We start from the raw sequence: 71,634 nt of genomic DNA on the forward strand, positions 1-71,634 counted from the left end.
ATGCAGCTTTTAGTGTAGAACAAGAACCACAAGAAGCAGAGATGCCTTTCATTTAGAGTACCAATACATTCATTTACATGATAAAATAATTTCTTTTCTTTTACAAAAAAGTTATTTGAGCATAATTGTAATTTTGATGGCAGTCACCTTCCACATCCAGATGTGCTGAGATGTTTTTCCTTTGAGTGGTTTCATTATCCTCAGGGCAAAGGCTCCCAGTAACTCCCAGGTGTGGCTGACCTGAAGGCAGGCAGTGGCACCAGCAGTGACAGTGACTCCAAGCCCAGAAGGGAGGAACCTCTGTGAGAAACAAGGAGAAAGGAATAAATATAAAGGGGAACTAGAAAAATGCACAGCAGTGACAGAAGTCAGGACTTAGTATCTTCTTAGAAACAGAATTTTAAAGGAAGCCTCTGATGTAACTAGAAAATCTTTGGATGAGCTAAAAAAAACCTGGAATAGCAGCATGTGGAATGAAGGCATCCTGAGGGCTGTGACTGCATCCCTCAATTCAGAAGTACTTTCATTTTTGGTTGGTTTTTTTAAGCCAGACAGAACAAAAGATAAGCAAGTCCTTACTTAGGACTTACTTAGGTATGAACAATCACACTTGAACTCTGTTTTCTCCTTCTTAGGAAAATACATTCCCTTAATCCCCTTCTTCAGGTACATGATTTTAACTTTCCTTTTCATTATTCAGCTCTGATATTGCAAAGGAACATTTTTAATTAGAAAATTAAGAATTGCTCCCTGCACATGCCTTGTCCCAAACCAGAGAGCTGCTCTCTAGTGGAGCATGATGATATGATCTGATGGCAGCAGAAGGAATGGTTTAAAATCTTCATTTTCTCAGTTCCAGGAAACCTTAATTCAGTTTGACAAGCACTGACATCAAGAGGAGGAGGGCAAGTTCAGCCTTCCAGAGTGTCCTGTGAGATTTTGGTATTTATTCCTTAAGATAAATTTGCTGTGCATTTGTATCAATACTGTAATCACACCCAAAGAACCTGCCAAATATTTGTGCATTACAATATTCATACATTTTCTAATTGAATCCTTTTTATTTTTTTTTGTGCTCTTCAACAATATAAAAACATAGGTAAATTCTTCCTATTTTCTTACTCTTTTTCTACATATTTAATTACTGACAGACTTATCTATATCTAACTACATAACTTTAGGTAAGCATTTAGAAGACAAAACATTCATCAGGTACCACTTTGAAGACAGAACAAGCATCAGGTACATACACAGAAGAATTCAGGCAAATATACAGATGCTGTGATCATCTTTTATCCTGCTTGCTATGGGATTCTAAAGATAAACCCATTTGCAAGTAGGGTGACTTACTTGTTGCAGTGGATCCTACAGCTCATACTGGTAAGTGGTCCAACATCAAGTGAATCAAATATTACCCTACTTGTGGTTAATTTATAAAATACAGAACTCATTTTCTTACCTTTTTTTTTTTTTTCCTCTCCATTCATTTGCTTTTTTTTAAATTACTGTTTTTTTAATCATCATTTTTAAGCATAGATAAAGCAAAAGAAGGAAGAGCCTTCCATACTATAAATTTATTAAAGTTATGGAGCAAAGCAGCACAGATCTACATTTATGTCCAGCTTTCCATATGTATGAATTCTGCACTTATCTCTGCCCCTTTTTATTGTCATACTAAAGACAATACAAAAAGAGATGTGATTTACTCAGCATTTTTAACACATACAAGAGAGTAAAAGAACCACTTAAGCAGCAGCATTTCACCATGTTTACAAAAAACAGGAAAAAAGAGGTGTTTAGTCAGTCTAATACAAACTCAACCCATTTACATCTTCAGAAGAATCTTTATTCACAAAAATACCAAGCACTTTCAGTAGAACTTGACATGATACAATTAAATACATATCCACAGGAAAGGTTTATGAGTTTTCTCTCCCTTTGACCCTTGTCTTATAGTTAGAACTTCAAAAGAAATAAGAGCTGGACTTCTCTAAAGACAAATGAGTAATTGGCCATCTCATTGAGATCACAAAACCCCCTCTAATTTATACTGAAATTTCTATTATTAAATGAACACACCAAAATATATATGGCTTTTAGAGCAGCTATTAAATACATTACATTCTCAATCTTTACCCTGCCAAAATGTAGGCAGAATCACACTGGAAACACAAAATAATCTGAGAACAGCCATGGTGAATTTCTCATGGGGTCTTCTCTGTAGGGAGGACAATTTATGAATAAATTATGGCACCTTAAGACTGAAACCAACAGATATACATCGTCTGAATGTTGTCTTACACTCTTTTGGTTGGTACATGAAGACAAAATGTAGCACAAACACATTAATTTTCAAATACTAGACTGTTCAGCATCCTGCTTTCACTTCACGAGTGAACTTCAGCTTTCCTTTTTCACTGCTTTGTTTCTCTCCACACCAAATATCCAAACACTGCTGACAAGAAAACACTAAAATCCTTTCCCTCCATAGCACATGAGTAAATTTAAACACACTACACTGAAATAATTTAAAAGCCATATTGATTCTGAGAACTAAGATGAAAATACTTGCAAGTTATTTTATGGCAATGCTTGAAAATAGCTTCCCCTTCTATTTCTACTTAATGTAGTAAAAACCAGGCTGTTGAGATGATCCTGCTCAATTATGAAACTTCCCTAAGATTGCTGTAGATTACAGATTCCAGCAGTGTAACAGCTGCTAAAATATGAAAAGCTGTTTATCATTTGTAATGTTCTTATAACAGCCTTCTGAGAATTCACCAGCAGCTTTGCTACCTGCAGTTTTTTTGCAGGTAAGTCCCAAAGCAGAACCCTGGTGAGCAAAACCACTTACTGGATAATACCTTGGGATAAAAGAAAACCACTTAAATCCCCCTAAGAAACAGAGGAAATATTTCCAACACTTTAAATAGTACTCCTGAAGTTCAACTCATTATGAATTAACCAGAAACTCACTTCTTGCTTTCTGAAGTCTCTGTTCTTAGCAGCCATAAATTGACCTCATCAGGTCCTGGTGAAAGGCAATTTCCAAATGCACTTTGTGCAAGCTCACAGAACTTTCTTGCAATTATGTTTTTTTTTTTTTTTAAATCAAATCTGAATACACGTGTCAATACTGAGTTAGCAACAACTCCCACCCATTAACATTAGCACAAAGATCTAATTCTAGCACATAAAAATATTATCAGCTGAAATCCCCTTGAAATTTCTTTCCACCCTCCTTTCAAGCCTCTCCTTTCAAGGTCTGTACTAACAACAGGTGGCAAGCAACTGGGTAATTCTTCTGAGAGTATTTCTCTTATCATCTCAGTTACTGAACACAGAGAGCTGAGAATGCACATTTCCTAATTCAATGTCTTCTTGCTGTTGTTTTTGGTCTCTTGTTTTAGGTGCAGGAGCTATGTAACAATGGGAATATGAAATTCATTATTATCAAATATCAGAGGCCTCTTGGGAGGGGCTGATTCTTTGTCTGCTTTGTGCAAGAGTTTAAAAAGTCCTGTTCCAATATTCATCGGAATTCCCATGATGATGCACTCAGAAACACCTAGAAGAAGAAGAAAAAAAAAAAAAGGCAAACATGTTGAACATCTGAGGAATAAAGATTTACACAACTATTTTCATTTGCCTATTCTATATACATTGCCTATCAAACCTCCTTGAACCTCCCATGGGAAGACCAAGGTCTCTCCATGAGATAAATGTTTTGCTCAACAGGAGTATGTCCTTTCATCTGTGTTATTTAAATTCTGGACAGGGAAAAGTCAGCCTAACCTAAGCACATTCTCTAGCCATGAAAGAGCTTTAGGAAGTTTGATTTTCTGAGAACACACAACTCCACTCAGTGCCAATAGCAGAAGATGGAAAGCAAAGTATTTGATGCTCATTCTCAGCTGAAATCTGGCCAAGGTCCCCTAAAGCCCCTGGGGAACAGGCACTCACTGCATCAGCTGTAACAGGTTTTGCATTTCCACCATTCAACCAGTGCTTCTTCTGAATTTAAAGATTTCACCTACCAGTTTTCTCTGATAGCTAAAATATTTATCACAACATTTCTGTTCTGTGTCTACTGATGTATACAACTTTTCCAAAGAACATTAATAGCAACCCATCAGATACCAGTTTTGTTGGTTTTTTTTTTTTCTTGGCATACTGTTATGATCCAAAGGAAACTTTTTCACATTTTCAGGAGTATGAGAATAATGCCCTTCACATAAATGTTTAAGAAACTAACAATAAATAGCAGTACCTGTGATTACACAAAGACTGAAAATCGATTTGCTTGAATTTCTGGCAAGATTTGAGTGGTAATTTAAAGGTATACAAATTTAAATCTGTATTTTCCAGCATTATGCACTTGAAAATCTTGTGCATAACATAATTCTAAGGAGTTACTGTATATTTAGCATGCATATTACAACAGATTAAGGAAATACCTTTCTAACATGTAGCAGAATAAAAGCTACCTGCTTCTGCACAATCATCTCTCAAGCTGAGGCAGCCTCTGGACATGGAAACTGCATTTATATTTAGGAATCCTTCCTCCCTTGTAGCACTTCTGTGGATACAACCACAAATCCTTCCTCCCCCACCTCCCTTTTGCCTCATGGACAAAATAAGTGTTCACAGCAGTCATGGAGAGCAGGAAATGTCTGGACAGAAGATGCCACTTGTAGCAACCAAATGCGTGCTGTGCATCTGCTCAGGCTACCAGCAGTGACACTCACATCTGAGGGGTGCAGAGAAGGATGATGATGATGATGGCAGGACAGCACTCCCTGCTCTCCTGACCCATCCAAGTCCTGTAACTCTACCAGTTATAATCTCTTCCAAATCTCAACACCTGGCTGACAGCTATGAGCTGCTGCTCTGGCTGCAGCTGGGAGAAGCTAGGGGAGATGAAGCCAGTTGTACTGCTCTTCCTGCACTTCATTTTTGACACGTCTCTTTCAGACCAATTCCTCATAAATAAATGAACATGGCAGCAGTCAGCTGTGGCTGGAGGTTCCCACTCCTGAGCTGGAAATAAGAGTGGTTTTGGCTGCTTTTTGGGAAGGGGACAGAAAGGTAAAGGAGCTCTCTCTGAGCAGTGGCTTGCAGACAGCAGCAATTCTCCTGATCCTGCTTCCAGAGCCCAGGGGATGCTGCTGGAACTGGATGCACTCCTCTGCTCTACTATCAAGTCATTCTGCCCACTGAAAGGTGAAATCAGCAATTCTCAAAATAAAATGCTTATCTTTATGTAGGTAAAAAAAGAATCAGCTGTTTCCCATTTTTTCAGGGGAAAATGCAAGGGGCTTAGAGGAAAGCATCTCAACAAGACAAAAGGGATTTGAAGGCCACGTGGTCTTAACACCAAATCCAGACATCCAGAAGCACTGACTTGAGATGTCATTCAGTTCAGCACCAGGAGTTGACTTTGGGTACATACTGATTTTTCTTGGCAACTTTTATATTTTTTTCCTTCTCTGGAAGTGTAAAAACCCTGAGTGTGTAAGAGTCTCCTTTCATAGCAATTCAAAGAGATACCTGGTGATGGCCAGGTCAGGCAGCTGCATACAAGCAAGCCAGTATCATCTCTTCACTTTTGGAAGACAAACAATTTTCTGTTTTGCCCATTCCATTTCCTTATTTGAACTGAAGCATTTACATAAATGGCAAGATGAAAAGATCTTTGGTTTCCACATTATTCAAAACAAGATTTTTACCAGCCCAGAGGGGATTTGGATTTTAATTTTCCTTACTGTCCAGGACAGAATCAGTCTCCCATAGGATCTTTGCTTTAATTATGGGCAAATAATAATGGCAAAAATAAGAAAATCCCACACACATAAAAATCTGGACAGCCAGAAAAGTGATAGAGCTCCTAAAATACAAACTAGTAATACAAAGGTTTCTAGAAGATTAGAGTGCTTCAGAAAATATACACAAAACCACTGTTTGAATGCATACAAACCACTGAACCACACTGCATGCCAAGTTTTACTGCATTAGCACCCAGAAACTCCAAATGAGCAGTCACAGCTCTGGGATGGTTGGCCTTATATAAGCAGATGATGAAGATGCTGAAACCTGCTGTGTTTAATCTACTAGATAGACACTTGTTAACAAATCATTCCTAAATGCATTAGCTTAAAGCAGAGCAAAATCTAGGAGGAAAGGGGAGAAGCAAGCTAAAAAAAAATAATTAAAAAAATATATTTTCAGTTCCAAATATTAGAATATATGGCAGAAATGCAAAATGAAGAGACAAACAGAATGAGAAAATTCACCCACTTGAATTTCCTGCTTAGCTGCATGTATGTGTGCATGCATGCACTTGTATGCATGTATTTTTAATCCCTCACCAGAGTCTTTCATGCATTCACTGAGAACATGCTGATGAACTTAACCTTAAAACTGAAGAACAGATACATTTAAAAATACAATTTCTCAGGACAGGGATGTTTGTGCTGTTAATGAATGAAGGACTGAGAAACAAAGCTTCTAATTAAAAAATAAAAAAAAATTAAAAATCTGTATGTATTTAGATAGATGGAAAAAGTCAAGAACTTTGCTTTAAAGTTTATTTCCAGATACTTATGCTGAGTCAACTATGTCTTCAGACTTCCTAGTATGAAGTAATCCAAAACCTAACTACTGAATGGGCTATTGGATTCCTTCATCAGCTGTGGGTGTTGAAGATACTCAAACTTTCACCACTGAAAAAGCCAGAACTACTGATAGTGGGAGCAATTTCTTGGTACTGCACTGAGCTATCAGGTGAAAAGCAAAACCTAATTACTAAAAATCTGCTTTAAGGAACATAGAATGAATATCCAAGTGATTTCAAAATCTCTGACTATTTTAGGTCAAGAGACATCCACCTGACTTCTAGGATCAAGCAGTATGGATCAGCCTCAGACCTGACGTTCTTGACACATGAGCTGAACAGAAAGCTCAGCAAGGGTAAAAATCCAGTGCTTTGAAGAGGTTTACAGATTCTAGGAAAGGACCACAGAATTTGTAATACCTACCACAAACAGAATCCTTCTGCCCAAAGTAGGCAGCATCGAAGAGATGGTCTGCAGTCTTTTCAAAAGAAGCCAGCATCAACACACTCTCCTTCATTTTTGCCAGTCCAAACCTAGTAATGCCCAGCACTTCACCCTTGGTTGGTGGAAAAACAGAAAGACAGACTCACCACAAGTGGCTGCAGCAGCTCAGTGATGTTTGCTAAAGAAGCAAATGAAGTGAACAGCAGAAAGCCAGTTTTTATCCTAAGAAGCATATGAACCAAGTAGTAACTTACTAGCTATAATATAGCTTGTCTCAACATGCTGCTTCACAGTTAAGTATCCTGAAGGTTAACAGCTTGGTAGTAATCAATATTTAAATAAACCAGAAGTGATTATACACACACAACAAAAGCTGTTATAAACAGTTTTTAGACTGAGCTACAAACTTCAGTGGGACCTGAGAGTTTCAGCTATGCTGTAGCTACTGCCTGTTGTCTACTGATAAATCCAACTTCAGCTGCCAGGAGATGACAGAAGATGTTACATCTTCATTTTTTCCCTTTCCAGATAAAAGTAATTAGCTTTCTAAACTAACTTGGTTTATTTCTGCCTCTGTTTCTAACAAACATCCTAATTATAACAGCCTCTGAACAGAAGAACAAGTCAGTAGTACAGACAAAGGAATGCAAGCTAGGAGCCCAACAAGTGTGAAACACTGCACTCTGATGCCCTTTTCCACTATTGTGTAGCAGCTCCACAGGGCCAGCCCTGCTGCAGCTCAGTACAAAGCCCTACAGTTTTGGGAGAAGTCTCAACTCCTTCATCCATTTTACCCAAATTAAACCCTTGCACTCTGGCAGACAAAGAGACAAAGTGGAAAATCTTACTGCTTCACTGAGAGTACTCAAAACAAATCATATGTGAAGGAAAGGAAGTCAATCAATAAAGAAGAAATATGATTTTTCTACTCTGAAGCTCTGGAAGGCTGTTCACATGCTACATGAATTCTGATTCTGTTTGTGCTGTCTATCCTTTGACTCCTACATGCAGTGCAGCTGCCATGAACCACACCCCATGTGGTTTTCTGCACAGCAAGCCTTAAATTGCATGCATGGTTACCCAAAGAGTTGATTTTCATTCCACAGTTATTAGGATTTCTACTACCAATATGGAATTACAATTCCCTACTCATTTTATCAACTTGTTCTCAGTCCAGACAGGCCCCCTCCCCTCCCTATTTCCAAAAATTAGGTAAATTAAGCATTTTGGTTGATAGATAAACAATGCTATTTGGTTAGCACAACTTCTAACTCTTTAAACCTACAACTGATTACCACCTCCCTAAGCTCACCCATCCTTCTCAAGCATGGTAAAATGAATTTGTATAAGCAGGCCCATGTAACATGGAGAAAGAGCAGAGTACAAACCTTGTAGGTCATGAGATCAGACAGCAACATGACATGTCTCCTGTCAATGCTCATCCCATGGTTCACCATTGTGTACTGGATCTCATTGATTATGGTTGTGCGAGCAGCTTCAATCCCCAGTGTCTTCTCTACCTACACAAGAGACTGTTACACATCAATGAAGAACTAAATGCTTGGAGCTAGGATGTTTCTGGAACAAATTACATCTGAGGTCAGTTAATGCTCTGTTTTCATTACTATCCTTTTGCATTTCTTGGTTTAAAAAACATTTGTAGAGAAAGCTTCTTCAAAGCAGTGTTGCCAGTGGAATCATTCTGCTGCCTTAATGCATTCTGACAACCATTAGTGAAAACAGGCTTGATTAGATATCAACTGCTGCATCTGAGCACAAACAAGCACTTGGAATAAAGAAAACTAAACAATACCCACTTGAACATTACCTCGTAAGTGTTGTTGGAGGTTGTTTTTGTTCCTTTCACTCCATGAGTAGCCATAACAGCTCGTAGATTATCACCTTCAACTAAAAGTTTATATTTTTCCCTTCCACTTTGTTCATCAACATGAATGACAGCACGGGAAACCTCTGGTATACCTTGCACCACAACCTTCACAAAGCAAAAAAAGCTGTTAACTTGGATATTGTACAGTAACACAGTATTAGAAGAGTAATCCCTATCAGCATTCCAATCTATTTAGAAGCTCCAGTCTTTAAAGAAAATGCTCATTTACAAAATAAACACACAGTAAGATTTCCTGCTTTTACACCAGTGCAAACATGACATTCACACAGTATAATAAACTTGACTCATTATCTAAGTTTTTTATTTTCTGCAAGATCTCCTCACACTCAGTCTCATGTCTCTGCTGGTAGAACCACACAACTGAAAGCCATCCTGGCAATAATAAAGTTCACTTATAACTATTTTTAAAATCCAAAAGTAGACAGTCTTCCCCACAGAAAGCTGCAAAAATGCCAGATGCTGTCACACGATTCCATTCTAGATGCAGCTGGAGGAAGCTACAACTGTTTTGTACAACTGCTACACTCTGAATGCTCCAGAGAATGTTGTAAGGGAAGTACTGAGGCTTTAATTTTATTTGTAAATATTAGGAATGAAGGCTTAGTTTCACCTGTAAAGCAGTAACACTGCAATCAAAGAGTTATGGACTCACTCCACCTTCATTATCAACACTGACAAGCATCATTTTGTCTTCTCACCACAGAACCCCAAATTATTCCTACTGATTTCCACCCACAAAAGCCTGAGACAGCCTTGGTTTTCACCTTTGGTAGCTCTTCCTTCAGGGACTGCAGTACATAATACATTGAACTCTTGCTGTTTTCACGGGGGGTCACACATACAACTGCTTCTCCATGGACAGCAACATCCCCAGGCTTGACCCTGAGTTTAGAGATGCAAATGGAGTAACGTACAGTCTCTGCATTCACCTGTGGCAAAAGGCAGACAGCAAGCATCAGGGGCTCTCTCTTAACATGTATCAAATACATTACTCAAATACAGCAATTTTTTCAACAGTATATAAAAAAAAAAAAAAAAGATTGTGGAAAAGTAAACAGAAATTGTCAGTCATATAAACTGCATTAAATATTATCCTATGTAATGGCCTAGATGTTATCTAAGAGACAGAAAAGGGATCCTTGTATTTAGCAATAGACCAACAAATTAATGTACCTTGTCTTCTTTCCAAATAAAGAAAAAATTATCCACTTTACAAAGAAAAAGAAGGAAAAAAATCAAGAGGTAATATAGCCACAGGACATCCTTTGTTCACTTTCTCTTTTTCTTTAACTTCCACTGGTCTGATTTCTGTTTCTGAGACAGGATTAAGAAACCCTGTAAGTTCACCCAGGACATTTTTTGCATAAGAACTGAGCAACTCACCTCTAACCTCAGCAGTCTGATGCGCTCTAAAGACAGCTTCACTAGGATGAAACAGTCATCTGGAAGAAACACTTCCTCAATATATTCTGAAATCTTTAGGAGATAAGGAGAAAAAAGCATGTGAAAATGGTTAAAATGCCCAATAACATTTGGCTAATGTTTATATTTAAATCATTAGTGAGAATACAATTTTTTTCCTACCTCTCCTAACAAAGTTTTCTCAATTCTTCCTTTAACCAGACGGGCAAAATCAGGGTCATCATCTTTGTCCAGCTGTGCTGTTATAATTGGGGTGCTACAAAGAATAAACACACACAAAAAACAAGTTATGAAATTTTTCAGATAGATTACTTATGGTAACTTAAATTACAGCTTGACTTAACCTGTTAATACTATTTAGAGTAGTATTCAAGAAGATAAAGAGACCTGCAGCTTCCTCAAGTTCATTTATGAAAATTATAGTACATGTACCTCAGACTGGTAAAAACACAAGAGATGACAACACTGAGAACAGGGAAATGCTATCACATGTTGCAGATTTACCCATCAGGTTTCACTTAAGCAAAGGGAAAAAATAAACCAATGTTAGTACCTAATAGCCTTGGAAGCATTTATGATTTCTTTGATTCTTGGCACACCCAAAGTAATGTTCATTGAAGCAACACCAGCAAAATGGAAAGTCTTCAGAGTCATCTGTGTGCCAGGCTCACCAATACTCTGCGCACAAAGAGCTCCTACTGCAGAACCTGGCTCCATCTGTGCCCTGATAAAGAAATTCTCTCATTAAAAAAATATATAGAGACACAGAACTCTGTAATGCATAAAACCCTAAGCAAGCTAAGACAGATACTATTCTGGTAGATATATGAGAAGTTGGTTAATTTTATTTTTTTTTAAATAAACAAATAAGGAGAGATCTTTAACATCACCAATAGCCAAGACCCTGATATCAGAGCAAGGCCAGAAGATGCCCTGTGATACAGGTGCACACATGATATGGCTTTTTTTTTTTTGCTTTTGGCATTCTACCTTTGTCTTGCAATATTTATAGCACTGTTTCTTTTTCCTTATTGGCATTGTATACATAACAGAACCAGGATTCATACCTAAAACCAGCAAAACACACACGTGGATTGCAAACAAAGCACTGAGGGGCAGAGGGAAGTGGGGATAAAATGAGAGAAAACAACTGGCTCTACACTCACCTCATGTATTTGTCCCTACAAGTCTCCAGAAACTTTTCCAGTTGTGTTGGAGTAATCCTATCCAATTGATACAAAACTCGTGGCTGAAGAAGAGAATAGAACAGTTAGAAAAGGAATACCTTATGAAGATAAAAAATAACTGCATCTTTACCTTCTCCAAACTGTTTACCTCAGTTGTGCCATTGTCATTAATGCCATACTTGTCCCGGGTTTTTTTAATCTTCTCAGAAACACCTTTGATGAATTTTTTGATTTCCTGAAAGGATATTAAAACAGTAAGCAAAGGCACAGTCTTCACATTGATGTCCTCAGCAGGAGGTTATGGGCTTAGAGCTCCAAATGGAATGTTTACAATAATAAATTAATGATGCCCAATATGAAGAGAACATCAAAACTCAGACACACAGATAATCTGGAATTTAGTGAATTAGATTCACTCTTGTGTAACCACAAATTAGTAGCAGTACATGAGGTGTACAGTCCATGCTGAATAAAAGCCTCCTTCCTGAGGATCCACTGAAAACTTAAGGATTGACTGAGGTTGATCCTTCCTTCCTACCTAACATACTGATTCTGCCATAAGAAAACAAGAACAAAACAACACACAAACAACCCCCATCCCAAACCAACCAAACAAAAAACCCCAAACCAAACAAAGAAATACACTCCCAAATCCTTTCTTTTTCTGTATACTAACACAAACACATTCTGATTCATTTCTCAATATTTAAAATAACTGAAAGTGGGATTACTGTGGGAAGTGAAGAAGTACATAAAGTATAACTGCTGGATAAATAGATTTCAGAGATGCAATATACACTTTATCCTGGGGAACAATGAAGCAGAATGTGTAGAGGAATGGCCTGAGCATGTGTACACAGCCCCATGTTTGAGCCACTCAGGTGCTAATTACGAGGTGGGAGGGTGAGCTTGTGTTAAGCCCACCTGTGTTAAGCCTCCACCCCCACCCAATTAGGGTTTGCCTCAGCTTTTATTTCTTTTAATGCATTAGTTATCATCCTCCAGGTACCTTCTAAATCAGTTATATACTTTTCTCTTGAGCATGAAGGTCCCATATCAAGTCACCAACCTCTCGCCAAAGTTCCCACGTGAGCGCTACGGATGGAGTGGAGGAGACTTCTTGCTCTGGCGTCCACGTTACTAGCTTCTCTGGAAGCTTCTCATTAGCAGGGGTGCCTAATAACAGCCCTCTATTTTTTTTTTCCCCTTCAATGAGTCAACAATAGAGAGAAGGTAGTGATCCTTCTTACCCAACCCAGGCTTTGTGGCTCTGGTTAACTCTATCCCGACTCTTCAGCTTTTTTGTTGGTGCCGCATCGTGCCCAACTGGCTCCCTTCTTTCTTGTTCACCTAATCAGGGGCTAGACCATAGTCTGTGCTCTGATTCTCCACCCGATGTAGATGGGTGCAGAAGGGCAAACCTTTCTTGGGGTACAGCACTTCAACGTCAAAGAGGTGTTCTCACCAAGGGGCACAGTCAGTGCTCCAATTTTGCTGCCTTTCGCTAACCTCGTTGGGTGCTTCTGCTCCAGATTCAGCCAAGCTCCTCCTTTAGCTGCTCCAGAGTGAGCTAAGGGTGTGTTGGGAAGCTCCCCTTTTATTGGCCCCCCCAATCCTGTTCATGTGCAGCTGAGGCAAACCCTAACTGGGCAGGGGTGGGGTCTTAACACAGGTGGGCTTAATTCACACCTCCCACCTTGTAATTAGCACCTGAGCCTCAAACATGGGGCTGTGTACCATGCTCAGGCCATTCCTCTACACATTGTGCTACAGAACAAAACCCTCAAAACAGACACACACATCAGTCTCTACCTTACATAGTTCAAATAACTTCTCTATCTTTGGAGCTGTCTTGAAAATAATTGCATTTAACATGTAGTAGTAGTAGTACCTAAGCCTTTCATTCTCTTACCAGATTTACTCAAGAGTAGCTCTAGCAGGCTTTACTGCAACATAAATCTAAACAAAACTGCAAGAAAAATATCCAACGTTGCTGTGAAACATCATTTAACCATTATGCTTTGCATACACTAGAAGTCATGAAATGTGAGGATAACAATTCAACTCCTCTATAAAAGTGGACTCAGAGTAAGCCATTAACCAGAACACGGGCTTATCAAAACCAAAACATAAACAAAAAGAGGAAATCTTTTGACATTTACTTCAACAATGATTTTAAAAAGCCTCTGCGGGGGATGGAATAGTTTTGATTTTAGAGTCCTTTTAAACCCTTTCCACTCCATTAGTCCTGCCTGACAACCAGGATGATGGCTTTATACCATGACCTCTTCTTCACTCATTATTGGACTCATTCCAAACACTGCAGTAGCCAGGCATGAAAAATTATTTGCATTTTGTTTTCAAACTGAATTCATAAATCATTACCCAGACCCTTTTTTTTACATCCTAACCAAATCTTCAGATTCTCAAAATAACAACATTTTTACTGGTATTCAGGGCACTTTGAAGGAGTACATGATTATTTTCTGTGAATACTAGAACCAAGCTCCAATGGAAGAACAGACACCAGAAGTGCCTTGCTGGAATGGATCAGTAGTTTCCCCATTTGGATGACACCAAGGTGCATTTATATATTTCTGCCTTTTTCACTCTGCAGTAAGTCATAGTAATTCACAACTTAAGTATTTTATAATTTTTAAAGTTTCTGACCTTGAAATATTAGCATAAAATAAATATTAGGAAATAAATTCATGTAAGTAATAACGTGATATTAGTATATTCAAACGTTTTAATACAAATGTATAAAAAATACATAAGGAACAATGCAGGATTTGCAGAAGATCTGTAGAAAAACCCCAAACTATCAAGGAGAGACTTCAAAAGTAATTCTATCTTGAAAGACTCTTCCTTGGTGAAGGGGTAGGAAGGGAGAGGCAGAAGGAGAAGGCAGAAGCTGTAACACTAACATCTCCCTCCAGAACACTTCAGGCTAAGTTCTTTCACATTTTCATCTATCCACACAAAACCAGGAGACAGAAATAACAACCACACCAACACCCCAAAAGAAGTTGTCATACAGGCTGAAGATGTAGTCCTGGTGAAGAACAAAAAGCACAGGACTGACTGCAAACAGCACTATGGCAAATTATTGTCAACTTTTCCTTTTTTTACAGTCCCTGAATACCAACACATGGGAATAAAATCTCCAGCATACTAAATCAATCATTATACATAATTCTGACCTGCAAATATAAGGTACTCAAATGATACATTATTTCCATGCACTAGAGCCACAAAAAAGAAAAAAATAGAAGTGAGAAATAAATCTCTGAAGGGATTTATTTGTCATTGTCAAACATTTTATCCATGCACAAGACCTAAAAGAGGAAATGATCTATGGCTCTCAACTTTCAATTATCTGTTGGCAGTCCATCCAAACTGTGGATCAATTTATACTACAAATGGAAAGAAAATGGAGCTCCCTATTTGCTGAGCCTCTCTGTCTCCATGGGATTATTTCCAGTGCCACAGTCCCTCTCTGAGCACTGCTACATAACTGAAGAGGGAGCTCAAGAAACCAGAGGCTGTTTCACATAACCTAAACCTATATAAAGTCACTTATTCTGGACCTGTTTAACAAAAAGGCACCAAACTGACTCAGTAAGCTCTGGCTCAACATGGAACTTGTCAGCACCAAAAGAGCTTTGACTTTAGTCTAAGTAGCAGCCCAGGGGAGATGTTTGCATCATGATTCCCAGCACTTAAGCTACTGGGATCATTTATCTACGTGAAACATTGGTAATAAAAGAATCCTCACAATTAAGAGGTGCTCTGAAATCAACAGTGATACAGATAAGATTTAGCAATAATCCATTCAAGTCCAGACAGACCCATGAGGTCAGTTCTACATATGCCAGCTGGATGTGCACTACATATGCATTCTACATATACAACTGGATGTGCACTGAGCTCTTTCTGTGTTTGTACCATACTCTCAGTTCTACCCTTTCCAAAACAACCCATAGAAAAATATTTGTTTTGTTTTTTTTAACTGTGAGGGTGCCTAAAGATTTTCCCAACTTGGCTTCACCTGTAGCTTAATTTACATTAAAATACTAAAACAACTGAAACTGTGCCAGCCAACTATCTGTATTTTCATCTGCTGAATTGCCTCGAGTGAGGGCAGAGTGCAGGGCAGTTAAAAAAGGCTATTTAGACATAATCTTTCCTGGACAAGTCAGTGGAAAAGTCCATAGTAGGAACCTGGTAAAATAACAGTGACAAGAAACTGTTACCCTTTTACTCTGGAAAGGAAAAGTGGAGGAAGGGATAGGAAAACATTAGAAAAACATGCTAAAATCCCTAAAGGTTGAAAGAAAAGAGTTTTAGAAAGGGAAGTCATGGACTAAAAAAAGCTTCCTCTAATTTAATTGTGAAGATTAACCCCAATGTCATGGTTTTCACCATTAAAAAGGAATTGTGTAAATTATCATGATGAAAACCTACATTATAATTAAAAAACCAGTAATATATAAGAAATATCTCTGTTCTGGGAAGGAACAGTGCAGGAAGGGATAGGAAAACATCAGAAAAACATGCTAAAATCCCTAAAGGTTGAAAGAAAAGAGTTTTAGAAAGGGAAGTCATGGACTACAAAAAGCTTCCTCTAATTTAATTGTGAAGATTAACCCCAATGCCATGGTTTTCACCATTAAAAAGGAATTGTGTAAATTATTGTGATGATAACCTGTATTATATTTTAAAAAGCAGTAATGTACAAGCTAATCCATTACTTTAGCACTATACACACATCTTTAGCTAAAAAGCACTAACATTAATGCTCACACAGTGCACACACATGCTACTATTACCTCATTATATTTTTCATAACCTGTCTCAGTTAATGTCTTCAAGGATGAAGAGAACAAAAAAAAAAGAAAAGAAAGAAGAAAATTTAACAGAATCTAAAACTTTAAAATCTTAAGTTAAATTAATTACCATTAAAGTGGTGTAGCTACACCTATGCTTCTAAAATGAGTAGCAATTATTTAGATTTTCCTCATATGATTAAGAAGATCTACACCTCAAAGAACAGCTTTATTTCCAAACTTCAGTTTTAGTATACTGCTTATTTTTCCCTGCAGAGATGCAGTTAAGATCCACAGCATTTTTCAGGTATGGCTATAATAATGTTTTCAACACAAATAATTATTTTTAAACTTAAAGAGGGGAGATTTAGATTGAACATTGGGAAGAAATGCTGTCATTTGAGGCACAGGTTGCCCAAGGAAGTAGTGGCTGTCCCCTCCCTGGAAGTGTTGAAGGCCAGGCTGGATGGGGCTGTGATCCAATGGGAGGTGTCCCTGTCCATGCAGGGGTGTTGGAACTGCATCACCTTTAAGGTCCCTTCCAACTCAAACCATTCTATGATTCTATGAACTCTGCTCACTCTGCTTACTTAATTTCCTTGATTTATAAGTAAAAGCTAATCACAGTGTGATGAGGAAGTGTGATAGTTACCTGTAGGAAGCTGTCTCTGCAGCAAAGGAACTCATTCTTCTTCATAATGGACTCAGATGTTAACACCAATTCATTTTTACTAAGGGCTGGCTCACTTCTGCATGGATACACAGCCTTAAGAGGAAAAAAAAATCACTTGTTCACATAAAATGATAAGCACAAAAGGTTCATTGCACACAGAACACAGATACACACAACTGATTAACAGCATTCTTCAGTTTTGTGGGTTTTTTAATGACAGAATACCAGACTACTGGGAACAGAAGGTTCATATACACTTCTACTTCATTATATAAATCTGAAGGAACGCACACACAGAGCTTTGTGATTCTGTCCATTTATCACACTCACATTACAGAATTCTACAGTTAATTCAGCAAAAGGTTTCTATCTTTGTTGAGGAGAGGGGAGGAAAGAACCAATAACCAGCATACAAACAAACCACAAAACCAAACCCTAACAACACCACTCTCCAACCATCACAAAATGTCCTGAGTTACTCAACAAAACATCAGGGCTTTGACTTGGGAAGCTGTTCCATGAGGAACATGCATGCTTTGATTTACTAAGGACTTTGTGTAACAGAAGTCCAATTTATTACCTAACTAAGCTAGTAATAATTCATCTAGTGAGTTGGATACTAGAATTACATCTAAACACAGAAGAATATTCTATTTTTTTCACAGCTTATACATAATTTAGTCCTAGTTGCTCTGTTCTAAAATAAAAACCCCTTATGTATGACTTGTATGTCTTAGCATACAAGTGCTGAAAGAGTGACCAGGCACCCAAAAAGGCAATTTAAAACCAAATTCTTCAACTGCAGCAATTTCCCTCATAACTTATTAATTCCTCCTACAAGCTTAACAGTCTTTTCACACTTGCAACAAAGATTTCAGTAATCCTTACTCTGATATTGTCCAGAACTCTCTTGAACTCCAGGGGCTCATCCTTCCCTTCCATAGCTGCAGGATCCAAGCCATCTCCTCCATAAATAAACTGTATAATGTCACCAGTAGAACTTCTGACTGTCAAATCATACTGTGAGCAAAGATCTTCCAGTGATTTTACCAACCTCCTCTGATGGGGAGGAAAGAAAAAAATGCAAGGAAATTAATCAGGATCTTTTTAAAAATAGCTGTGGATTTGCATTACAGAAAGTATTGGAACTGAACTCAGGAAATAAATCTGCAACAGTGATTAACAGGCATGAAAATCTCTTTAAAGTCATTAATTACCTTTAGAGCTTTACTGTACATCCCTCAGAACATGAAAGCCAACAATATTAATAATTAAAGAAACAACACAATTCTCCACTTCTAGACTCTCCATCATACAGGAAACCTAATGCTAAGCTAAGCTGCAAGAACCTATCACACCCAGAGGAATTTGGGTTGGTTTTGGTTTATTTTGCTTTTTATTTCCAAGGGCTACAACATTTTTTGCATATGGAAGCAAAATCAGTCAGTGACTGTTTTCACTGATAAAACCCCAAAAGCTCATCTGTAAAAGCCAGTAGCTGCAATTTTTCTACCATTGTTAGCTACTTCTCTTACTGTAATTCTTTGTATGGGGAAATCCCTTTGCTTCCTTCCTCTTTCTTCCTCAAAGAAGGAATTCTATAAGGCATCTGTGATTAAAAATGTTTTTACCTGAAAGATGGACAATGCTCTATGAAAGCAAATGAGTTCACTCAAGAATATAAATTGGTACTTTTTTTTTTTTCACAGGGAAAAAAAGGTAAGATGAAATCAATGTTAAGATTTTGATTATTTATTCATGTAGCATGTAGTTCATGAGGAAGAATATTCTGCACCTTACTTACATACAAACATTATTCTGTCAGTTTGGGAGATGGATGGCCTAATTAATTAGTCACCCACCCTAAAAGCAATTGATTTCAGTCTTTGTAGAGAAACTTGCATTTTTTTGCTGGTGCCCCCAGCCCAAATTGTCTTGGCTTTTCTGCTGCCTTTTATGCTGGGAAGTACACTTAAAATACTATTTAAATGCTTTCCAAGTGCATATGGCCAAGGTGCCTGTTACCTAAAGGGAAGATGCTGAAAGGGAGCTTCAGCTACATCTTTGCCATCCAGACTGTCTTCTTTGAAATAACCCAAATCATGTGTTTTTTGTCTCTCATTGTAGAAATACTGTATCTGAAAAAGCACTCACAACTCAAATGTATGTTTATGGACATATATTTGTATGTTTATGTATGTTGTATGTTATATATATGTATGTTTATGGACAACACACCCATCATTCCCATGAGTTTTAGGAAAACACATTACATAGAAAGAAATCCTCAATAATTCCACAGAACAAGGGCTTTTATCACCCATATTCAAGAGGAAACAGCTTAATACAAGTATTTTACTGTACTACTGCCTGAGGTCTTGTTTGCCAGCCTTACATCTACTGGAGACCAGAGCAGAGTGATGTATTTCAAACTATAAAATATTAAAAATAAACACACACACAGACAATTTATGCACTTCTCCCCCCCCTCACTTCCACATGCACATGAGAAATGTCCTCCTTGCATAATCCTGACAAAATCCCCACTCCACTGACATTTACCTGCATGTATCCAGTTTCAGCTGTTTTGACAGCTGTGTCAACCAGACCTTCCCGACCAGCCATTGTGTGGAAAAAAAATTCAGTGGGAGTCAACCCAGAGTAGAAGCTATTGGCAACAAAGCCTTTTGCTGCTGGGAGCTACAGAGAAGAGTGGGGAAAAAAAAAAAAAAAGGTTAAAATGCATTGTACATTCTGTATGTTACAGCAAAACATGGTGCATTTCATCTACATTCATACTTTCAGATCAGAAGCCAACACACACACAAGCACAGAGCAATCCTCTCCGCTGCTTTGAAGTTCAATGTTTGTATTTTTGATCTGAATAAACCCTCCAAAACCTTGTCCAGTTCTTCCAAGCTAATCCAACACACCTTCCAACTCCTTCTACAAGCCCCATCATGCTTCTAGCCATTCCTTGTAAACTCTACACTGTGGCCTCCCTTAAAGCTGCAAGTATTTCAAGGATAAGAATGATTGTTTAGCAAGAGCATTGCTGAGATATCTGCAGTGCTGAAGGCTAAGGAATCCATGACCAAAAAAAATTTGACTGCAGGTAGATACTTAACTAATTCTTTTGAATGATTTGCTCTCAACTCTGAGAAGAGTTCTTGCCAATGAACTTAACATCTCTTTAAGTCAAATCAAACCAAACAAACTACCTTCATGACCACATAGAAAATTGTACAGACTACAAAGAGACTCACCTTAGGCCACTTTTTGCTGTTAAATACCAGGTAGTGCTTTCTAAATCCGAATTAATGAATTAACATTTAACTTTTTCCTTCTCATCTAAAGTACAAAATAGTGCTCCCTCTCCAATTTATTCAGGGAAGAAAACTTTTTAAGTTACAGAACTCAGAAGCTGAAATTTGAATATTTAGTGACAAACCCAAGTGCCATGGCTACCAGCTGACACTTGAGTTATCTGACCCACACACTAACAAGGTGGATGGCTGATACCAAGAACCTTCCTTTGTATTTAGGTTGGAGATAAGAAAGAATTTCTTTATGGAGAGGGTGATCAAGCATTGGAATGGGCTGCCCAGGGAAGTAGTGGATTCTTCATCCCTGGAGATATTTAAAAAGAGACTGGATGTGGCACTCAGTGCCATGGTCTAGCAACTGCAACGATGGTTCAAGGGTTGGACTCGATGATCTCTGAGGTCCCTTCCAACCCAGCCAATTCTATGATTCTATGATTATTACAGAAAGCAGCTTAAAAAAATTTAAAAAGCAATTTGCTTCATTTGTCTTATGGTAACCAGACAGAATTACCTTAGAATGCTTCTCAAAGTGAGGCAAAGATCTGTTCTCAAACCCATCAGGAACTCGTGACCCACTGATAGCCTGCTGACCTACACAAGCAATCATCTGGGATATATTAATGAAGGAGCCTGAAAAGACAGAAAAAAGAAAATGTCACTCCCAAATGAGGAGTATCACTGCTCCTCTGATGAGTCAGCTGTCTTCACTTCTATAAGTATCTATTATTCAGTTTGTAATTTGTCAAAAAAAAGCATTTAGAATTGTAACACCTGAAGTTCAATGCTTGCCCTGTTCATTTCAGCATTTATGCAGAGACTGATAACTCAGACTATGACATTGCTAGCAACTGATTTTAATTTTTTTTCCTTCAGGTCACCTACATTCATGCCACCACTATTTGCCTCCAGTCTCTCTTTTACCCCACAAGATGTCTTATAGTTTATACCACAAATTTTCAGACAAAAAGCAGCCCATCAGCTGGATTTCATTAACTGAAGCCAACCTGTACTTACTGACAGAAGCCACTTCAAGTCTAGACATCAATGCATGAATTGCACAACTGACTGTATAAAACAAGTTATAAAGACAGAGACAGAGCAAGGAATTTTTGAGAGCAGTGATGGAACATGCAATCTACTTCCAAAGCTTAGCTATCCCTACCTTTAGAACCACAGAGAGCCATGATAAGGGGACTGTTGCTCTTGTCCAGTTCTCTGAGACAGGCACTGCCAGCATGATCTCTGATAACAGAGAGTTCTTTAAGGATTAAAGCCTGAAATCCAAGATTTTGGAGATTGAGCTTTCATTAAAAACACCATACACAGACAATACTTTCCAGTAGTCCAAGGGAATTAAAACACAATGAAGAGAAAGAAACCTAAATGTTGCCTTTGGGAAAAGAATTTGAACTTCCAACTCTGATAACTTTCAACTTTTTAGTTGGCTGCACAAAATGTTGGGATAAGACAGGGGTAGCCAGAGACATCTGTCAGCAGCAGCAGCTTAAGATAAAGTCAGCAATAAACTGAGTTCTGAGTCTCACTGAAATCCAAGATATATTTTTGGATTGTTTTTAGAGAGTACAATGCCAATAAATCCTATCATAAAAAACAGAACAAATGTATTAAAAAACATTCTAGGACATAGGCAGGTGTCAAAGAAGATGAAGAGGGGAAAAGACTCTAAGATAATTTTTTCAGAGTGCCACTTGGACAACTGTGGCAGTACTTCATCATAAGGGGGGATTTTCTGGTTGTTTGGGTTTTTTGCTTAAGGTAAAAACCAGACCTTGACTGGCTAAGATGATAGATGTATGAAGCCATAAAAAAAACCCACTTAAAAAGATTGTTAATTAAGTCCCTGTCTGCAAGCTTTTGGGCAAGCCACTGCTCCCCATCAAAATCTTCACAGAAAAAAGAAAAACCCAGCAGAATCAAGGTGCACTTAACTTGTTTCTCAATAAGAGGCAGGGAAACACTTGCATATAAACAGAACTGTAACAAAAGGAATGGTTTGCTTCTTGGATTAGGTTTCTTGGCTGCTTGGTAATTTAGCAAATATTGATAAATGTGATTAATTCAGTTCCAATTACCTGTGTAATTTTATACTCTGGTATGACAGTCCAATATAACCAGCCAGGAGAAAGAGAGTATCTCTGTTGTTTAGTACTTAGCTAACAATTTTAGATGTATGCAAACATCAAAATGTTCTGCCTAACTCAGCTGAAGTTCCATACCAAGGAATCCTGCTTGTATTTTTAGGTTTCAGTAGACAATTTTGAATTTCACAAGCTACATGAAGATATTCATGAAGTCTCCAAATATAAATATTTAAATTAACACCTTTACCTCTAGAGTCTCTTCTGCAGTACAACCAGGCTGCTGCTGTAGCTTGCCAGTGTTCAAAGCTTCAATATACTCATCACATTTCTTATAGCCAGCATTCAGGAGCTCATATTTAGCTTTTAGCAGACCCTGCCCAGGGGTTACATCACCAATTCCAATTGAAAAGCCACGGTTTGCTATTATTAAGTAAAAAAAAATAAATTAAAAATATATAAAATGATATTGATAGCTCAATCTCATGTAGAGAAAACGGAAATGAAACCAGCAAGTATCATCATCAGGAGCTTTAGTTTTTCCTCTCATCATGAGACCATCATAAGCACAATCAGCTGTTTCACTGCTTCTGTCAGCTTCACAACTAACTTATTATTTTAAACATAGTGCATCCAGTAAATTTCTGCTTTATTTAACAAGGAAATGCACTTCCCCCCTTCCATTACTTACAAAGATAGACTGGAGCAAGTCTGGCCAGTCGTGACATGGCATCTGCAGCTTCTACCTGTCCCCAGTCTCTCAGCAAGATGTAGAAGATGTTGTTCTTGGACCCTGAACCTAAGGTTCCTTTGTCCATACTGCCACTCATTAACTCACTGTTTTGAATTGTGACATCTAGGAATAAAAAGGCAAAAAGAATCATTCTTCTAAAACTAATCACTAAACAGGTTTTGGAAAAAAAAGTTCTGCTCATGAAAAGAACCAAACCCAAAGACATACATTTAATTTGTCTGTAGAAGTGCATAAGAATGGGGGAACAGCCCACAACCTGACCTTACCAACTTCAGTTAAAATTTATTTCCCTTCCTTCTTACAAAGGCAACTGTATCCAATTAAGACTTGTGAGAAACATAGAGAATAAGCCTTTTCTGTTAAACATCTAAAAATAAACCTTGCTTCATTAATCAGAATCAAGTCCTCAACCAATTCTATCTGTCCAGAAATAAAGTCTTCAAGCACAGATAATGAACACAAGCTTTTTAACTTTTTATAAAGTAGAGCAAGAAAATTTCAGAAGTGAAGTTTCAGTTCTCTTATTTAACGATTCTGATATTGAGTTCAACTCAATCACCTCTGGAGGCACAACTACAATTTAAAAGGCACACTGGACTCAGATGCCTCTTCAATTACAAACACATCAAAGACATCTGTCTTGCCTGTAGCCCTGTACACACTGCCTCTTCTAGATGGCTTCCTTTTGCTTCATCAGAACTTTCCTTTTCAGGCACTGAATCTTCCTTTTAAGCTTTAGCCTTTAAGCTATCTTCTGTACATGAACTTTAGACATCATTTTCTGTGACAACAGTACAATATAAGTTCATCCTCTGCTTCATTATGAATCTTTCACAGAAGAACTGGCATGTATAAATAGTCCTCATTTAAATAATTTTATGCTAAACAGTGTAGGTATTTGCACACTATGCTCAGTATTTTCAATCTGAATTTACATAACCATCTTCTTTGACCCCAAGTCTCTGCTAAAACATTTATTAAATACAATAAAACCAAGATACCAGGATTTCTTAAGCCTTTGAAGAATATACAGATAACCTTCTCAAGGGAATTAGTGTTGCTTCAGAAATTAAGGGTTGGTTTTGTTCACAGAGAACTGAACAGAGCCACCAATCCAGCATCTGTCAAACTCAGAAAATGGCAATTCTTCCTGTACCTCCTAAACCAAAGAGGCTGTGGAGCAAAGATGATGGTCTCTGCTCACACCAGTGAACAGGATTTCTTTCTTGCTTTTCATCAAACATTCCTCAGAGGCTGAAAAACACTGTACCACCATGTTTACAGCCAACTTCCCAACCACAACATGGTCTTGTCTTCTAAAGACAGAGCTCACAGTCTGGTGTAGAGTGGATATGAGTCCTAATTAGTGATTGTCTCTCACAACAACATGGCAAGACAGAATTCTTGTACATCAGTGGTTTTTCTCTAGGTTCCTTAACTCCCACTTCTGAGCAACAAAAAGCCAAGTTAATCTTATCTGCCCAAGTTCTATTCCAGCTGTTATCACATCAACATTAAACTAGTAACAAGCAAAGCCTTGTTCAACTCCTACAGTTGCTTCAAGTCTTTCCATCTGTCACTCTGAAAGATACAGAGTGTTTGATATCCCAGAGATTCCTGCTTTCCCTACATACCCCTTACCCTTCCACTGTTAGACTTCTGATCCCTGCTCTAGTTTTTATTTCAGGAATCCTTATGCTAAGTGCTGCTGTAATTCCTTCAGTGACCCCAGCAACAACAAACTCAAGAGAAAGAGAGCAACAATTTTTGGAAGCCTTCCCTCACACAGCTTTAGAAGTGTCACTCACAAGAATCATTGTGACACAGGTCTTCTCCTTTGCCACAATACTGCTTGCCCTTGGTCCTCAGGTTGGCTTTGACAGGACAATCATCACTGGGCTTGAGAATGAGGCTGAAGACCTGTTTTCCTGTCCAGAGTGTTACAGGCTTAGAGAAACAAAAAGACAAGAATTAGGATTACAGAAAGTTCATGTTACAACTACAGTAAAACAGCAAGAAAGCATCTAGCTGTAAAATTGTTTTCTGCACAGAACCATACTTCTGGAAGTGCACAGTAGTAGGGAAACCTTATGCATTTTTATTGATGTAACAACACCAACTGCTGCATAGTTATACTTTAAATAAAGGTACATGCATCTATTTAGAGAAATATCCTCTACTGCTCCCTCCTGTCACATTTCCCTTTCTGATTAGAAAAAAAAGATAAGGCTGTCATTGCCTAAAAGCTTTTGCAACACTGATCATTCCTTTTTTATATAGTGCTTTTAGCTTAAATTTTTAGGGGGTTAAAGCTTTACATAACTATGTACACCCCTCAGCTCTAATTACATGTAAGTAACTGCCACAGCTAGTGCTAAAATTACTTATTTGTAGTGACAGAAGCAAAGAATCACTGTTCTTGGTCATATAAATTTATATTTATTTAAGGTCATTTATTTATTTATAAATTTATATTTATTTAAGGTCATATAAATTTATAAAACTCACACTGGATACTGCCTATAAATAATGACCATGCTTTAAGTTAAGTAGGATTACTCATTATTCACTATTATTATTATTCACTGGTATTTCAGTTCCACTTCCTGAATTTCCCTGTGTCACTGTTGAGCCCAGATCTGTGGCTAAACTGAAGCACGTTTGCTCTCTCACCCCTTGACCCCAGCCAAGAAAGGGAAGAGAGAAGCCAAGTGGGTTGCAAGATAAACTGATTTAATGAAGTAACATAATTAATACCAACACCTACATAAAGAATATAAGCTTAGCCTAGGCATAGAGTAGCAGAGGGAGCAGCAGGCCAAGAGGGAGGAGCCCCAGGAAACAGAACTCTTCCCTCAGCACAATTCCCTCTTGGAAAATGAGAACTATCCGAGTGGGATACACCTGAGAGCCAGCAGCTTGAGGCAGCTGCCCTGATCTATGCTCCTGGGGTCTAGGATTCTGTCCTGGGACACCCAAATAGTGCACTAATTCTTTTGGAATTAAGCAAAAGGTATAAAAAAGGTGTATTCAGTATTTACCAGATTTGCAAACACACCAAACTCTTTCCCAACAATACTGCTTGCCTGAAATTCAAAGTTGATCAAATACAAACATCCTTAAATGTGTGTGAACAAAGGCTGAACAGCCTAATCTAATCAAGGATACTACAGCTCTTTTGGAAGTTTGTGATACATACACATGTACTCTGGTCTTCCTAGTAAATATTTTGTGTTCATGATGTCACAACAACAAAAATCACACAGCACTCATCCCCTTTCATCTTTAATGTGTTGCCAGGTTAACAACTAAGGCATATTATTCCTGGCATGGCTCAAGAACACACAGAGAATGACTTAATAAAATTAGAAAAAAGAGTTTGACAAACCTTCAGAATGGCTGGAGGTGGAAGACGAACTTTAATCTTCTCATCCTTGCCAACCAGGATAGAAGCAATAATTTGACAGGCTTTGGCTCGGTCAAAAAAGGTGTCTTTTAATGTAAGAAGATAGGCACCTAGAATGTAAAAAAGTGACAATGTGACAAACTAAAATGAGATTATTTTGAATAGCTATTGCATATTTAGCATATGATCCCATTCTAATACAAGTTATCTACTTAGTATGCAAAATAAACTTGCTTTAAACAGCTTCAGTACCAGATCTTTTCCAATTTCTTTTTTTTTTTTAATTGCTCCACACCCAAATTTCTAAAAACTAAACCAAGTGCATTCCTATAACCTACTCTAACTCTCAGGTTTTATCTCATAGGTAAAAAAAAAGGCCCAAGCATTAATTTTTGTACACTTTCTTCTTTATATTCATTGGACTTTTCCTAAAGGAAATTAAGAGGAATTGAATTCATGGTATCTTCAAAATTCCTATCATAATTATAAGCTTTTTACACTGTCTACCTAATGTGTACAATCCCAAACATTGAATTTTCTGTCAGAGAAGCACTGCAAAAGGTTCACCAAGGCAGTAATAATATGAATAATAACAACAAAAACAACTGCATCTGCAAAGATAGAGACAATATCAGAAATGCTTCTGAGGACATGCTTATATTTCAGACTAAAGATGGTCTTAACTTCCATAATGTAACTTTGACTTGTGAAAGGAGAATTTATTTAATTAATATAGAAAAATCCTGGACAAGACAGAAGTGGTTCTGAAGGAATGACTGTTAAATCATACAGGCTCTAAAATAACTTTATTTACAGACCTGTGAGGAAATCCTGAATAGCAGCAATGAGAGGTTCTCCATTTCTTGGTGTTACCAAGTTTGCTTTAGTCTATGATACAAGAAGCAAAACAATTATGTATTTGAAGACACTGATATTCTACTTGTTATTCAGAGGGAAATTCACCACTTAGTTCAGTTATTTCAGCAAAAATGGTAGAAAGACAGAAAAAATAAACTAGGAGTTTCAGTTCACTACCGTCCATGCAAACCTATTGTCATCTGAGAGCAGTTACTGGAAATTCCATACTCAGTTTCAAAGCAAAAATTCAGTCTGAGGTGTTGAGTAGGTTACTGTTTAAAGAAGGCAGGGAAGGGAAGGGAAGGGAAGGGAAGCTAGACTGGAGAACCTGGAAAAGGAGCCAGTGAAATATTACAAGTTTTGTGGTCACTACTGACAGGTAATAATGGAGGTAGCCACATCCACCAGCCCCATTTTCCTCTCTTCCTAAGACTCCTGCACCAGTGAATCCCTCCCACCTATGCAGCAGTTATGCCTGAACACACACACAAGCCTCTCACAAACACTTGGGAGGGGAAAAAATTTTCTTTTTAAGCTCCCAAATCAGTTCAGCAAACCAACTGCAGACAAGATTTGGTCCATCTGAAGCAGCAGTGGCATTCAGTCACTCTTAAGGAGCAACACAATGGAAAATCTTGAGATTGTTGCTACTGACTCCTCTTTCACAGCACAGATCAGTGGCTGCAGCCATCAGATTCCTCTTCATTTAATTTAATAATCATTATTCATTTAATTTAATAATCAGATTCCTCTTCTACCTTTTTTCCCCTGCCCTAAGAGCCTGCTGTCTCCTGCCTTCTCTAATAAACTGTCTTCTCCAGTACAAACACACTACCACTGCCTCATTTCCAGTTGATCTGCCCACCTGCAAGTGCTGAGGTTTCAGACCAGAAGGCAAAGCACTCATCTGTTTTGTAACAGAGCCAGCCTGTTCTGGTACCAACAAGGACAGGCAGGCAGAAACATACTAGTGCCATCTTCTTACTTAAAACCACTGACTTTTCCATGGATGCTAAATTTAATTCTGTTAGACTACCACTAAGTAACAGCCTTAATTTATTCTAAAATATGTCAGGCAGCTCCACAGCTGCACGTTTTCCATACTCAGGAACCCTAATAATATTTCAGATTTCACATCCAATTTATGAAACACAGGTCTCAGCCCATCTGTAACTAGCAATATCCCAAGCCTGACATTATCTACATACCCCCATTAAAACAAGGGCTTCTGCTTTTGCTTCTTCTGTCTGAGGGAGGTGAAGGTTCATCTCATCTCCATCAAAGTCTGCATTGTATGGTGTACAGACACATTCATTAAACCTGAATGTCCTGTGAGGTTTTACTCGAGCCTGCAAAAAAAAAAACAAACAACAAAAAAACCCAACAAATAAACAAACAGCCAAATAATAAAACAGTGATGCAGATGCAGTCAAGCACGTGAAAAGATGAAAAGCCATGCCTGAGTGCTTCCTTCAAAGCTTTATCCTTTTTATTACAGACACGAGTCAAGTTTTCTTATTATAGGACTTCACCAGGAGCTGACATGAATTGTACTTGGGTTACATTCCACAAATGTAGCAGTAACTTCCATCAGGGAGGATTTATACAAAGCACAGAATGTAGGATGATTTGTAGAGCTCCCATCAACTCCACAAAAATGAATTGCTTATGCAGGAAGAGACAGAGAATTCAATTACAGCTATGAGCAGAATTCTCCAGGCAGCACAGTGCCCTGTTACACATCAGTTCCCACACAAAAGCACAACTGCTCTGGATTCACCCTCATCCCCACACAGTGTTCCAGAAAATGCTCTTTGGTTTTGTGCTAGAGCTAAAACACACCCAGAGTAAACCACCTGATACTGAGGGATGCACTACCTGTATGTTAGGCTGTGAGTGCACTTACAATGTGAGCCATAATGCTCAGCTTGTGAAGAGAAGGCTGCCTGTTGAACAGGACTATGTCCCCATCTATGAGATGTCTCTCCACGATATCTCCAAACTTCAGCTCCTGGGCCATCTTTTCTCGGTTTCCATATTTCAAAAATCTTAAAGGATAACACAGAAGAATGGTGTCAGAAGAAATGGGATCAGGAGAAATAAAGGCCAGAAAGATCTAAAGACAACTGAAGAGAAATTATGAGTTTATTAAGCAAGTTCTCACACTAAATGTCGGGAGTATTTGTGTTATGATAACAGAAAGACAAAACTGAGGTGGATGCATCACTGAAGATCAGCCCTGCTGCTACTGAAATAATGAATGTATCTCTGACCTGAGTTAACAAAGCTACAGTTAGTACAACAAGTAAGAAAAAAGCCTACTTATAAAAAGAAAGAATTTGTCTCGGTTGTATCAGGGAGCTACAGTTAGTACAAGTAAGAAAAAAGCCTACTTATAAAAAGAAAGAATTTGTTTCAGTTGGATCAGGGAGTTTCACTCATATTCCATCACTTCTCACAACCCATAAACTGACTGCAAAGTAGTTGGGGCTGTTCAGCCTGGAGAAGACTCCAGGGAAACCTTCTGGCAGCCTTCCAGAACCTGAAGGGGCAAAAGGAAAGCTGGGAGGGACTTTTCATAAGGGGGTGTAGTGATAGGACAAGGAAGAATGGCTTCAAACTGAAAGATAACAGATTTAGAATACATATTGGGAAGAAATTCTTCACTATGAGGGTTCTGTCCCTGTAGATATAACCGTTTTCACACAGCAGAAATAAGATGTTGATGGGGAGAGATAAAAAGTGGATCATTACAGAGAGTTATGATACCTTTTCATCTGTGTGTGCCTTTGCTGTATGAAGTTGGCTCCAGGATGAAGATCAGGACCATTACGGACAAGTTTCCTCATAAAATTAATATTTGCTTTGTTCACCTGTTACATAAAGACTTCGATCAGAAACAAATGAAACATGTTTCAGAACCTCTTCTATTTGCTGGTAGCTTTTGCATCTTAAAATTTTAGCTGACAGCTCCCCCTTCAGCCTCCAGCTGCTTAAGATAACAGGCAGGAGTGAACAGAGGAGGAAAACATAAGGCAGTCTTAGAGAAGAACATCAGAGTGAAATGAAATTAAAATCCTGGAAAGAAAATTCAGAAATAAAAATACCCAACCACTCCTTAGACAGATTCACCAACAAACACACAGAGCTATGTATGAGTTAAAAAAATATAGAGCAAAACTCTTCTCTTGACACCACATGCCTTCACAACACCTGCATATGTAATTCTACAACCTTCATTTACCAGCAGCAACAGAACTGCCCAAGTGTCACTGAAGGAAATTTTGAACATCACTGCAATGCATCCATTCTCTTTTACAACAAGGCTATACAGAAGCACAACACTGATATCTGGGGGGGTTTGGGAAAAGGAAAAAGAAAAAAAGGCATAGAAGAAGTTGTGGTTCTAGACTGCTTACCTTCTCAGGAAAAGTTAGTATTTTAGCAACATGAATGGGCACTGCTACTTCATCTATTCTTAAGTTAGGGTCAGGTGAAATGACTGTTCTGCCAGAGAAATCCACCCTTTTTCCAGACAGATTGCCTCTAAACCGACCTAGGAAAATAAGCAAGGGAAACCTCCTTTTATATAGAAATTGTTTTCAAAATGTTCTCTCTGAAGACAGAGTTGCAGAACATCTTCCAAGGAACATCAATGAAGCACAACACAAGAGGAGCACAGAGATGCTTTGGAAGAGCAAGTATTTACAGCTCAATGAAAAAAGTGTAGTCAAATAAAACCTTCTAAACATACCTTGCTTTCCTTTAAGTCTCTGAACAAAACCTCTGGTCCATTTTTTAGGTGCCATGTTGAGAGGAATTCCTGAAAGCTCACTGTTAATGTACAGGGCACACTGCAGCTGAAGAAAGTCCCAGTCTTCCATAATCATCTGGGTTTTGGCTCCTGATATCCTATGCTAAATAAAAGTCCTCCAGTTCAGAAAATAAATGTAACAACACAAACTAAACTAGAGAAGTATTTTTCTAATATGAGCTCTTGTTCTGAAATTAATCCTAAAAAAACCTTCAAACAAATTGCAATGGAAAAGGGGAGATAACTTTAAAACAAGATGCATATAATGATAGCATAAGGCCATTTATAAGCTAACCAACCAAAAAATTTCTTTTGACTACCATCAGCTTTGACAAATGCTCACAAAACTGTGCATAGTTTATTTAAAGTATTTTTTTTCCAAGCCACTTAAGTTGGGCAGTAAATTTGCAGCCAAGAAAATCATTAGTAGTTAATGATTTTTCAGTCACAGGAGAGTGAGGCTTCACTTCATTTTAGTTTCCTGACAAAAGAGCAGTTTTGAAAAGCATTGGTCTGGTAGAACTGTTATTCTAAACAAATGATAACTTGTTAAATTTACTTCTGGTCTCAATTTGATAACCATGTTATCTGACACTGGATTTCTTAAGAACAGATGGGGGAATAAAGAAGAAAGGTGCAGCAGAAAGAAAAGGTCTACATAGGAAAAAAAGAATAACAACATTTTCACTGTAAGTGACCACTCAAAAAGTGTCATAGTCAAGGGAAGGGGAGGAAAAAAGACAAGTTTACACACCAGAACTCAAAGGAAAAAACATCTCATGATCCACCAGGAGCCAGTTCCATCTGAAGCAACTTTATTTCTTTCAATAAAATGCCCAGTGACACAGCAGTACAGTGTTTGCTGGATTGTAAGGAGTCAGACAAATGAAACCACTTGCTATATTCAATGCTAACCAAATCTTTCTGAAGGCAGCAGTCTAAGAGCTTGAAGGAGGACTCACCTTTTTTATGACATCATTGAGGAAAATGATTTCTGTCAGCTTCATTGTCAAGTCATCTTCATTGGTGCCAGACTTCAAGTCACTCACAACAGAGGGCCTGATACAGAGTGGAGGCACCAAGAGTCGTGTGAGGATCAAATCTGAAGGTTTGCCTGCTTCTGGGTTCATGAGAAGAAGAGGGATGTCTTCTGCTGGGATTCTCTTAAAGAGGTTCAATACTACTAAAGGATTCAAGTTTTCCTACAGAATACAATGGACAAAAAGGAGATTAAGCCATGATGTAACAGGTGTCAATGAGGTAACAGCTTCAGTGCTTTCCTCCTTCCCTCATTTACTGATTGCTGAATAATAAAGTCTTGTAAAAAGACAATTAGATAAGAGCTATTAATTCAAACAAAACTTATATTCTGAAACAATGCTTCTAAATTGCTAGGTTTTTTTTTCCTTATATATACATCAGTGTTCACTTCTCATCACTGTCCTCTTGGATTTTTTAAAGTTATCAGAGTTCTTCATAGTCACTTGACAAAGCAACTCAATAAACCTCTCACAAGCTTAACAGTACATTGCACTCATTTTATTAGTAGGTACCCACAGGAATTACAGAACTTTCTAAACTTTTTTTAAAATAACCTCACTTCTCTCTCCTTAAAACAACTACTGATGCAATATCCATTACTTTTCCTTTCCATACATGCACTCCAGGATTTTCCCAGCTTTTAAAGAGCAGAAGGAAACAAAACTGCTCACACTGCAAATCTGAACGAAAAAAAAAGGTGAAGAAATTAAGCCTCTTCTCTCATCCTCAAGATTACATTCTTCTGAAGGACAAAAAGGCACCTTTGTACTGTAATACTCTCAAGAGTTGCCCTGTACCTCCATGTACATGCAGAGCTTCTGTGGGCCTCTCTGCTGCAGCTTATGGAAGTTTGACACACTGAGTGTATCCCCCTCCCTTACAGACAGAAAGCCATTTATCAAACCATGCCAATAAACCACATTTCTAATTTTTCTAAGTTTAACATTATTCTAAATAATCATTCTTCAAGTGTCTTTGGTATCTAAAAATATTGGGTAACCACGAGGCTTGAGTTGCTACACTGACAACCTCTGAGGAATATATTCCAAGCACAAAAACCAGGAAAAAAAGTAAGTCATCAGAAAATTCACCTGAGCTCTTCCCAGTAAAGGTTCTACTTCCTTGTTGTGTTCTATGGCAGTTTCAAAGGACTGGAGAAAAGTTGATACTACTGGATCTACCACTTTCTTATTGGTCTTGTATTTTTCATGTATTATTTTCAGCAAGCCACACTTCTTCACAGTTCCTGCAAGCAAGTAAAGATGGGGTTGCTTTCTCTTAAAAAAAACCACAACAATCCATAACTTTAAACGATGAAGCCACAGTTTCAAAACTATCTAAATCTTCAGTAAACACAAGAATAAAGCAAAACTTTGTTTAGTTTTATCAAACAGTATCTTAAATACACAAAATACAGTGAGGACAATCAGGGCATGTCTCCTTGTTTGGCTCCCTGTGCCTAGGATCACAATGCAGCTGAAAGCAGGTGGTTCATACCACACTTAATTCAGCTTCATCTCAATCAGCCTATTTTTATTTGTTTGGGTTGGGTTTTTTTTGGACCAGAAGTTCCCACACTAAAAACTGCACTAAGTGCCATCTGTGTACCACCACAATCTTCTCTGAAGTAATTTTGGAAGAGTAAGAAGAACCTGACAAACCTTTTCATCTCATGCAGGTACATTATTCATAAAACTTCCACAGACTAACACAACTGCTTTCCAAACTTGGTGAATTTCACTGAATTATGTTCACCTACCACTTAATTTTGTGAATGCCTGTTTCTTGTTTGTGTCCCCCACATGTCTAGGTAAAAGGTAAAATTTTAAGTTATGAGTTAACCATCCAGTATGAATCTGTAACACTGCAGCCACTTTAACAGCAGTATCATTGCTTTAGAGCAGATGAAAAAAAGAGGATGTATTTTGAAAATAAATGTGAAATCTTAAGATACTTTGCCCTGAAGAACAAACCCCAGTGTAACCCAAGAGCAGCTCAAACACTGCCAAACTGCAGAGTTCTTCCTAGAGAATGGCAAACACATCTACTATTAATAAAGACAATTTAATCCAATGATGAAAAATTAATGTGAAGCAAAATTTAGGTCTTGTGTTAAGGTACTGATCACAAAGAATAGTTCCCAATTCTAAAAAAAAAATTAAATAACATTAAATAGGGTTTTTTGCCATTATGCAAGTATTGGTTACTGTCATGAAGAGCTAACACATGAAACAAAGCAAGCAACTAGGACAATGTCTCTATCCACCTAAATGAGATGTGAGCAAGCCCTTAATGTGACATTAAGGTTGCAATTCTCTGATTCTTAATCAAGGTCAGACAGAACACCCACTGTCTGAGCACCAAACAAGGGCATCCAAGCTTCTGATGCCCCTCAGAGCCAGCAAGACAAAAACATCACAACAGGTTATTATCACTAACTGCTCACACCACCACTGACCATTAAAGGCACCACAGTAAGGACAAGTGTTTTTCTTTCTGCACTTTTCTGACACCTTCTTTTTCAGGCCTCTCTTCTGAAGATAGGTAAGGCCAGGTCTCTTCAGGTAATCCAAAAATTGCTTTTTTTCTTCCACTGAGAGCATGATCCGGCAGCAGGTTTTGCAGATCATCTTCAAAGCAAACACACAGAAACAGGGGAGAGTTGTTTAGCAGGCACATGCAAAGTGGTAACAGCTCCTGGAACCTCAGTTCTGCAGCAGGGGACAGTTTTTCTGAAGGAAATACAACGGTTCTGGTCAAAAGGCCCATTTCTATATGGTGACACATGAAGGAAAGGACACAGGAAAATAGAGTTAGGGAGGGAAACCTTTATCTGTGTTCTGCAGGATCTGGAAAAGCCATAAAAAGAGTTTGGATTGACTGGGATGTTATAAATTATATTGCATCCATTTAATCCAAACTATTGCAGCAAATTAATGGATTATATTAATCAGTCTGAGGTTATTTACACAACAAACAGGTGTATTCACATCACTGGAGAAGCCAGAAAAAGAGCTTGGATTGACTGGGATGTTGCAAATTATACTGCATACATTTCATCCAAACTATTACAGCAAAATAATGGATTGAATTAATCAGTTATTTACACAACAAACAGATATATTCAGCTCACTAGGGCTGGTACCTAGACACATTTATCACAAAAAAAAGATGCATAAAGGAAAAAATCATAGTACAACATTATTGGTCTTCCCAATGACTCTTTTAGACACCATCTTTTCTGTTAAACTCCTTTTTCTAGACTAGGAACTGCTGGAAACTATAATCATGCTTACCTGCAAGATGCCTATCACAGCCTTGAAGTATCCCACATGAAAACATGGAAGTTCTAAGTCAATGTACCCATAATGTCCCAAACAATCAGCCAGGTTTTTTCCACAGGTTTCACAGGGACGATCTTTCTCACTGGTTCCCTTTGGGAGGAGGGGAGGACAAAAACAGAGAAGAAAAGTGTGGCTGAACTGATTACACTGAAAAATTAACAGTTCTTAAGCTCTTCAGCTATTTTGAGAGCAGACCTTTTTGCCAGCATCAGAAGAATGCCAGGACATGCTTCTTGGCACTCCATTTACAATGCTGAGGAATAAAAATCACACACACACACACAGCCCCCACTGACAGCAGTGACAGGAACCCATGCAGCTCTTGCAACTGCCCTGCAGGCTACTGAGCTACAAGAAAGCATTTTTGCAGATAAATATCCCAGCAAGGAAGCAAAAGTAACTCGTGCCTTTACAGAATGCTTTCCTGAACCTCCCAAAAGCATGAGGAAAGTAGCTGCCACTGCACCTAACAGTCCATGCAAGCAAAACCACATCACAGAATCAGCTGGGTTGGAAAGGACCCGAGATCATCAAGTCCAATCCCTAATCCACTCCCCTTGTGGTTCCCAGCCCATGGCACTGAGTGACACATTCTTAAAAACCTCCAGGGATGGAGAATCCACCCCCTCCCTGGGCAGCCCATTCCAGTGCCTGATCACCCTCTCTGGAAAGAATTTTTTCCTAAAATCCAACCTAGACCTCCCCTGGCAGAGCTCAAGCCCAAGCCCTCTTGTCTTACTGGGAAAAGAGCCTGACTCCCCCCTGGCTCCAACCTCCTTTCTGTGAGCTGTAGAGAGTGATGAGGTCTCCCCTGAGCCTCCTCTTCTCCAGCCTCAACACCCCCAGCTCCCTCAGCCCTTCCTCACAGGACATCAGAGACATGGAGGCTCAGTGGAGACTGCAAGGGATGTGATGCCAAGAGTCACAGAGTCACCTGGGTTGGAAAGGACCTCTGGGATCATCAAGTCCAACCCTTGATCCACTCACTACCCCTGTGGTTCCCAGCCCATGGCACTCAGTGCCACATTCAGTCTCTTCTTAAAAACCTCCAGGGATGGAGAATCCACCCCCTCCCTGGGCAGCCCATTCCAATGTCTGATCACTCTCTCTATAAGGAATTTTTTTCCAAATATCCCACCTAAACCTCCCCTGTCAGAGCCTTAAGTCCATAGCCTCTTACATGTGCACATGTGTTGGATGAGCACCAAATCTCAGCCATCCCAACTTATTTTTAACCACTTCAAGTAACTCCACGAAAACATCAAAAAAACCCCAAAACAAAACAAAAACAAAACAAACAAACAAAAAACCCACCACCAAAACAAAACAAATCAAACAAAAAGCCAGAAGGGTGCTCACCATGCGATGATCAAGCACTCCATACTGCAGGGGGGAGTGATTGTTGTCCTGACTGTACAAGTTTTTGCTGACCACTTGGATGTGAGCTTGCTGCCTCATCTCCTCCGGAGACTTCATGCCAAAGCAGATGTGGCTTCTAGAACAGAAATTGAAAAATTTGGAACTGAAAAAAACCAGAAATGAGCAAAACCTCCACTTGCAGAAACGCTCTGCAGGTGTGCAAGGCCGAGAACACCGATTTACACTCATAGCATTGCCCAAACGGGCTCCTTGTGGTGACAGCCACCCCAGAGCCCTGTGACAGGAGGTTGGTTGATCAGTTTTGGGGGGATTTCTCGCCTTTCCTGGGCCCTCTGTGGATCCCACAGACCCCGCACCCTCCCGCAGCTCCAACCCAGGTCCACATCGGAGCTTTCCAGAGGGGATGAGCCGTCACACCGGAGCTTCTCAGGGCTCTTTTTCAGAGCTTTTCACCCATTCCCCCCTCCGCTCCCCTCACACCCAACTCCTCACACCACCCTCCGGGCGCTCTCCGCCACCTCAGCCACCACCTCCCTCGGCTGGGGGCACCGGGCGGCGAAGCAGCAGCCCCACCGGAGCCTCCTGCCACGCAGGGGTCACCCCACTCACATTTTTTTGGCCACATCGGTCTCCCTGAACTGCTCCTTCACCATGGCGGCGGCTGAAGGGCTCTGAGGGAGGGCGACGCCGTTCCTCCCCTCACCGCCCGCCGGAGCGCAGAGCGGCACCGCCGAGAGGCCTCCTCCTGCAGCGCCCCCTGCTGGCGGGAAATGCCGGGAGGTCTCCCGGGGGAGGTCTCCCGGGTCTCCCCCTCCCTCACACACCCCATGGCCGCTACGTTAGCCCCCTCAGCGGCACCGTTACAACCGGAACGCCGGGCTTTGCGGCTCAGCTCCTCTCACGGCTCCGCTATTCCCTTTCGCAACGCCGGCGGTCAAAGAGTCTCCCCCTAACTTTCTAATCCGGCACTGACGCGGACACCCCAACGCGCGACTCCGCCCCAGCCGAAGGCCCCCGCACTGCTTTCTGATTGGCTGCGGGGCTGTCCCTCGGCCTTTCCTCGTTCGGTGCCGGAGCGGCGGCCGCAGCCATGGTGAGTGCCCGGACCGGGCCCATCTCCATCCGATCTTTTCCTCCGCCATCCTCCCTCTGTTCGCTCCCCGGTTGCATCTCCCCGGCTGCCTGGCGTACCCGGAGCGGGTTGAGGGATTTATGGCGCCGTCCTTGAGGGGGTTTGGCCGTCCGCTTCCCGCCGGGGCTCCCGCGGCCTGGCCGTGAGGGGCTGCGGGATGGAGCGGGGCCTCCGGTGTCGTTTTGGTGCTGGTCGGAGAGAGGGACCCTGGGTCTGTGTAGCGGGGTTGTGCTGCTGCGCTGAGGGAGTGGAAGCGGTGCTGTAGGGGCAGGGATTCTGCCCCTGTGCTCAGCCCTGGTGAGGCCACAGCTTGAGTCCTGTGTCCAGTTCTGGGCCCCTCAGCTCAGGAAGGAGATTGAGGTGCTGGAGCAGGTCTAGAGAAAAGCAAAGAGGCTGTGAAGGGATCCAGCACAAGTCCTGTGAGGAAGGGCTGAGGGAGCTGGGGGTGTTGAGGCTGGAGAAGAGGAGGCTCAGGGGAGACCTCATCACTCTCTACAACTCCCTGAAAGGAGGTTGGAGCCAGGGGGGGTTGGGCTCTGCTCCCAGGCAACTCTCAGCAAGACAAGAGGGCAGGGTCTCAAGTTGTGCCAGGGGAGGTTTAGGTTGGATATTAGAAAGAATTTCTTTAAGGAGAGGGTGATCAGCCATTGGAATGGGCTGCCCAGGGAAGTAGTGGATTCTCCGTGTCTGGAGATATTTAAGAAGAGACTGGATGTGGCACTCAGTGCCATGGGCTGGGAACTGCAATGGGAGTGGATCAAGGGTTGGACTTGATGATCTCTGAGGTCCCTTCCAACCCAGCCGATTCTATGATTCTTCTCTCAGTTTTGAGGCTCTTCCTGCCTGAGAGGGGGAAGGAAACAGGAGCAGAGGTTTGTTACAGGAATTGGAGCGGTGCTGTTGTACTGGGTGGGTTTGTAACCCGTGTGTTTGATGAAAAGCTGCTCCAGGGGTGGCAGTATGGGTGTTGCTTGGAAGCAGAGGGCGTGAGGCTGGTTTTTGGTGCCGTGTACTCAGAAACACCCATTGAAATGTGTGCTGCAGGGGGTCTTACCTCTATCACAGGACCAGCTCATTTAAGTTAAACTTGAGGTCCTTGTCAGCATCTGAGACACTTGTAACTGCTTCTGTGTGGTGCGTTGCTGGCCTGTTTTTGTATTTACCAAGTTTTCTTCCTGTGCATTTTCCCTTGCAGAACGACACAGTGACCATCAGAACCAGGAAGTTCATGACCAACAGGCTGCTTCAACGCAAGCAGATGGTAAATTACAAAAAAAAAAAAGCTTCTGGTTACTCCTCTGTTGGGTGTGGTCTGTGAGTCTTCTTTAGACCCTATAAATAAGGGGCCTTAAAAACCTCCTGAGTTACTGTTATGAGAGTTAAATGGGTAAAATGTGTTGTTGAATGGTGAAGGTAAAGGTTGATGGTGAGGTGGGGGAACTGTTGTGTTTTAAAGCAGAAATCTGGTATGAACATACCAAATAAGCAATGTTTTCTGCTGCTGAAATGGGTTAGTTTCAGTGTTGAGCTCATGGTGGGCTGGTTGTGATAGAGACTGATTTTTGGGGTGCTTTATTCAACTTGTATAACTCCTTTCATAGGTGATAGATGTTCTTCATCCTGGGAAGGCCACAGTCCCCAAAACAGAAATCAGGGAGAAGCTGGCAAAGATGTACAAGACAACTCCTGATGTCATTTTCGTCTTTGGCTTCAGAACTCACTTTGGTGGTGGCAAGACAACAGGGTTTGGCATGATCTATGATTCTCTGGACTATGCAAAGAAAAATGAACCAAAGCACAGGCTTGCCAGGGTAGGTTGTTCTGTGGCAGCTTGGAAACAGGGAGGGTGGGTTTGAAGTGTTCAGTGGGGTGTGATTTCTGTGTATAAAAGCTCAGGTTTTGGGTAAGTGCTGTTGGTGTTCTCCAGGTTGGGGGAGAAATCATAAAGTAGCATTGGCTTGCTGCTACATTTGCAAAATTGTTTTTGTTTAGGGGAAATTAGAATTGTTTTTTTTTAGGGGAATTGGGAAGGCAGAATCCATGATGAGCAGTTGTAGAGAATTAATTGCTATTAAAGGTCTTGAAGAAGAGATGACTGGTACATAAACTACTCAGAGGCTTAAATTTTGTGTGGAAATATTAATCAGTGACTTGCCTGACAACTCAGTGTTAACTTTACTGTTTCTGGGCACTTCAAATACTGTTTAAGACTTAGATTCAGATTGCACCAAAGTTAAATGCAGCTTTAACTGTTTTTTTTACCAGCATGGGTTGTATGAAAAGAAGAAAACTTCCAGGAAGCAGAGGAAGGAACGTAAGAACAGAATGAAGAAAGTCAGGGGCACAGCCAAGGCAAACGTTGGTGCTGGCAAGAAGGTAGGATGGGAATGTCTGGGAAGTAGAGGGGGCACATTGCCTTTGAAATGTTGATTAGAAATTAATGAATAACACTTTTGTTTCTTCCCTTTCTTCCCCCTGTCCTACGGGATCACAGAAGGTAATCTGTGTGGTGTTGTCCTGCCTTAGTCCCAGCTCAGTAGCTTAGTGATGCTCCTCACTGCTCCAGGCTTAGCTGAGCCAACCAAGGCTTCTGAAATAAGTCACTTAAACTAAAGCTAACTTTATAATCCTAACAGTACTGCTCTAATCACATAACTCAGCCTTGCAGCACACAAAGTAGTTATGCTTTGTTACTCAGACTACCTAAATCTCTAGTGCTTACTCTTACCCAGTTAATGTTACTCATTGTGTTCCTTCCAGGGGATGTTTTGGTAATAAAATGAGGTGGTGTAGGCAGTGAGGACTGTGTGTAAATAGAACAGAGACAGAATGCCTGCCCTACACTGCTTTTAGGAGGGTGGTTCCCAGGACAGTGGGTGTTTTCACTTGCTGGGAGCTCCTCATTCTGTGGTTGCAACTTGCTACAAGTTTGCCAGTTATGCAGCTTGGAGGGAAACGGAGTTCTCTGTCATGAAACACAAAATCTGACAACGAGAGGAATAACCTGGGTGTCAGAACAGTCACCTTCCTGAGCAGCTTTTTGTCCCCTGAGAAATACTGTGCAGCAAAGTGGGTTTTTCCCAAGTGTTTTAACAAAGGTTTTGACACTTAACTGTAGCTCTTGAAGTGCTTTGAGGTATCAACCTTTTAGTAATCTTCACTTTTGCTTTTTTCTTCCTTGGAATTCTCCATCAGAAATGAAGTATCTACCAGGTACTGAAAAGAAGCATGGATGTGCTGACTGAGTTTTATTCATCACTGAAATGTGTCCATCCTGTTCAAGGAAGCACTGTACTGCCTTGCATGCCTTGCTTTTTAATTTCAGCTTGTTTTTCTTCTATGAGGGTATAAATAAGTTTTATTCCATGTAACTTGGAAAGAAAACCTGGCTAATGGTGAACAAGGTCTTTGAAACGAGGCCATGTTTAAAAATAAGGAATGCTAAATGAGAATAAATCCAAGGAACTCAGTGCTGGTTTGAGGAGTTGCTTCAAACCCCCCTCTGTTCTGGTTCAAAGCAGTACAGTGCAATTGCATGTGTAACTTGACCTTGGTGTGAAAGTGCCCGTGCATCCTTGTGAAAACTAAGTCACATCCCAGCTTTGTGTGCTTCAGGCAGTGGTTGGAAATGGCACAGTTGACAGCATTAAACTGCAATTACCTCCTGCCCTGCAGTATCCCAAGACAAACCTCAGGGATTGCTCCATGAAGTTGGATTTTTCTCCTAACTGTTGGGTGGAAATAAGGCAGTGGTGCTGTGAACTACTAGTTGATATTTTTACCCTTTTTTCTTTCTGCTTTCATAAAGCGCTCCTAGAGTTGGTTACAATATAACAGCACAAATTAGTAGCTGGTGTAGCGGTAGCAGTAGTGCTAACAGTTATTTGGCTGTGAATGTCAGGGTGTCACTTAGTCTTGCACTGATCCCAGTAGTGTGGATGGACTTCTTCCCTTCAAGAACTCAGCCCTAGAAAGTAGCTTTTACTGCTTGTTAATACAGAAATGGTGAAATTTCTGTCACTTGAGTTACCAGAGCTGTCAAGTTCACAGAAATTCTCTCAAAGCATATAAAGGAATTAGAAACCAAGATCACAGGTGTGTGATTGATAATTCCGTAGCAGATGGGACTTGGGTATCAAGTGCTTCTCCAACTAGCATTCAGTCTCCATAGCAGACAAACTGGCTTTTTATTTAGAAGTTCTTCATGTCTTTTAAAATTATTTTCCAGTTGGTAAGTGAGCTTGGGTTAGATCTTCCTTGTTCATCAGTTTTGTTAGTGTTTGTGTTTAAACTCAAGACAATTTATGTCTTTTCTGGAAAACAGCAGTCATGAAAACTCTTGGAATGGTGAGTGATACCTAAATATGTCTTGAGCTCCTAGGTCAGACATCAGCCCAGCTGGAAGTGTTTACTTCTCACCCCTTCAGAATCCCTCTTCTGTTTCCCCTGCAGTTTCAGGAGAGGCATTTGTTATTTAGTATAATCTGTAGCTTTAGCTAGCTGAGCTCAAATAAAAGTTTGCAACAAGCAGATTTGGATGCCCCTCACCTGATGTTTGCATTCAGAGCAAATGCAAAAAAAAAAAAACCAAACCCCAGCTGACTTTTTAATGTCAGCAGTGTAGTTGTGGCAGCCTCTGACACGTTGTGGGTGTTTTTTGAAATAGTTTTTTAAGCATAATCAAAGAGGTGTGGATGGGTAGGCAGCTTGAGTCTTGTTAGTCTGTAGCTGTAGTTGAAGATGCAGCTACATGGAGGATTCCTCAAGCTCTGAGCAGCTGTTTGCTCACATTTGCCTTTGAGGGAATTTCCAATAGACAAAACCTGTTGGTTTTCCTGTTGCTTTTCACTGTGGTAACTGAAAAAAGTCTAACCCAAGTGTCAGTAAAATGGCTTAAAGCTTCATTTGTTATAGTAGTAGAACTTGGCTAAAACTGTTTTATTAATAAATGCTTCTCCTTTTTTCAGTAAATGAAGATACTTCAGATGGCAAATGGATAACAGGTATGACTTCAAAAGTCTTTGTAAGGGCAGGGGATGAGCAGCATGTAGCTTGACTTCTCTTTACATGATGTATTTCTGTTCTTTTCTAAAGATACTTCTTAAAACTAAGTTCCTTGCTCCTTTAGCCAAATCCTAGACTGTGTTTTCATTTTTGCTACAACAACCTTGACTCTTCTGTGAGCACTTACTGTGCCAGGCAAAACTCTGGTATTGTTACAAAGGGTTGGACTCATTTTAAAGCAACCTAAGCAGTTTGGGAGCTCGTGGAGGAAGAGTAATGCCTTAAACAGAGAAAGCTGGTGAAGTATTTGTAGCTTTCTGATCTCTTGTAGAGAAATGGGGTCATCTGGGCTCTCGTGTCCCATGACAGTACTGTGCAATTTTGAACCTTATGTTCAAAGCAAGGCAATCTATATAGTTCACCTGGCTTGTTTGGGAACCAGTTTTTGGGGCTCTATGAAGTTAAAAGTATACAAATTGTTTTAATTGTGTGTCACTGATGTGTCTTCTCCTTTACAGACTACATTATTCTGTGAAGAAGTACAGTCATAATTCTTCTGGCAAGAAGCTGCTCATCTGGTGATAACATCAAATAAACTTTGCCAATAAAACTCTGATTTGCCCTTCAGTTTTGATTTGGAAGGTACCATTGTGAAAAAGGTTGAGAAATTCAGGATTGGTGTTTGTACTGGATTAAAATCTTTTTATAATTAAACAGCTCTTCTTTTGAGTATCAATTTAAAGTCAATTAGAGCTTTCTACAGACAGTAGATTCACCTAATTCTGAGCAGGCAGCTTTGGCTCACAGAGGTAGGGATGCTTTTGTCATCCTGGTGTTCAAACCACTTTGTGAAGTCCTTAGAAGTTGCTGCTTGCATTCTGTAGATGTGTAGAACACAGCTGAAGGGAGAACTGAATATGTAGACGAGAGAATCAGAGTTGCAAACTTTATCATTGAAGCTTTTTGCTACTGAAGGCATCAGGTGTGACTTAACCTTTTGTTCTGGGTTGTCAGGACAGCCTCTGGAGTCTCTCTCTGGTCTGCACACTGCAACACTCCTCAATTTTCATCTGGTAGGTGAGGACTGGAGCACCTCAGAACCAGGCTGAGGAATATAGGGTTGTCCAGCCTGGAGAAGAGAAGATTCCAGGGAGACCTCATAACAGCCTTAGAGTACCTGAAAAGGCTCCAGGAAATCTGGGGAGGGGATTTTTACAATGGTGTGAAGTGACAGGACAAGGAGGAATGGGCTTTAAACTGGAGGAGGGAAGATTTAAGTTAGATATTAGGAATCAATTGTTTACTGTGAGGGTGGTGAGACACTGGCATGACACTAAGGATGGTAAAATGAAGTGATTACCTCTAGAATAAGTTTCTCAGAGTAACTTCCACAGGGTTTTCTAAGTTTATTAAAGGGCTTCTTGCCAGACAGACTCAAAGGTAGGTACCTATTGGATATTCTTCCCAAAGGTTTTAAGTGTATTAAACTCTGAAGAACTAGAGAATTATTAAAAGTGGAATTTGTTCTGCTGCTTAAGTCTGCACTTGAGTCTGTGGATATGTTTGGAGTGGGTGAGAGTAAGTTTCTGACAGCTGAAAAGATTGTAAAGGATAAGGAGCAAATGTGTGGGTAAAGCTTAGAGCTAGAACCTAAAGGTAATATTTGCAGAAAACCCTTTTTGTGTGTAATGTTCAGAAGAGGTGAGGGATGCTGTTACATGGAATTGAGCAGTCACTAGAGGGTAGTGTGCACACAGCAACACAAATCCAGGAATTCATCAGGAAATGGGATGAAAAGAAGCAGAAGTGTCTCCTGCCAAAGAGCTCATTTCCTTTGAATAGATGGATTGAAAATAGTTACAGGCTCTGAAGGTTTAAATGATATTTTTGGGGTCTTCTGGTATTTAGCATTTTTTTTTGTTGTGGTTTAATGGTAGGTTGTTTGGGTTTGATGGGGTTTTTTGTTTTTTTTTTATTGTTGGGGGGAGTCTTTCTGGGTTTTGTTTTGTGGGGAGTGGTGTGTTTTGGCATTATTTTTGAAACCATCTGCACGTTTCCAGCTTTCAGCACAGAGCATGCAGTTTATGTTTTCCAGCTACTTTAAAGCTCTGGAATGCTGGCGTGAATTCAAGTTGCTTTTTTCAGAAGCTTCCTTACCTTAGTTCTGTGCAACCAACAAAGGATCTGTAAGTGCTGGCATGAGAGTTTGTGTGCAAAAAGTCCCTAAAACAACTCTTTTTGCATGGTGAGGTTATAACCACATCCCCAGAAGCTGTGCTCTTGCACTGCAATCCATTAAGCACAAAAAAAAAGGAGAATGGAGGGGACAAACTTGACTCGAGGTGCTCTAGAATCAGCTGATCAAATCAGATCACTCTGGTTTTGTTTTCCCACTCTTGTGCACAGTTCTGTGTGGGGAGGGCTGTCCTTTTCTCCTCTTTTTCCACCTGGGAAATGAAAGGCAACTGCAGAGGTGTCATCTGAAATCTTGGTTGCTCAGCAGTCTGGAGGGATGAGCAGCTCTTTGTGCAAGTTTTGCCTTGGTACACAAGAGCCTGAGCAATGTGTAGCAGATGTTCTGTGATTTAGAAGTTTAATGCACGTGTCATGCTGTGAGGAGACTCCAGGTTAATCCCCTTTCCTGTGGGAGGTAAAACAATTAAGGAGAAAGCACTGATGAGCAGGAGTCTTCTTTCCCTACTGTGTGCTGAAGGTACCTTGTTTCCTGCTGGTTTTGGCACATCCCATCATCATCAGGTAGCAGCTTTTGTCACTTGCCTGCCTTCAGACTCCAGCCTGGCCCTATATTTCAGTGTTTGAAGTATTTTATCTATTTGATGACCACTGTGAAGCCCAAATTAGACTGTGGAGGGTTTTTGGAGTAGGAGCTTTTAAACTGTTGATTAATCTTAAACTGCTGTATGTAAAAGGACTTCCTTTAAATCTTTTTTTTTTTTAATGGCTAGGACTTGATGGAGTTGTGTGATTGCTACAAAGGATAGAATTACCAGAAATCATTTGGGTAGGAAGGACTCAACATCATATAGCTGGACTAGTAAGAGGAGTAAATGAGGTGTTCCTATGAAATCATTTAAAAGCTGTGCAGAGGCCTCATGGCTGGACTTAGCTGAAAGTGGATCAAGTTGTCCAACTTCTTACTGAGGTTCCATCTCTGTTAAATAGGATATATACAGCACAGCTTCTGTCTGGAAGAGGTTGTGGTCTGGAAGTTGAAAGAACAATAGATCAAAGAAAGATTTAGCAGAGAAGCCAAGTCCATTTGGACCATTAATGTCTTGGCATCCCAGAAAAAGACAAAACCTGTGATAGAGGTGAAAAGTTGTAAAATTTGGCATCACCTGGGCAATCAGGTTGATTGGTTTAGGCAGCTTATACCAGGCTTGAGAATAAAGGTTGAGGAGAAGAAAGGAAGCTCCTCTCAGGGGCTTGAAATAAATAAGAAAGGAGTATGTTACAAATGACCCCGTGCTGTGAGCAGTGCCAGTAAGAAGAGGAATAAAAGGGTGACTGGGGGCTCTGTTTGTTTATAGAAAATGTTTCATGTCAGGACTGAAGGTTGCAGGTTCCTATCAAATCTATTGGCAACAGTCAAAGAAATGAACTTGTCCATATTCTGGTCAGTTCCTGTAGAAAATGACTATCAGGAATTTCCCCCAGAGTAGCAGCAGCTGACACTGGTTTCATATTGTAAGTTTGAAATTCTAGTTGAGAAGGCTCCTGGCTCATGTCCTTCTGTTTGCTAGAGCAAAACCAGGTCCAGTGAGCTCTTTTTCAATTCTACTGAGAGATGAGAGTAGTTAATTTATTTTTTTTTTCTCTGAATGCTGGGAAAATTTCATGTGAGCCACCAGAATGGGTGGCATTTGTTTCTTCTGTCATAATATTCCTAACACAATAGCAGTAAAACCAAGTTTAATATTATATAGCACATGCAAGGCTTCTAAGAGATGAAATGAGAAGGTTTAAGAATGCTTTGGCAGTTCAATGCAAGAAGGCACCTCCTGGTACACTCAGGCATTTGGACTCCTTGGTTTTAAAGGGGTTAAATGGAAACCAAGTCTTAGGCTTGTTGCTACCATTTGTGAAATCTATGCCTTAAAAAAATAAATCCCCTGTGGAATTTTATCCTCATCTGGAATTCAGTAGCTTTCCTCTTAATTTCAGTCTTAGCTCTTTGCAAAGGCTGTAGCTAATGAAACAGCTGCAGAAGTGGCCAAAAGGCATCCCGTGTGCTAGAAGATAATTGTGTTGTTTTTTTTTTTTTTTTTTTTCCAAGAGCTGTTGGCCAGCAACTGTTGTCACTAATAAAAGAGAATCTTCATTTTCCTTTCCAGTTACTGCTGCTCATACACAGAGACCCTAAGTAAGGTCAAGTAGTGTGCTGAGGCAGAAGGACGTTCATTCCTGGCTTCTCTTAACACAGCAGATGCTTTAAAATCACCAGAAGATGAGTGCAATGCTTCACTGGGGTAGATGATAAGGGTTTGTACTTGTGTTCATTGGGTTAAAATGCAGCTTGAAATCTAATGGAGCTGGCCAGGCTGCAAAGTGACCTGCATTAGGAGAAACATGCTTCACTGCCTCTCCTGATCATCTGATTTGATTCTGGTGGAGCTGCTGCCCTGCTATGATTTTCCTGTCAATATTTGGTTGCCTGTTTGTTAAGCCAGGCATCATTTGGGGTGTTTTGCTAACAGGTTTCAATCATTTGTAATAAAAGTTGTCTGCAACAAATGACCTGAGATCCATATCTCTTGCACAGCATTAGCTTTAAGTAGAAAATTGGGATTGATGCTTCTCTTTCTTCAGTATTGTCTGTGTGACTTTAACATTCACAATTAAACCAGAATGTGATTTTTTTTTTTTAAAGGAAAAGTCACAGTGTGCAAGAAGAAGGTGTTTATGCCCTTAAAGGTTTTTCCATTTAATAAAACCAAGAAAAAATTTTGGTGCTTCTCTTGATACACACACACACACACACACACACACAAAGTGGCTTAAAATCAACTTTTCCTCTATTTTACTTTGGCTGCACAACCTTCTGCTGGTGGTCTCGGGCAAGGCCAATCAGGTGGTAAGAGAGCAGCACCCAGCACTGCCCAGAGGGATAGAAAGGGATGAGGTTCAACATAGCCAAGGGCTGGGTCCTGCACTTTGGCCACAACAACCCCATGGGGAGCTCCAGGCTGGGCACAGAGTGGCAGAAAGGGACCTGGGAGTCTGGATTGACAGGAAGCTGAACATGAGCCAGCAGTGTGCCCAGGTGGCCAAGAAGGCCAATGGCATCCTGGCCTGGATCAAGAACAGTGTGGCCAGCAGGTCCAGGGAAGGGATTCTGCCCCTGTACTCAGCCCTGGTGAGGCCACAGCTTGAGTCCTGTGTCCAGTTCTGGGCCCCTCAGCTCAGGAAGGAGATTGAGGTGCTGGAGCAGGTCCAGAGAAGAGCAAGGAGGCTGTGAAGGGATCCAGCAGAATTGCTGTGAGGAATGGCTGAGGGAGCTGGGGGTGTTGAGGCTGGAGAAGAGGAGGCTCAGGGGAGACCTCATCACTCTCTACAACTCCCTGAAAGGAGGTTGGAGCCAGGGGGGGGTTGGGCTCTTTTCCCAGGCAACTCTCAGCAAGACAAGAGGGCAGGGTCTCAAGTTGTGCCAGGGGAGGTTTAGGTTGGAGATGAGAAAGAATTTCTTTCTGGAGAGGGTGATCAGGCATTGGAATGGGCTGCCCAGGGAAGTAGTGGATTCTCCGTGTCTGGAGATATTTAAGAAGAGCCTGGATGTGGCACTCAGTGCCATGGGCTGGGAACTGCAGCGGGAGTGGATCAAGGGTTGGACTTGATGATCTCAGAGGTCCCTTCCAACCCAGCTGATTCTATGATTCTATTCTATGAAAATAGTGCTTAGTTGTTCAATTTATAGTTTGGTGAACCTCACTACAGGCAGAAGTAAAACTTTTCATTAATTGATTCTTATTATTGAAGAAAGTTCAGCTTACTCTAAGCCCTGCTTCTTCAGGACTTGACAGATGTTAGGAACCCAGAATTGGGAGAAATTACTTGATATTCACACACTAATATTAAACTTTGTGGTTTTGAGGAGCTGTGATTATATTTTGCCTAGCATGAAATGCCCTGGTGTCTAACAAACACTGAAGCACTGTACTGATCCACAAACCAGAGAAAACTTGGTGAAATGGCTTTGTCCACCATCAAGGAAATGCTGAGGAATGAACATCTGGTACAGAGTAATCAAGCATCTTATTTTTGTTGTTGTTTTATTAAATGGGAACATGTTTAAGGGCATAAACACCTGCTTGTTGCCCACTGTGACTTTTGTCCATACCTCAATGAATATTCCTTTAACTTTAGTGACAGCAGCAACACTACAGATCCTCCATTCTCAGGTGTTGTAATTTTTTTTTTTTTGCTTTTTAGCTGAGTCCTTTTAGCACTTTTTAGCTTTTAGCACCCCTCCAGTCTCTTTTTTCATTTTACAACTTAAATAGCTGTCCTGGGGAGTAAAGAATGGGACTGTGTGTAAAAGATTTTTCATTACTTGCTGAGTAATCCAAGCCAGTTTCAGTCCAGGAATTTTAAGAGCAGATAAATGCCTTGTATCAAGGTGATGCAGCAAGAAAAAAAAAAGCAAAGATTCTCAGAGACAGTGCAAGGAATGGTGTACCCAGCAGGGGAGTGTAGAAGGCTGTGTCACAGTGTTAGTGATGCAGAAGTGTTCAGTCACAGAGAGGAAGGGGAAAAGCCACGTAGCCAACTGTGTACTCAAGACAGTCTCTTAAACATGGTAAAATACTGAACAGGGAGGGCTCTTTTCTTTCTTTGTTTCTCATTAAATAATTGAATTTGCCCCAGGTCCCCTTTGTGGATGAAGATCTATGGGATTTTTGTTTACATTTTGAAGCACATTGCCAAGAAGAGCACTTGGCAGGGTGAGGATACTGAACCTTTTGGGGAATGCCAACAGTACAGAAATGGAGGAGTGTTCCCTAAAGGAAAACATACTTCATTTGTAATGAACATTATGTCTGCAGAAACTAATGGCACAACCTCCTATTCAGTTTATGTAAAATAAAACAGGCCCATATGTTGCTGCTTTTAGAGTTTGGGTGTTTAAATTAAATGTTGTTTAATGAATATTCAAGGCCATTTGCTCCAAAAGTTGTGCTCAGTGTAGCATCTTTTTCCTCTTGTCTTCAATCTTACCTCGAGTATTAAGCCATTACAAGAGGGTGTTTAAGCTGAGGCATCTGTTTCAAGCTAAAACTTGGATATTAAAATGCCAGAGCAGATGAGAGGGTAAATAAAGACATACAGTGAGAGCATCATATTCTTTTTGGTTTGTAATTAAGACTGAGGAAGGTTCAATATGCATGAAACCCTTTAAAAAACAAGAACATTCACTGTGCTGGTAGAGCAGCTGTAGTTTGGGTACCTTGTAGAGGTTTATTCTCTGCACCCCCCATTTCCTACAGGGGTGAATTCAGCTTTTTTAGTATGTATGGGCCAGATGCCTTTCGTGGGATGCCTCAGCAGGCTGCTTTCTAGAGACATTTGTGTCTGTGTGGGGCAGGTTGACTAAAACCACCCCATAAAAACTGGGATTTACATACTGCTGGTAACAAGGTTGTGCCTTTTATCATCTGCCTCTAGCTCAGTGTTAGAAATGTTAGGAGAGTAGAAGCAATCCTCTGGAAATGGATGGGATCCACCCAAGAGTGATGAGGGAGCTGGCAGAAGAGCTCGCCAAGCCTCTCTCTATCATCTACCAACAGTCCTGGCTCACTGGGGACATCCCAGACGATTGGAAGTTGGCGAATGTCACACCAATCCACAAAAAGGGCCGGAAGGATGACCTGGGAAACTACAGGCCCGTCAGCCTGACCTCAGTGCCTGGCAGGGTTATGGAGCAGATCATCCTCAGTGCAATCACACAGCACCTGCAGGATGGGCAAGAGATCAGACCCAGCCAGCACGGGTTTAGGAAGGGCAGGTCCTGCCTGACCAACCTGATCTCCTTTTATGATCGGGTGGCCCGTCTGGTGGATGAGGGGAAGGCTGTGGATGTGGTCTACCTGGATTTCAGCAAAGCCTTTGACACCGTCCCCCATAGCATTCTCCTGAAAAAGCTGTCAGCCCACAGCTTGGGCAGGAGCACCCTGTGCTGGGTTAGGAACTGGCTGGAGGGCCGGGCCCAGAGAGTGGTGCTGAACGGGGCTGCATCCAGTTGGCGGCCGGTCACTAGTGGTGTCCCCCAGGGATCAGTACTGGGCCCAGTTCTGTTTAATATCTTTATCGACGACTTAGACGAAGGGATTGAGTCCATCATCAGCAAATTCGCAGATGACACCAAGCTGGGAGGAAGTGTGGACCAACTCGAAGGCAGGAGGGCTCTGCAGAGGGACCTGGACAGACTAGAGAGCTGGGCCGATTCCAACGGGATGAGGTTCAACAAGGCCAAGTGCCGGGTCCTGCACTTTGGCCACAACAACCCCATGCAGCGCTACAGGCTGGGGACAGAGTGGCTGGAGAGCAGCCAGGCAGAAAGGGACCTGGGAGTCTGCATCGACAAGAAACTGAACATGAGCCAGCAGTGTGCCCAGGTGGCCAAGAAGGCCAATGGCATCCTGGCCTGTATCAAAAACAGCGTCACCAGCAGGTCCAGGGAGGTGATTCTGCCCCTGTACTCAGCGCTGGTTAGGCCACACCTTGAGTACTGTGTTCAGTTTTGGGCCCCTCAGTTTAAGAAGGATGTAGAGGTCCTGGAACAGGTCCAAAGGAGGGCAACCAGGCTGGTGAAGGGACTCGAGCACAGGCGCTATGAGGAGAGGCTGAGAGAGCTGGGGCTGTTCAGCCTGAAGAAGAGGAGGCTCAGGGGAGACCTCATTGCTGTCTACAACTACCTGAAAGGAGGCTGTAGCGAGGTGGGAACTGGACTCTTTTCACAGACGACCTTCAACAAGACAAGAGGACACAGTCTTAAGTTGTGCCAGGGGAGGTTTAGGTTGGATATTAGAAAGAATTTCTTCACGGAGAGGGTGATTAGGCTATGGAATGGACTGCCCGGTGAGGTGGTAGATTCTCCGTCCCTGGAGACATTTAAAAAAAGACTGGATGTGGCACTCAGTGCCATGGTCTAGCAACTGCTCCGGTGGGTCAAGGGTTGGACTAGATGATCTCTGAGGTCCCTTCCAACCCGGCTAATTCTATGATTCTATGAAAAGTCTTACCTCCTGACTGCCTTATTGAATGCTCCAGACTGTTCAGACCTAAAATCCTCTGCACATTCCTCATCAAAGGTCTGTAACTTCAAGGTGAGATGTTGCTTGGATTTTGGAAGGAAGCCACAGCTACACACCACACACAAACTTGAATTTGGTCTCATTGTGCACTTCCTTGCATATATAAACAAAGTTTTAAAATGTTAATTCCTGGAGGCACTTCAGTGTATGTTTAAATTCATGCATTTTCAGGAAAGTCTCTCAACTCTTCAGACAGAACCTGAAATATGTACTTAAATGTTTTAATGAACTTTATCTCTGAGTCCAGAAACTGACAGCACTATTTTCTTTTTTTTTTTTAATGGCTTGGAAAACAAAACCTCATTAGAAGACAGCTGGAAAGTAAACACAAATCACAATAATTGGTTTTTATGTGTTTTCATGAGGGTTCTTCAGATGCTTGTTTTTACTGCACAAGTGCAATATTGTAGATATACAGTGAAGCCCTCTTCAGAGAACAATAGATACATGGGGAAAATACTTCAAGCCATTCCCTAATGCTGTAAATCTAAATGGAGACCAAAGCTATAAAAGAAATACACAAACTCCCAAATTCTTTACAATTCTGGTTTTTTGTTAAGTCTTCTTTGCCCTAATTCCACTATCTCTCCTAGCTAGATTATTAACCAGCCATTAGTGCAAGAACAAGAAATTGCCTGCTCAACATGGTGTCACCTGGAGATAGTTAACCTGGTTTGGGCATATCTGTAGGAAAAAATGTCACCATTTATCTATCTCCAATGAGAAAAAGAAGCCTCTATAGAGGTAGAAATGGTCAATGAGGTTAGCAGTACCATTACATGGCTGCAATGTGAACTTCTGGCATGAACCACACTTGAATTTCTTCTTGCAATTCACTGTTCTGGTTACTGTACAACCCTGGGTGACAGACAGTCCTACCCTAAAATACTGATCTGAGTTTGCACCTCAAATCTGAGCACCCAAAACTTGCAATACATAGGAAAAATGTTTTTTCTTTAGAAAGCATTATGTGAGAGACTGAGAAGGATAATTATTTAAAACATTGCTCAGAGATAAAATCACTTCTTCTGCAATTCTTCCTGTATATTCAGTGGGTATATCTATATATCTACTCACTGTAGTGAAATGGTTCCTTCTGATTCTAGCATTTCTTATTTCTGTGAAGCCAGCACAGATGACAAAGGGACATGAACTCTCCCTTGTTTGATATCCCTGAGGTTGTCCAGTGTTTGCCATCAGCTACTGCACTCACAGGGGTAACAGAATATAGTAAAATAATAAAATATTAGGATATTTTTGGAGTTGAACTGCACTGCAAGTAGGTATTTGTGTGTGAGCTGACCTTGCAGATGATTTTCCCCTTTTATCTCTAGAACAAATACAGCCTGGGAGAGTTTATGTATAGGTGGCTTAAAATCACCAGCAAATGGCCTCCCAAATCACCAGTTTAACCTCCAGCTGTCTAGACCCCTTCATCAGACAGCATCCTGCCCAGCTGAGCATTCAGAATTTAGCCCACAATTCCCATTTGGTCCCATTTTGAAGGACTCCCACCCTTCACCAGTTACAACCTGTTCAAATTGCAGCGAGCAAACTCGACCCCAAAACCCAGGAAAATACAAGAAAGATATTTTTTTTCTTCTTTCTTTTTTCTTTTTTTCCTCTGGTACTTTAAAACACACTACCTCTTTCTTCCTTACCTTCTTCTTGTCAGCTGTAACACACACAAGCTGTCCCTAAGGAGCAAACAAACACTTGCTGTGGGATGCAGACACGTGCTATGAATTTGTGGCATCAGTGCTCAGGTGATTTCTTTCAGCACTGATTTCCAACCCATTCTCCTGCACCTTCTATTAGCTCCTTGTGGCTACCTCTCCACCTTCTTCCAGCCTTGTCATATTAAGCTGGCATCCACCCTTTTGAATGCCCAAATGTGTTACCTCCCCCCCAAGCCCCTTCCTGCAGGAGTGTGCATGTTAAAACACTGAAATATTTTCACATCCTACACAGGGAAGATGAAAGAGGCCGTGGAGAACAATTGCACACCACGGATCCAGCCCTCAGGATAGGAATGATGCTGATGACAACCTGTCACAATGCTGAACTTGTGTTGTTGTTTGGATAAAAGAGAGAATGCAAATGAGGGAGAAGGAGAAAACAGAAGCTTCGGGATGGGCAAGGGGGATTTTCCAGCAGCAGCACAGCAAACATTGTCAGAGCACTTGTAATCACAAGTCAGATAGCCCTCCACTGTTGGGAGCCAGCAATGTCTCTACATCATTTACACTCCTTCCCAATCATATTATAATACCCAAAAGGCAACAAATCTAGACAGGTTCCATAAGCTAGAGAAGGAAGAGTTGCTTTATTAAAGTCTTAGAAAAGACTCTTGGACTCTACTTGCTTTCTGCCTGCCAGGAGGTGTCTTAGTGGGGACTGTGAAAGTTAATGCAGTTCTGCAACACTTTGCATCTGCATGTATAGCAAAACCACATCTTGGAAAAAACCAATTAATTCATTAAGAGGCATGACCCCTTCATGTAGATGTTATCACTTGATTTCTGTTCATCTTCTGACAAGTTATCTTAGCTTGATTAGGCAGTTAATGCTGTTTTCTGTTATAAATGAGACCAGTAGGACTGTATTTAACTACTGATTTTAGCAGTAAAGTTGCAGTTGACTGCTTTGGGGGAATAAAAGATAAAATAATGACTAAGTTGGTGGGATGTATTTCTGTGTTTCACTACAGACAAAAAACCAATACTCTGTAAAACCTATACTTTTTTCCTAGGAGACAGACAGTAATTATGCTCCCTAAGAAGAAACCCATTCCCAGAGCTCCCACAAATGTTCCTAGGGAGGGAAGAATTCTATTTCCCACTCACCTTTTTGGCAACACAGTGTAAATAAAATAAAAAAAAAACCCAAACAGGTAAGCAGCCCTAGGTAGAATCATTAGAGAGGAAAGCTGATTCTCTCCATTCCTGTCTTTTCCTGTGCTTCTCTCCCCCTTGCTTCCCCCCATTGCTTTGCCAGTAGGACATTAAAAGAAGTTGTGTATGAGGAAATGAGAGTAATGGGAGCAGAGCAGTCTTTCTTGATTTATTACTTTATTCATTAATCCATATATAAAATGCAATTTAGGACAAGGCTCAGAAATCCTCACTCTGACATCTTCTCAGGTATTTGATAAATGATTCCCCTGGAAGAGGCTTGAAGGGCACCTGCAGTAAATTCTGCCCAGATCTATTTCTCAAAATATTTTTACACGTTCATATCAAATTAGAGGATATCTGGTAGATAAGGAGAAGCAATGGGATTTCTATCACCTGAGTGCATGGCTCATAACTCACCAGGGTGGGAGAGTACAAGCAACCAGCACTATAAGAAAGCCACAGCTTTAGGACAGTCCCTTTGAAAAGAATTCTCAGAATTCTTTCAGCCCCAAGTTGTTAAGAGTCTGAAGACATATAAATAAATAGTGTTTTATCTCATTCTCCAGAGGAAGCAGCACTGTGGTACATGGATTCCATTTGAGAAATTCCAGGCAGACCATGGATTTTATATCTATATATACATGTGTGTATACATATATATATATACACACATATATATATGTACATATATATATACATAAAGGGAAGTGTATTTCTTTGCTTAGGCTAGAGAGGAGAGGTGAAATAAAGTATTCCACTTTTGAAGAACCTTCCTCTCTCTCTCCAAAGTGGCTCCAGAATATCTTTTCTTTGGATTATATTTTGTTGAGAAATAAGTAAGCTTGTGAATTCTGATGTCTGCTCCTTTCTCTCATTCTTGCCAATCCTTCAACTCAAGAACCTTGTCTCCATTTCTCCAAAACTTTCATACAAAATGCCTTCCTGAAGGCCAGACATGAATTCAGGGATGATGATTCCTAATAGAAACTGAGCTGCAACATTAACTCTACATCTGCAGTGAACCCAGAGTGCTGCAGATCTCTATCATGTACTTAAATTCTCTGTGGATATATATATAGATTATTGCTGCTGTGCAAAGCAAATCTTTCTGCTACCCTTGAGTAATATCCCCTCCCTTTTTTCAGCCTGAAAGTATTTATCAGAAAGTCATTACAGCTGTTTTGTTTGCATATAGCTTTCATTCCTCCTAATTTAATGTCTGGACAGCATTAGCTCAATTAGTCTAATGAACGAGTAGGTCTTCTAATATTTACTATCTCATTAGTTTATTGGCCTAGCTAAGATGTGCTAAGTCTAATTGTGCAATGGATCTAGGCAAGACTGTACTGAAGAACTTTGCTGTGTATATCTTTGAGATTTTGGCCCGGGCTCATTTAGGAATCACTTTTCCTGAAGAGTGTTAAAGAAACAAAAAGTCCTAGAAAAAAGTTTACCTTCTTGCTTTACTGAATTCCCAACCAAAGAACTCTGAATCCCTACTCTTCAGGGCAAAGTGGATGGGGTAGATAGAACCTGAGAGAGAAACTAAAATAAAAGGCCACATTTTGCTTTCCATCTGACACGTAGGATGCAACAACAGAAATGAGGGGAGAACAGTGCAGTGAAATATATACCAAGGGCCATGAAATGCTCTTCTTTCTCCAGAGAGAATAAAACCCCACATACTTAACAGAAGTTGGTTGCACTACTTATTTAGCACTCTAAAGTGCTGAGATCTTACCAAGAAAAGCTCATATCAAAACATAGAGAATCAATCTGAGTGAGCAGTGTAAGATACAACTAAAGGAGCTCTGACAGAACCAATCATACTTTTCTTTCCCTCCCTGTTTATTCTATGAAAGAAATAGGGGTGGTTTAGCAAAAAGCCTCCTTCTAGCAGGCTAAACAGCCTTAGAGGTTGATCAGTGATAGCCCTAAGTTGAAGGATTAAACCTGAACCCAGCTGCAGGCACTCATCTTGTCAGAGGTCCCATGATGATCAGAGGTGTCAAAGCTGCTCCTTATCAGCCCCAGGTGAGGTAGGGGTATTTCTGCTGCCCTCCTGGCTGCTCAGCATCTGCAAACCTAGAGGAAGGAGATGGCTGAATGTTGGTAAACTTGTTTCTTCTGGATAAGAAAGTGGATGGAGCTCCTGCTTAAGTGGGATGTCTGTGGATGCTGTGGGGAATCATCAGCTTAACCTGAAATTCCAGGAGAAGAGTCTGCAGAAAAGCCTTCAACTCAGATCAAGGTAGGAAATCTCTGAGTCTCTTTTTAAAGCTGCTGGGGCATCACAATTATTACTCAGCAACTGGTAAGGCTTAGAAGACAGGGAAAAGTTTAATGTGTGTGTGAAATAGCCTCTGTCTTTTTAACTTATAAAAAAGTGTTTGACTTGCCTCTAAACCTGAAGTTGTCCTTTGCTGTGTCAAGAGCCAACAAAAGAGATTACAAGAAAGAAAATCAAGTGTTGTTAAATGGATGAAGAAAATAAATTTAGAAGGAAATAATTAGGAATAAAGTCTTTTTTTTGGAATTACCTTGGTAGCCCTCGAGGTTTTTTACCCAAAAAGTGGCTTTCTAGAAGGGTGTGTTGTATTTCAATCAGTGTTTTCAGCTGGTCTTGAAACTAAAATTGGAGTGTGCAAGCAAAGTCTCTTCCTATTTACTCAGTCTCAGTTTATATCATGTGCTATGCCCCACAATTAGGAGGTTGCAGGGCTTCCTTTCTTTTAACTTGTTTTTTTTTTAAACTGGTAACAAAAGCACAGTTGGAGGGCATAAAATGAAGGCATGTAGGGCCATTTATTTCCATGCATGTGTGACTGTAAAATCACTGGTGGTATCTTCTGTGTCAGGAGGAGTGTGGTGAATTTAGAGGCATTTGCTACAACATGTTGCTGTTTCTGGTTGTAAGGAGTTTGTCACAAAGGAGACTTAAGCATTACTCAAATGAGAAGAAATACCAAAGGCTTCTGAGGATGGACACTAGGTCATCTGTTTAATGTAGTATTATTGTCATAGAACCTAAAGTTAGGTTTTAAAAATTAATTAGAGCTGGTTAGGAGCTATAATGAATACAGGACGAGCTGGTAAGTGTGTTTTTAAAGGCAATTTGAGCATGGGATGCACCAGATATTTCCTCTTGCAATGGTTTCAGGGGAGGTTCAGTGATCCACCCTTGAGATGAAAAGGGCACAAGGGGCTGTTTTAGCCTTAGCATCTTTTTCTTCTGCAGGCCAGCATCACTGCTAATGATGCTGAGCAAGATATCCCAGCTCATTAACTACTGGAAGCTAAAGGAATTTCTGTGCAGCATCTCAGAAATGTTTGTGGAAGCCTTGGGTAGGTGTGGAAATACAAAAGGAAAAAAAATAACCTCTCACTTCATGTATCATTTAGTGTACAGTATATGAAATAGATGAGTGTGGTGTCAGAGTAACTTGTGTGTGCTACATGTACTGAAAAATGCATCAGTGCAATGCCAGGATGGGAGGTTGCCCTTGGGTAATAATTCTGCTTCCTGGAGGTACTCAGGAAGATATTTATACAGAGGCAGGAGAAAGGAGATGGGCATGGTCTTATTTATTACTGGGTTTACCAAGAAATAAATTATTTTAGAGTGAGTTCTCTGATTCTTTACCTTGCTAGCTGCTGCTGCTCTGTTTCCCAAAGGTGGGTAATAGGTAGTGGAGATGCCCCGGCTGCCATGGGCAGTGTTGGAACACTTGTTGTTACTGACATTTAAATAATCATTACTCTGTTTCAGGATTAATAAACCATATTATGGTAAATGGTTAAAAAAAAAAAATAGAATAAATTCAGACTGTCCCTGTAGAACTTGAAGGAACCAACCATATCCTGACTGAGAGTTGCAAGGTTCAACCAGTGCACTGAACCTTTGTAAACCATTATATATCAGAGGGAAAGTTTTGCTCCCATGACAAAACTTTCTGAAGGGGGATGGTTTCCTGAAGACCATGTAGTTGAGCCCTTCTAGTGCCTTTGGAAGTCTGGTGCCATAATGCATGGTTGTAGAAATACCCACTTGTGTGGTGTAGCAGGGTGTCAGCAGGTCAGAAAGCTGTTCTGATTGCTTTACTGGTAGTATGGATTGACTGTCATCAATAATGGTGCAGTCAAAAATAGCACAAGCACTGCTTACTCTTCAGCTTTGGATCTGGATTATTGCAAAATGGGAATCTTTCACTTCTGAACCAGCCTTTCAGGTGCTGCTGCTTTATGTAAGTTATGATGCATCTGAAAACAGAGTTTGAGTCCTGTTTTGCAGACATTTCTATATGCTTATAAATTGATCCCAGCATATCCTGTTATCTTCTCTCTGAGCATTGACAGAATAATTTTGATCCCTTCTACTTCACTGATAAACGTTCACATAAATTCACGTGGCAGGGTAGAACCAATTAAAATTTATAAGCCACAAGTAGGGAGTGAAATTGGCAGGATTAATTTACTCACTGGAGTATTAATCTGTGTAATGTAGTAGGTTAACCTTCAGTAAGCTTGGCTGTGTGGAGATGGGGAGATGCATTTCCTTGCATGTTTTACTATAAAGGCAAGAAATTAGTACCACTGGGCTCTTGAGTTCGAATGGTTCCAGCCAACAGTACCACTGCAGCCTTGGCACCAACCCTGGGAAAAAGAACTGCATCAGCAAAATGAAATCCACTCCTGTTTATCTACAAGGATCCATCTTGCTTTTCCTTTCTTCCTTAGAGTTTGAGATCAGGAAAGAAAGGAAAGCAAAATAAGTAAAATGAATTCAGGTTTAAAAGCCAGTTCTTGCTGTGCATATCAGGCAGTATAAGTTATCCCCTCTACCTCCCCCTAAAACCTCTCAGTTTAAAGAGGGATGGGAAAAGGAGGCCATAAATGACTCCATACATTGGGTAGAAGGAATTTCCTCCTTAAGGTTTGTGAGTTTGGCTCTTTTTAGACTTGGAAAACCTAATTGATCAAGCCTAGTAAATCTGACTTTTGTTAATGGGTTTTTAACTATCATTTATTCAGCTAATGATCCCACTGATAGGGAGCAGGGACAGAAAGAGATTATGGTTTGTGAAGGGGCAGAGGAAAAGCTGCTGCCTGATCCCATGTTTTAATTTGGGTGCTTTGCTTCAAGATGAGATTCCTTCCCTCAGCCTCTTTCTTCTTCATAAGTTATTTACTGTGAGCTTACTATGGTAAACCTACTGAAATTAATACCTGTTAAAAAACCCAACCAAACAAAAAAATAAGTAAATAAAGGTGGCAAAAAAAAAAAAAGGGTGTCAATTGAGCCTGGAATGATAATTTATTTTCAGTGTTTTCCTCTGGAAAAACTCAGGACAAGCAAATGAATAAATAAATATGCTGTAGAAATCTGTATCTTGGGAGGTATCTGGGTGAAGAGTGGCTCTCTGGATGGGAAATGCCTCTCCTAGAAGAGGCTAAGCCTGGTGTTCAGCCCTGGCTTTTCCCTGCTCTTGCTGGCTATGGGCTGAAAAGCCAAAATCACTGTTATCTCATGTTATTGGATTTATCTATGATATTCCCTCTGACAGGGATGATAGGGCAAAAACTGAAAGCCCCAAACTTGCTCAATTGCCTTTATCTGGATAACATTTGTGTTCTCTTCCCCATCTCCCAATTCCATTTTTAAATCTTTTTCCAGCTTTGTCAGTTGATGTGGAGTCAATCTGGGTATAAAGAAAGTGAGTCTTGGGGAACTGTCTGTCCCTTGGACAACTTTAATCCCAAAACAGGTTAAGACATTGCAGGCTGCTATGTGGCAGTGACAAGTAAGCAGGAATCATGGTTTGTGACCAAAGACCCTTGCTGAGGCTGTCCCACTTTAAAGACTTTAAAAATTATGGGAAAAAGGTTATATATATTACAAAATTTTGGGGGGGAAAAGAAAGTCTGAAAAGGTATATAAAAAAATCTGCTGTTAGGAGTAGGAATTATATTTTACCTTTCCCACATCTGACAGAGCAGCTTCTGTCTCAGACAAAATAAGATGTGTATTACCTGGTTTGAAGAGCTGCTTTATTTCATACACAGAGATGTTCTCAGAAGAAAACAAAACAAAAAATGTGCTATGTTGTAAATTAATTCATGGGGGAATGTTACCTTACTTCATACTGTATTATTTCTAAATTGCTAATGCTAATTCTTTTTTTCTACCTTCTCTCTCTCTCTGCAGTTATTGAAGCTTGCATATGTTCTATTGCTGTGTGCACTGTTTAACTGTCTGAGATATTACTGCTTTATCCCTACAGAGGATAACAGAAGTTGGGAGAGATTCATAACATGCATTAAGAAACCCTGTAATGGATATGTGAATCTGGGAGACAATGGTGATTCTGTTCTAGCTTTTTAGATGTCTGTTGCTATGCAGACAGTGGCATTCAGGAGGTGGTGATTTGGTTGGTATAGTTTTGTTCCATGGCATGATTTTTTAGGGGGAATTCTGGAAAGAGTTGTCTTCCATAAAGGTCTCCATCAGAAATATTAATGCTTGTCATTTATTGGGATGATTCTTGATAATTTGTCTTTTTTTTTTATTTTATCCCAACTTTGTTGCTTTTATAGATGTTTGGGTTTTCTCATACTAAGCAATCAAAAAGGATCCCATTTGAAATAAAAATAGAATTAAATTGCAAATATGTAATTGAGTGTTGTGGACGTAGTAACAAAAGTTACTTATACTCACTTCATAATAATTTTTTTCTTCCATGACCTGAACTGAAATGTTCTCTTGCCAAAGATTTCCAAAGATTCTGGGTCTATATAAACAGAACTAGAAAATGAACTGCCATGATACTATTTTTATTTTAGCACTGGGCTTGAACAATTGGTTGGATTCTCCTTTGGGGTAAGGAACTTAATTTTTTGTTGGGCTAAGACTTGAGAGGCTACACCTGGGTATAGGAAGCATTCCAGAGACTTGATCCTGGTTTGGAACACTCAAGCTGAAGCTTTGGCTCTGTTTGCCTAAATGCTCAGTGTTGCAAACTCCTAGAGCTTAAGCAGCTGAGAGTATTGCCTGTGAAACACATAGCCCATAGGCTGTGCTACTCCAGTCTGATGGAAACAGCACTTAGAGGGATGCATATCCTCAGCTGGGAGGGCAGATTTCAGATGGCTTCAAAGGACTGGGAAGATAAAGATGCTTCTGATTTATTTAAAATCTGGATCTCCATCAAGGAGTGATAAGACTCCAGACAGATGGGGTGTTTAAGCAGGTCAGTTAGAATTGCAGGATTACTGGTTGTTGTTTTGTATTTGGGTTTTTTTTTTCCTTAGCACCCATGCTGTGTTTCTTTCTCAGGTATAATGGCAAAATGGAATATTGTTTGGTCTTTTCCAGTCACTAAAGCACTTAAAAAGAATAAATACATATGGAATGGTTTCCATTAAGATATTTAAACTACTGATTCTTATAAATGAGTTTTGTTGTTTTTTCTTCTAAATCACTGCAAAGAAACACTTTGTTTTGTACACCTGGTTGTGTCTCTGCTGCTGTACCATTTCACATCCCTGCTGTTTTTATGGAGAAAGTATCATGTTGATTGATCCACAGCTCTACCTTACTGAACTTGTGCACTGTCTCTCTGTCTGCAGGTCTCTGGTTTGATCTCCCTTTCAGCCTGTTACAATTTCTAGCTGAAAAAGGTATTCTCTGCTGATTAAAATGCAGGATGAACTGGCTGGCATTCCTTTTGGCAAATGCTGCCCAAGTCACCAGGGTGGGGAACCCATGGAATAATGAGTTTTAGTCCTTGTTAATGGTACATATGAAACATACAGGCCAGGCAGCCCCAGGTGTCAGAGGACTCTGATTTACCAATCCTCACCACTTTGGAAAGAGGTGAAGGAGATGGATTGCTGCTTTTTGTGCTGAGTTTGTGCCTCATTTTGTGTAAGAATGCATTTGGTGCAAGTGTCAGCCTAAATGGCACTGTTGGTGCCCTGAAGGTGGGCAGTGTCCCCAGTTTACAGGTGAAAAACCCCTGTGGAGATGGCAGCACTGCAGCCCTGAGACCAAGGGGCTTCCCTACTGCAGCTGTTGGTTCTTGGAAGCTGTTATCCCATACTGAAAAGGCTTGGATGGGTTGTGGAAGAAGGGGTATAATTCCCCCCTTGGTGGGGCATTTTGGGGGTTTGTTGGGTTTTTTTTCAAGATGATGCTGTAAACTGGGGCATCTTCAACTTGCCCCAGACCCCATCCCAGCTGTGTGCTGGCATTTGGGTAGCAGGGAGGGAATGAAGCAGTGCCTGAAGCTGTCTGTGGCAGTGAATTATCATCATGATGCTTTTGCTGCTGTGTTCTATGTTGTCCTGAGAGGGAGAAGGCACTGCATTAGCCAGCTGCTTGGGCTCCTCTGCTCTCCCCTGGCTCTGCCAGGCTCAGCTGCTGCAGGGTTGTTGTGGGATGTGGGATAGAAAGGCTCCAGAGTGCTGTCAGGTTCTGTGTGGCTCAGCTCTTCCTGGAATTTGGCTCTTCTGCCATCCTGTGGAGGACCCAAATGGAGGGGATCATGGAGCTTTTTTGTGCTGTGATAACAAATGGCTTCTGATGTTTTATGTCTAGTGAAGTAATTGAAGTGGGTACACTTGGGGAACATGTATTTTACTGGAGTTTTCCAGGCAGTATCCATATCATGATAAAAATGTCCAGTAGGCTCAGGAGAAATTATCTGCTAGGTAAGAAGGCTGTGAGTGTTCTATGGAGAGAACATAGTGAATTTTGGGACAGTTTTAGCTGCTGGTTTTTAGGAGCATTAAGCAGTTTCTGTCAGTAACTTCTATATTTTCATGACTATTTACATTAAATAACATGACAGCATTTCATCAGGTCATAGAATTCAGTGCTCAGTGTTCATATTATGAATTCCACACAAGCTGTGCTGGTGAGGAAAGGTATGAAGGGTGGAGAGCTTCCCAGAACTAGAAACTATATGTTCTTAACATGCTCTCTGCAAATAGCAGCACATTAGGGTACTGTACAGACCTCTCTCTTCTTTCCTGGTTACTACAAGAGACCCTCAGGAAGTCACACATGGAAGAGAGCAGCACTGTATCCCTTGTACTCTGAACTTCCAGCTGAGAAAAGGTCATCAAGATGATCTGGCATCCATCTCTCCCTGACTCCTTCAACACTGGATGGAGGTTTAAGCCTGTCAAAAGTTGCTGCTCCCTCTGCATTGTAGTTATTGGTGAAGCTTGGGTGCATTGAGCTTGAAAACCCAGATGTTGTATCCCTCTGTTACTGGTCATGTTTTCTTTGCTAGATCCTTGGTTGATAGGATCACAACCCCATCTGCTCTTCAAGCTGTTTCTTTATTTTTAGGTTCCTGTTGTACTTGGTCCCTTCTTCTGCAACAGGACCACACTTTGCATCTCTGACAGACTCAGAATATCAGAATATTGCTCGATTCAGACCAGAAAATGTGTTCATCCTTCCCTCCCTTCACTACTCAGTATCTTCTGGTGGCCTGAAACATGATCTTTTTCTGACAAAATAAACACATGCTCACAGATAGTTGGTGGCAAATGCTTCATTTGTTCTGGAAAACCTTTTGGTCAGGTTTATTATTTTGCTGTAACTTTTTAAAGCCCTCAGTGGTGAGCAGACATCAGTGGACAATCTATTATAAAAACCAATTAATATGTTGGTTTTGCTCTTGATATATTGCCAAATCCAAGAATCCTGCCTGTCTGCTTATTTCACTTTTGTAAGCAGAGAGCACAGTTCCCTGTTCTGATGCTGAAGATGTAGAATGTGTTGCATAAGGAAATGCATATGAATTTTTTTTTTTAAAGCATAAGGATTTATTATCTTCAGGAGACAAGCAATTGCCCAGTGTTTTTATGTATATTAAAATGTATAAAAAAATAACAGTTCTTAGATATATTATTGTTTTGACATTATTAAAAGGGGGTCTCTCTCATTGTTCAGAACAACCTTAAGGACAATGTGGTTTAAATGTTAATTGTTTTTTAACTCCACATTATGTGATTCGTTAGCATTAATATTTAATGGAGTCAAATGATGAATGTCAGTGTTTATTTCTTAAAAAGGCAAAGATGCTGCAGGACAGCATTTAGCTTTGTGCTTGAGAAAATATTATGGAGGAAAAATATTCATGCTGCAAGTGTACAAATACTCCCTTTCCTTCCCCTTGCCTCTCCATTCTCTCATTCCTTATTCCTAAAAATAAGCCATAGGGTTCTAATGGGGGCACTGATTAAATATTCTACTCTGTAATTTATGCAAAAGCAAATCCCAACAGGAATCAGAGACTCTGAAAATCTGTTGTGAAATAATTATCCTGAATGACATTGTAGAAATGGTCCATGAGGATGTTGTCAATAATACATTACATAAAAACCCGTTTGAAATAAACCTTGAGAATTACATGAGATTCATGGAAACCTGAAAGAATTATCAGTAAACAAATTTAATCAGCTTGATGTTATGCATACCACTCAACCTCTTATTATCTGATAGTCTGGGTTTTAGAATGCTCTGGGGAATTGAATGACAATTAATACTAAGACAAAGCTAGAGGAGCCTGTGTGGTGGTTGCAGAACTACCTGATTCTCTTCATTTCCTCTCTTCTCTCTTCATTTGCATTCATTTCTTGCTGCCACAGACTTCAGTGATGCCCCCTGATGGTCCCCTGGATGTTTGGTGCTGCAACCCTTCCCTTAACAGGAAGGCACTTGCTAAAAAAGAATGAACCTGCTTGGCAATGAAATCATTCAGGTTCTTCCCAGATGCTGAGAAATGGTTGTACCAATGTCTAGACTTTTCTTTTTCAGATAACCAGACTGCATTGGGATAACAGAAGCCAAACCACAAAATCAAGTGCAGCATGAACTACCCACTAAATCATGAATAGATTTATTGATGCTGCTGACAGCAAATGGCAGCACCATTGGAAGGAAGTTCAGAAGAGGTGGGACCTACTTCTGCTTCACAAAGGAAGCAGGGCTGGAATGTCATTCACCTAAAATCCATATTGTCACCATGCTGGCTGTGAGATATCCACTGAGAAAGTCCTCTGTAAGACAAAATAAGGTGAGAGGATAGGGAGCTTCCAGATTCATTTTGGTAAATAGAAACCCAGTGCAGACTTGATTGGTGTTTATTTATTTTGTGGCATCAGCAGCCACAAATTTGCTGGCATCCAGGACTTAATTTTAGTAGAAAGTTTCACTGTTCTATGCAGGCATTGGGTTTTCTGCTTTGTGTGTGTTTTGGGATGAAATGATGAGATATCAGGAGAGTGCTGTGATGTCCCTTCTGAGGTGGTGTTTCAGTTGACAAGTGCAAGAGAGAATGCTGACAGGAAACACAGTGTGCCTTCACATGGAAGCCCAGATTTTAGATGGGATTATTCCTCCAGGCTGGTTTATGTCAAGATGGCAGAAATGCAGCCAGATGCTTTTTTAGAGATAGCAGATGAGGGTGGGGAATAAAAATCAGCTGGTATGAAATAAGCTGATAGTTCTGCCCCAGGACTCTGTCCAGTCTTCAGGCAAGTCACAATAGAAGTGACTTCTGCAACTGTAAATGAGATATGATATATAATACATATTATATATAAGTTTATATATAATATTATATATATAAATGATACATAATTCTTTCTGAAACAATTGATCAATGCCCTTTCTATGGTGATTGGGGTTTAATTCTATGCCAGTACCTTACAAAGTTTTCCAAGTAATATTGTATGACTTGAAATACTGGTGGAGGTTTTTTGTTTCTTTGGCTGTTTTATTGTTTGCTTGGTTTTTTGATTTTGACTTTTCCTCTTTCTTTTTGGCTGAGGTAAAGCACTGCCTACTGCAATAATATGAAATAAGGTTCTCCTATTTTGCCACCAGTTAGCTTTCAAGTTGTAGTCTTCAGCTCTGAGCAGTTCCCTTGCTTAGGGAATCAGAAAAGATAGAATTGTGAAGAGAAATCTATAGACAAAAGATAACACAGGCACCTTCTGAAATCCTTTTACTAAGTCTTTCATTAAAATTTACTTTGAATCACTTGATCTTTTCTTAGCCTGTATTTTGCTTGATGATCTTAATTGAGGGGCATCCACTCGTTGATTTATGTATTCAAATTCCAAGGTGCTTTCTGTTTCCTCAGGAACTGTGATCTTTCTCTATTCCCTTTGCAGGGCTGGTAAACTCAATTCCCCCTGCATCTGATGGATTATGAAAAAACTGATACTGGCCAAAGAACTGAGATGTTTCACTTTGTTTGTCCAGTGACTGGAATATTCTAAAAGGCCTTCCCTGATCTTAAATAGTAAATCTGTTTCTCTTAAGTCAGTTTTTATATTTTTCCCCACTACTGTTAAGTATAAAGGATACATCATTAATGACCTGCTGCTTCTTCCTTCCCTGCACTAATGCTTCCATTTATCCCAAGAGTATTGGGGGCACAATGGCTACTGGAAAACAGTGTTATGCACACAGATAGTGAGGCTCTTCCTTTGTTTCTGTAACATGGGTTATTAGGGGCATTTCAGTCAGCTGGGGAGCTGGTCTTTAATACTGTTGCTTACTGTGTGTGTCCCCTTGATTTAGTGAATGAGAACATTTTAATATATGCTTGCTAGTGGAATAATTTCCTGAAATGAAGCATTTTTAGTGGATGTACACTTGAGCATAATTTCACCCTTTAATTACCTTCACACAAATGGGGTTTTACAGTTCTGTGTCATGTCAGGTTTCTTCTGTTATATTCGGACTGTTTTGTTCAAAGCAATGCAATACAAAGACTGCAATACATCTGGCTAGGAAAGGTTGGGGCAGGTAAAAGCTGTGGGATTGCATTACATACTCATGATGCAGCTCACCTGCTAAATGAGCAGATGAGAGCTGGCTCTTCTGTGTGGTTTGACATGATCTGACATTAACACTTGTTCCTTTTGGCCCTTAACAAAGTACTGGTTAAGGGGAAAATGTCTGGTGTGGAATATTTACTGACAGTCAATCACTGGGCAAGGAAAAGCTGAACCTTCATTGAAACTGAGGTAAGAGATGTGAAAGTGAAGTGTCTCAAAACACACATCCTAATATCTGCTCCTAACACAGGCATGCAGACTCCAACTAGACTGTCAGGTCATTCCTCTTTCCCATTCTGGTAATTAAAACCTTAGTACAAACCCTCAACTTTTCATATCAGATAATTCAAATACACCTTTGTTTCCAATTGCCTCATATGTGGGTGTTCTAGTAAGGCTAATGCAACCCAGCACTCCAAATGGTTTTTTGTTTTTTTTTTTCCCTACTTTGTGTCCTGCAGAAGGATGGTATCTCACTTGAGAATGGATTCACCTAACTGAAGCAGTGGAATAACAAGCAAAAAATGAGAAAAGATGACTAAGGATAAATAGCATCAACTTAAGTCTTAAGAATACAAAGTCAGTGAAGAAGGGTTTATCTTTCCATGAACTTCTTGTAGCCCCTCTAACTTAACTATGTTAAGCCATTTAAATTAGACCTGCTGTCTCCTGTATATTAAATAGATTTAAAAAAAAAACCACCCAAAAGTCTTTATTGGCAGAGAAAACAGATGAGGTTTCTTACTTTTTCACAAGAGAAACTGTTATTTTAATCCTAAATAATACCTGGGAAGGGCTGTTTAACTAAAGCAATCTCTGGCAAGTGGTCAAAACTTCAATCCCCACCTGTTAAATACTGTTTAGTTACCTTGTCCTGTGATTAACCTTTGTCTTGTCTAGGATTATTTGAACAAGCAAGTCTTTAGACTAGATAGTCAGACTTCTCTGCCATCACTTTTCTTGTCAGAGACAGTAGCTATTGCCTTATTGGATTCATGAACTTCATAAGACTTGACAGCTCTGGGACAAGGGTGAATCAGCAGAACTTGCTTTGCAAGGCTGTGGTTCAATACAACCCAAAACCTGAGATTAGAATCAGGTTAAAAGCAAATATAAACATCCTATTCTGGATGTTAAACATAACTTAAATATTAGTTTTGCTATGGGAGAGATGTGAAAATACTGTACTGGCCAGAAGAGTGTCACCTTTTAGTTTTAAAAATTAAACATTTTTTTGCCAATTCTTTTTTCCTCCTTTTTTCTTTGTGTTAGGAATGCCACCTCTCTCATCCCCTTGTATGCATGCTTCCTACATATGCATTGAAAAAGGAGCAGAAGAAATTCAGATTCTCACAGATACTCAGATATTTCATTCTTCATTTTTTCTGGACTTGACCAAACTCTTTTGGCTCTGTCTTTGATGCCATGGTCAATAATCAGCCTTCCTGCTCTGGTATCTTCTATTTGATATCCTGAAGCCTGCTCCCTACTTCAAACTGTTATTTTGTCATGTAATTTCTTGCTCACTTTCCCTTTTGGAAATAACTGAATCCAGGAATATGTCTTCTGAGTGAGTATGGCAGTTTTCAAGGCATATATCTTCAGTATCATTCAAGTACAAGGCCTTTGATTATCTTGGATTTTTATTTTTCTCTTCTGTGACTTCAAATTCCCATTCTCAGGACTGCACTCAGCTGCATAACTAGGAACCACCTTTTGGGGTGTCCTGGGTTGCCTCAGCCTCAGAAGGGCTCTGCCCATCAGTTTCCAGCCTGTACAGCTCCTCACACTCCTGCTTTGCTCACCTTTGGATTTGAGAACTCACCAATACATATGTGAGGTCTTAGCCTGTGAGTTTTTGAGGGCAAGTTCTGTTATGGATGAAGTCAGATTGCAAGCTCCAGGGCTTGGATTCCTGATGCAGGGGTTGTATCTCTAGTCCAAAGCAGCTGCAGATAGAATGAGAATCAACATCCCGCTTCTTCCACTTTATTTTGTGGTAACTGTTGTCTGATTTATCAGAGGTAGATGCCTGGACTGCTGAAATAATTTGAATGCACAGGCTGCAGGCAGAACTGATATGGCAAAGCTTTCATATTTTACTCCTTGTTCCCTTGGATCTCTAGAAACCCATGTTTGCAGTATTAATGATACCATCTTGTGTTTTTGATAAAACAGAGGTGCTACAACCAAACAAAGGCTCCAGAGTTTTCATACTGCACTGACAGTAATTCTGTGAGACTATTCTGGGGATAAGAGCAGTTCTCATTTAAAAACTGAACTTCTGTACATGGATTCAGAGTTCTGTGTCAGAATGGAGTAGAGACACAATATTTTGCTCTGGGAGAGCAGAATTTACTAGCAGAATCAAGTGTTACTTCAGCAAAATATGACAGTATTGGATGTGGCAATATCATGGTATTGTTTTATTGGCAATTAGATTCCAAACTGGCAGGGATGTTTGAATATGAACCTCAATTAAGGGACCGTGGTGTCTTAATGCCATCTGTCAACAGTTTTGCTCCTTATGCCACAACATGTGTACCTTTTGGAGAGGAAAAAAAGAAAAAAAAAAGGGAGAGAAAAGGCAAAGCTCACCAAGCAGTACTTTTTAAAATAAAAGCTGTCGTTTATGGGGTTTGTTGCAGTACAAACAAATTTAGATTTGCAAAGCCACCCAAGTGGCAAGATTTCCTGGTTCCTGTGATATATTGTGAAAATAAGCAGTATATACTGCTGGGGACCTTTCTGATCTAAGAATGGTTGTGAAAGCTGATAAAATACATACATAAAAACATGTCCAGATTTTCTCTGAATTATTGGCTGCCATAAGTAATATCTTGTAAGCTGAGCAACCCCACCAGTGTGGGGATTTTACAGAATATTGTAGAACTCCTTGCAAGCATTAAGCCAGTTTCTAGCTTAGGTAATTGTATTTTACCTCTTTATGAACACTTTATTATGTTCCTGATTACTATTTTAGTTACTTAAATTTTTTGTAGCAGCTGAATTTTTGGTAATTATTATTTTTCCACTAATGGATTCCCAACCATTAGAGGGCTCTTTGGCTACTGGTTTTACCAATACAATAGTGAACCTGCAGAGGCAAAACAAATGGAAAGAGATGCAACAATTAGGAAGGTGGGTGCAGACAGGTAGCATGTCTAGTCACTAATTCCAGATCCCAGCTATGAAGTGAAGTCTCCAGGAAGCTAAACCTTAAGTTCAACACACTTATAAAGAGCATTTATGGAAGATTGATTTGGGTATGACACAGTGAAAACAAAATCAAGATCCCCTAAAAA

General features: G+C 40.2%; 2 protein-coding genes across 5 annotated transcripts; one reads left to right on the forward strand and one right to left on the reverse strand.

Annotated features, from left to right (window-relative positions):
• Positions 1-1,824: 1,824 nt before the first annotated feature.
• On the reverse strand, positions 1,825-37,890 carry POLR3A (RNA polymerase III subunit A). Of its 2 annotated transcripts, XM_030452946.1 has the most exons (32): positions 37,710-37,890; positions 37,080-37,215; positions 35,673-35,810; positions 34,835-35,006; positions 33,468-33,622; positions 32,298-32,537; positions 31,276-31,438; positions 30,941-31,077; positions 30,291-30,394; positions 29,428-29,569; positions 28,730-28,870; positions 27,482-27,551; positions 26,646-26,773; positions 25,066-25,204; positions 23,195-23,359; positions 22,754-22,926; positions 21,567-21,678; positions 20,916-21,034; positions 19,641-19,778; positions 17,967-18,137; positions 17,058-17,171; positions 16,409-16,444; positions 11,725-11,811; positions 11,556-11,638; positions 10,943-11,113; positions 10,552-10,645; positions 10,351-10,443; positions 9,732-9,896; positions 8,887-9,051; positions 8,447-8,578; positions 7,038-7,170; positions 1,825-3,568 (listed from the first exon to the last, which is right to left on the reverse strand). In XM_030452946.1, exons 1-32 carry the CDS (start codon positions 37,751-37,753, stop codon positions 3,420-3,422), a joined length of 4,209 nt encoding a protein of 1,402 aa, XP_030308806.1. In that variant the 5' UTR covers positions 37,754-37,890; the 3' UTR covers positions 1,825-3,419. The 2 variants fall into 2 exon arrangements, with proteins under 2 accessions (XP_030308806.1, XP_030308807.1); XM_030452947.1 differs by lacking the exon at positions 16,409-16,444 and having other exon boundaries at positions 37,710-37,811.
• Positions 37,891-38,092: 202 nt separating this feature from the next.
• RPS24 (ribosomal protein S24) lies at positions 38,093-43,858 on the forward strand. 3 transcript variants are annotated; one of them, XM_030452948.1, is made up of 8 exons: positions 38,093-38,193; positions 39,428-39,493; positions 39,834-40,043; positions 40,498-40,608; positions 40,727-40,729; positions 41,428-41,445; positions 43,200-43,235; positions 43,755-43,858. In XM_030452948.1, the coding sequence occupies exons 1-6, from the start codon at positions 38,191-38,193 to the stop codon at positions 41,431-41,433; spliced, it is 399 nt and encodes a 132-aa protein (XP_030308808.1). In that variant the 5' UTR covers positions 38,093-38,190; the 3' UTR covers positions 41,434-41,445; positions 43,200-43,235; positions 43,755-43,858. The 3 variants fall into 3 exon arrangements, with proteins under 3 accessions (XP_030308808.1, XP_030308809.1, XP_030308810.1); XM_030452949.1 differs by lacking the exon at positions 40,727-40,729; XM_030452950.1 differs by lacking the exons at positions 40,727-40,729; positions 41,428-41,445.
• The last annotated feature ends 27,776 nt before the right edge of the window (positions 43,859-71,634 follow it).

This window comes from Calypte anna, chromosome 6, assembly GCF_003957555.1.
Source record: "Calypte anna isolate BGI_N300 chromosome 6, bCalAnn1_v1.p, whole genome shotgun sequence".
In the NCBI taxonomy this organism is placed as follows: domain Eukaryota; kingdom Metazoa; phylum Chordata; class Aves; order Apodiformes; family Trochilidae; genus Calypte; species Calypte anna.

Coding starts and splice junctions, on each gene's coding strand:
- POLR3A (XM_030452946.1), bottom strand. CDS start 37,753: ATGGTGAAGGAGCAGTTCAGGGAGACCGATGTGGCCAAAAAAAT. Junction 31,078..31,275: donor GAGACTTAAAGGAAAGCAAG/GTATGTTTAGAA, acceptor TTATTTTCCTAG/GTCGGTTTAGAGGCAATCTG. Junction 19,779..20,915: donor ACTTTGAGAAGCATTCTAAG/GTAATTCTGTCT, acceptor TCTTCTCTGTAG/CTCCCAGCAGCAAAAGGCTT.
- RPS24 (XM_030452948.1), top strand. Junction 39,494..39,833: donor TGCTTCAACGCAAGCAGATG/GTAAATTACAAA, acceptor CTCCTTTCATAG/GTGATAGATGTTCTTCATCC. Junction 40,044..40,497: donor CAAAGCACAGGCTTGCCAGG/GTAGGTTGTTCT, acceptor TTTTTTTACCAG/CATGGGTTGTATGAAAAGAA.